General features: G+C 36.8%; 1 protein-coding gene across 1 annotated transcript; it reads left to right on the top strand.

The window, feature by feature from the left end:
• Positions 1-679: 679 nt before the first annotated feature.
• Positions 680-1,999, top strand: LOC125693179 (heat shock transcription factor, X-linked-like). Its single transcript, XM_048944730.1, has 2 exons — positions 680-1,192; positions 1,622-1,999. Exons 1-2 carry the CDS (start codon positions 680-682, stop codon positions 1,997-1,999), a joined length of 891 nt encoding a protein of 296 aa, XP_048800687.1.
• Positions 2,000-72,089: the final 70,090 nt, after the last annotated feature.

Here is a 72,089-nt window from a genome sequence, read left to right as displayed (position 1 = left end):
CAATAATAAAAAAAGTATGTTTATTCAGGAGAAGTACGAATGAATCTCTACAGAATAAGGGATCGGAGGAATTCCTTCGTCTTTATCATATGTAAGCCATATTTCTCACATTTGCTTCCTATAGTCAGACACAGAAAACACCTGTTAGGCCATATATTGATATCACTATGGCTGTACATGCATGTATGTCTGCCTACGTATATATATAAAACATACATATATAAAGCCAGTGAGGGCAATATTAAAGGAATACTCCTCGGGGAGGAAAATACAGGTATCTTTTTATGTGTTGGTTTGGGGAGCATAAATATCTGGGATCCTATTTCCTTCATTAACGTGAATCGGGCTGCCCCATTTTGCCAGCAAACGTTCTCTGCTCTGTGATGCGACTGTGACGCTGTGGAACGTCTCCATGGAGACGTTTGTGAAGGCCCCCCTGCCCGCAGCACGGGTGCCATTGCGCTTCCTGCTGCTGGTGGGAGGACAAGCCTTGTTGGCTGTGCGCTTCCTGCTGCTGGTGGGAGGACAAGCCTTGTTGGCTGTGCGCTTCCTGCTGCTGGTGGGAGGACAAGCCTTGCTGGCTGTGCGCTTCCTGCTGCTGGTGGGAGGACAAGCCTTGTTGGCTGCGCGAGCGGTTGTGGACAGGAATTTCTGCCCAGGTGACAAATTCCAACTTCTAATGGAGACACCTTCCTCAGAAACATCTGGTGTCTCTGTTCCAAGCACCGAGTCGGCAGTCTCGGCATCTGCTGCCCGCCGACTCGGTGCTAAAAGAGCAGCTGCGCATGCTGCCCTTGGGCCTCTCCAAGAGGAGAAGGCTTCCCCATTTTCTCCCGGGGAAGTCAGTGCCAAAAGACGATGCCGCGGTCTGTCTGAGCAATGCTGCGGCTATGACAGTGACATGACATCGTGCTCCTTCCTCAACACCCTCTGGAAAGTTGTTGAAAGTGTTGGCTTCCAGTCCATTCGGTGGGGCGATGAGGGAGACTTCATTGTGATTGAGGAGGCGTTCTTCAGAGCGGAAGTACTGGCCAGAGGAGGAACTCTCCAAGTCTTTGATGTTGGCAACATGAAAGATTTTGTCCGTCGCCTTCATCAGCATGGCTTCTACATCACGGACGCGGATTTGCCAACGTCTGCCCCATGTGCTCAGTTCCTAGCACAGGGAGCATCAATTTCCACTCCGAGCCAGGTACGTAGTCCCTCTAGCTGTGAGATGGCTCTCGGCACAGCGGCATTGGTGGCCAGTCAGTGCAAAGTGAGGTGGCTGACAGCTGGTGACACTTGGGTACTTGTGCTTCTGAGAACCCTCCATTACTCTGCGGCTGGCAAATGAGAGAAATGCAAGCAGGGGTGGTTGTTACAAGGGCTGCTCTGCACGTAGTGCCTCCTCGTTTATGTTGGCCCATGAAAGGTGGCAGCAGAGGGGCAGTGTGACAGAATGGCATGGGACGTGGCTGTGCGTATGAAACGAAGGTGTGCAACTGAATTCTTTGGTGTGGAAACGGCCCCCGAGAGTCCGCTCCGACGGTCTCTTGAGATTCCAATTCCTATGTCTTGTATCTTTGTTTTCCCAGTCTTGAAATGGTGGTGACTAACTCTTCCTCTTTGCATTTTGCAGTTACTCTGCTACTATCATCCCTATTTCCAGAGAGATCGTCTCCAGTGCCAAAGAAGATTCAAGCGGAGTCTTGGAGCTAGGAGGAGACCAGCTTCCTCCTTGCAGGCCTTCCAGTGGGGTTGGCAGGAGGGCCAGCAGAGCAGAAGCCTGCAGCCAGAGATGCAGTCAGGCGCTGCTGCACGGGCGGGCAGTGAGCTCCCTGTCGGCAGCTGCAATGCTGCTCCTGCTGCTGCTGCTGCTGCTGCACATCACAGCAGACGTCCAGCACCAAGCGGTCCTTTTCCACCGGGGCTGAGACCCGATAGCGGAGCTGGGGGTGATGGAGTTGGACGCCGCTACAACTTGCGCCCCAGGAAGCGCTGCCGATGGCAGCAGTAGTGTAGGAGATAGTGTAGAGTTGTAGTTTAGAAAATAAACGTTTAAAATGCTTCTCTCTTGTCCTGTCCTGTTCCTTCGGTCTGACTGAAGGCTACTCTTCCTACGCCCAAGAGGGGGGGGGTGCCTTCAGGGAGCCTTCCATGAGTTTCCCCCATCCCCGCCCCGTGGGTTTTGGCAAAGGTGCCAAAAGCAAAGCAGGCACTGTGCAAAGCAAGCCTGATGCATGGAGTGATGGGAGCACGGGGCGTGCAGGTGTGCAGCTGGAGCAGCGCAAAGTGCCTGGTCCCTCTGCCTGCCTGTCCTCTGGGGGTGGGTGGGGGGGTGGTTGGGGGGGTGGGTGCCCCGGTGTCCCAGGGACAGGAGGTGTGCCGTCCTCACTGTGCACTTCCTTCTGGCCCGCGTGTACTTTGAGGAAGTATGGCAGCTTCGAGCAGTTCATTTTCTAGGATGGCTTCTAGGATGTGGCTCCTGGGCCAATCAGCAGGCTCCTTGGGTTACGCTTGAGGTAGCCCTTATCTTTCCATTCTTTGTGCTCAACTACTTCTGCCCTTTTAGGAATAAAGCCAATTAGCCCTTTATTCACTGGTGTAACTGGTATGTGCCCCTGTATCAAAGTAAGAGTGGATGCAGGCTCCTTTGATGACCCCCTCTAGCTGGAGAGAACCCACCTCATCAGAGGGAATGCTTTAGACAGCACACATGGCCTTGTGTTACATCGCTGCTACTTGTGGCTTGGTTCACCTGCAGAGCCGGTGATGAAGTGCACGTTGTGTGCGTTGGACTCACTTCCAATTGTGTCAGAGAAAGTGGAGCTGCAAAGGGCTGGTATTTGTCTGTGCTAACAGGAGGCTCACGTGCAGAACGTGCTGGAGTGCAATCATTTGTGCTATGGCAAATGCCTGCCTTCCTGGGACAAGGAGTTGGAGCGCAGCGCAGCTTAGTCTGTTTGTCACAGAATGCGTGTGAGGAGGTTGTGTTGAAGTCTGCCACTGTATCCTTTGCTTACAGAGGAAGGACTGAAACACTTGCGGAGGAGCTTTAAAGAGATACTCTGTCTTCAGTAGAGGAAAAAAGAGGTGTGAAGTGCGTGATCAGGCGCTGGTGGACTTGGAGCTTGAAAAGAATGCAAACGTTTTCATCAAGACATCAGGAGAAGGAGGCAAATGTTACCAAGTATTTCCCAAACTCTCAAAAGTGTTTTCTCTTTGCAGAGTGGGGGGAGGGGGGACGGTCGAGTAACGTGGGAGCTCTGCAAACGGAACAAAAGATTGCCGCTCAGGAAACGCCCTCTCCTGTTGCCTGTGCTGCTGGTTTGATGGGGAAAAACAGGCTCGTGCATTCCCTTATTGCACTGATACATATTCCACTGCCAAGGGGTGCAGGGAAATACAGCACTTACAAGCACTTACTACATTGCTTGCTGTGCTTCCACGTGAGGGAACCTTTGACTCTCTACCTCTTTGAAGGGTTTATCACTCAATCAGTGCCTAGATATGAGAAGTCCTCAGAGGAGCTCTTCTTTCCTCTGATGATCTTTCTGTTGGCCACCTGCTCTTCATGATGTGCTATTGTAAAAATTGGGCAATTTAGAGGGAAGGGAAGGATCTTGGATTACAGGACGGTTGGAGAAATCAAAGAGAATTGTGTTCACCATGTGCTAATCACCATCTTGGCTTGCTCTGAACCATGGAGTAACCAGTACAAGACAAGACTGTGGTGTCTAAGCATGATTCCTCTTCCATTTTCCCTATCTTTCCCATTCTTCTTGCTCAATTACTTTTACAGTTTTAGCTATATTGCAAATTAGCCTTTTATTCTGCTATGTATTGAAAATTTAAGCTTTTCTGTCCTTTTGAATGACTTAAGCAGCTGAAATTTTTCTGTCTGAAAACACTCAGTTTGTCACAGGATAACTCCTTTGATACTGTATTTTACAGCCATTCCTTTTTATATGCTATATATCAATTGAATTATTTCCTTTTTTTTTTTTTTTTTTTTTGAAAATAATAATAATAATCGTAGTAATGATACTGTAGGAAATCTAAATTTGGAATAAGCAATAGAAGATTTTACCAGCAGAATTCTATTTTTGCTACATGTCACCAAGTCGAGACTAAAATGTGAACATAAAGTACGTTTAATATAATGCTATTTCTTTTTTATCTTATAGCATTGTTTTCCTTATTTGTAATTTTTCCGCATGAAATACTTTAGGTAACACAAATATAATCAAATTTTGCTGTTCTCTGAAGTACATTTCTCCACTTGTGTTAAAATTATTTTAAATAAATTATGGAGCTTGATAGCAGAGATGAAATGATTGCTACATTTTTTTGTTTGACCTCCCAGGAAACTGACTCTTGGTTTACAATATGGAATTGATGGCAATATCAAAAAATTCGGATTTTCTTTTATCTCATGGATTCGGTGTTTTTCTTTCCAATATAACTGAAAGTGATGGATGGTAAATATTAGGCAAACAAAAGAAAACAACTGAACATGTGTCGCTATTGAAACAGTAGGAAAAAAGACTACCCTTAAGAAACCTACCTGAAAAGAATTCATCACTGCAGGCAAAGACTGGAATTTCAAAGGAAGATCTTTATTTTCTAAGGGACTATTCTGCTTATTCAGATATCGAGTTTTCAGAATCATTAGTTTGAACTACTTAATATACTTCAATTCTACTTCACATAAAATTTATTCACGAATCTTAGATTTTCCAATTGTTAACAAAAAGAAGAAAATTCAGACTTTCTGTTTCCTAATGTGATTTTTATGAGCATTATGGTTAACATGCATGAAACGGATTTGATTTTATACTCAGTGCTTCTAGCACACTAGTTACATGATTCTATACTGAGCAGACTGAAGTCTAATTTACAAAATTCAGTGGATACTTCATAGACAAAAACAGAAGTGCTAAATTCAGTCATGTTTGTAAAGACCACAGTAACATACAATATATGCTGCAATACTGTGAAATGTTTGCTGTGTACTTTGAAGGATTTATATTCCTTCTTGAGCAATAGGGAAGTACCATTTCCTGGACTTGCTGACAAAGGTCATGAACAGTGAAGCTAAGGGTTTTCACTGCAGAATGAATTAGAGATTTTTCACTCTCTTTCTACTTAATTTTCAGTATCCTTGATGAATTGAGGGAAAATAAACCTGTCATAGGCCAATTATGTTTACAACTGTATACAGAAATGAATAAATATTGTATATTAATACTATAATATAAAATCTCCATGATTATAAAAAGATGTATGATAAATAGTATTTATAATTTCTATATAAGATTACATCTAGAAATGTATATGTGATGTCATAGAAGGAACACTAACATTTGTGAAAGAATTTTTCTAGAAAACGATTTTTTGAAATATCACCTTTTATCACCTAAATGGTGGAGATTTTAACCTACTATTCCAATTCTGTCATTTGTGTAGGCCACTGAAGACACACTGAAGAGAGTTGTGTGAATGCAAAATTACACAGGATTCTTTCTATAATGTAATTAAAAATAGTTTCAAAGCCTTTTTTATTATTTTATTTTATTTTTAAGGCAAAATTGGAGAATAATAGACTTCAGGAAAATAATGGTGTTCTGTGAAATAATGTGCTTGCATAAGAGAGTGTTGGTGCTCTGGAGGGAGATGACCAGATGAGAACAGGAAAATAATTTACACCGTGTCATGGTTTCCACTGGTATTTCTGAGCCTGTATAATTTAAAGCTTGTATTTCCACATCTTCTCAAAATGTCATGTGAACTGTGTACAGCAGACAGCTCTCCATTTCTAGCTGATTTAAATCAATTTCTTCTCCAGCTGAAATGATTCCCTCAGACTTGTTATCCCCTTGAGCTTTTCATTTCTTCCTACGAAGTTAGTCTACCAAACTCTTCTTAGTTGCTTCCAGCACTTCAGCTACGGTATCCATCGGGCACAAAGCTCCATTTCACTCAAAAAAAATCTCATCATGATATCTACAGAAAAATGTTATTAATTAGAACTGTAGACTAGAAAGAAAGAAGGTAGAATCTGGATCTGCTGAGTTTTCTTATTTAGAACAGGTAACCCAGAGAAGCTGTGGATGTTCCATCTCTGGAGGTGTTTAAGGCCAGGTTGGATGGAGCCCTGGGCAGCCTGACATAGTGGGGGATATTCAGCCCATGGCAGTGGGTTGGAACTAGATGATCTTTGAGGTTCCTTTCAACCTAAGCCATTCTGTGATTCTATGATTAGAAGGTATTCCAGAGTGAGCAGAGTGACTTTAGACTCCCACATCTTGTGATTTATAAAAACACAATTCTCTGGATTACTGAAATTAATCAGGAATAATGTGCTATAGTTTCCTGGTCAGGACCACTACACCTAGCACTCAGAACTCTAATCTACTTACATTCTACTTGGCAATCCAGGTTTCATTAGCATTCACATGTATGCAATATGAATCCCTGTAAGGCTGATATTAGGCACTCTGTTTTTCCAGATTGAACTTTTTTTTCTCTGGCTTTTCCTCTGTGCATCCCCAATATATACTCCTCTAACGCCCTAGAAACATCCCATAGTTATTACTCAACCCCTGGCTGCTCTTTCTCCTGCATACTGTTAACCCATTAGTGAACAGCACCTTGCAGTTTGTATATTGCTCTGGTGAGAGAGAGTTTTTGTCTTGACTTTTGTCTGGGTTTGTGTGTCAGTAGTCAAAATGAGTGAATCCTTCTCCTTTGATCCCTTTAGGAGCAGCCTATTCCACACACTCTAAAAGTCACTAATCAGGTCACTAAGCTTACTCCAGCTGTCGAAGGTCTTCCATTCCTTAACAAGTTCTTGTGTGGAATGCCATCAGCCTTTAATCAGACAACAGGAATGACCACAGAAGCATCACATTTAGATTGTGTGATTCCACATGAGCAAATAGATGCTTTGTAGCAGCTATCAGCAGGTTATATTTGAGACATTTGATGTCAACTGTGTTCTTTTCATAACTGTCAAATTTTCTAGTTTGGGGACAACATGTAAATATAAGAGGCACAGTGGGTCCCTTTCATTTGAAGGAACTTAATTCTTCATTAACATCAGAGAAAATTACTTAGAGAAAGTTACTTAGGTAACTTCAGAAGCTTTGGTAGGAGAAGAAAGGCTTACAAAGATAAAGGTAAGATTTTCACAGTTTAACAACAAAATGGTGAGCCAGTGACATTCTACGTCCATTACTGAATTTTATTGCTTCTCTCCTCTGCATTCTCTCTTCTCTGCAGTGTGTATTTAGCCGTGAGCAGATGTTTTAGATGTTTTCCACAACTTCTTTTAACCATCTTCCACATCTGTTAAAAAGCTTGGGGTTTTACACATCTTGTATAGCTTGGGCTTCAAAGAGATGACCTTCTGAAATCTACTGAGATGTCTATTCATATTATTATTTTATTATTTTGTTACAATTTTAAAGTCAAATTTAGGTTCACAATTACTTACATTAATATCATTTAAAACTAAAGCAAATTGATTCTTCTAACATTCCAAACAAGCACACTCGTGCTTTATCAATGTTTGTGTGCATGAACTACATTTAAGCAGATTACAAATACTAATATGTGAGCAATTTGCATTCTAAGTGTCAGAGTAAGTTTTACTAGCCTACATGTATGATATTAATCTCATTATTAATAAACCTATTGTCTAAAGGTTTCACTGCTGTATAGGATGTTCTAGAAATGCTGTTTAGACAAGTCAACTATACTGGAATTTTTTCCTCTTCATTGTTCTCTGGAAAGATGTTTAGGGAGCATTTGACCTTATTTTCTGAGGCAGTGTTTTTTTACTCCCTGAGCAGAACACAAACCTCTGTACATTTGTACAAACTGATGCCAGTTATAATTCCCATAACTTTGGGTAAAGCAAGATCAAAATGCATGGTGGAGCGATAAATTTTGCTGTTATTTATGATTACATATGATCGATGCTCCAAAAATAATGCCTCCTATGTTATCGTGTTGGTCCATGACATCAGAGGTGGATGCTGGTGGTATGAGGATAGAGGTTGAACCTTCTCACCAATATTCTGTTACACTTTGTTGTTGTTCAACAGAGGGCAGCAGAGGAGCAGTCTGACAGGACTGTGTCTGACAGAAGTGAGTATGAAGCAAAAATTTGTTACTGAATTTCTCCATGCAGAAAAAATAGCACCCATGGACATTCACTGACATGTGCTGAATGTTTATGGAGATCAAACTGGATGTGAGCACAGTGAGGCAGTGGGTGGTGCAGTTCAGCAATGGCAACACCAACATGCAAGACAAAACACGTTCTAAATGGAAAAGCAGAATTTTGCAAGTGCTGACATTCAGGCTCTTGTTCACCACTGGAAATAATGCAAAGCTAATTGTGTTTGAAAAAGAGTGTTTTGTAGCCAAGAATTTGCTCTATCAAAAAGTGTTATTGTGCTCTTTGTAGCTGCTGTATTTCCACAAATACAAATAAAAAGGAGGCATTACTTTTGGAACAACCAATAGTGAAGTGAGTAGACCTCAGAGAAATTAAGCATTTTCATGTTAGAACTTAAGCTCTTTTTATTAACTTGTGAAGTTTCAAAGACTCAGCGCAGTCATCCCAAAATTTATATCCAAGTAACTGATATTCCTCTTTTTGTTTACTTTCATAGGGATTTTTTCTTCTTCTTCCTAGCCCATATTCTGGTTGAGAAAGATCCTACCAGTCTCTAGTGAAATGAAAACAAACCTACCAAACAAACAAGCAGTACGTTTGCAAAAGCTTCACTTTTGCCATGATCAGATCACGTACTGCATTTTGCCCATTTCTCATTGGAAATGGCTTCTTACAGGCAAATGTTTTATTCATTTACACTTTTCAAGCTGTTTTTCATCATTTTGTCCATTATGATATAATATCACACAGCAAACTTATAACATAGCTACAGAATGACAAAACTAGTGGAACATTTTCCTAATTAGTTTGCCAGCAAGCAAGCATATTCAGCACAGTATTTTACCTAACAATTTATTAAGTATAAAATCCAGCTAATGTAGCTCTGTAGTTCTACCATGCTGATACAGCATTCAGGGACTGAACAGTAAACAATAATCAGAGGCTAAATTCCTGATGTTACATCACTTCTGCTCTATAAGAAGGATATAAACTGAATGTCAGAATGTTGAAGTCTCTTGTATCATTCCTCCTACCAGTTAATATACCTTATTTCTGGAATTTCTTGTATGCCAGTTACTATGTAAGGCCAATTATTATAAATTAGCAAATGTAAGATAGCTCATTACCATGAATGAACATCTATTCTTTTTATTAAAATAAATAAATAAACAGAAGCAAGTCCCAGAAACTAGATGTCATCATTATAATGTATTTTTTCTTGCATGAGCATTGTCTCTTTAGAGTCATTTCAGTGTATTATTATTATTTTTCATTTTAATCACCTTCTCTGTTTCCGCTTCTGTTCAATTGCAAGTTGTTTTCCAAAGAGCTTTTCTCTGTGGACTGTATTATTGGCTTTGGCAGTACTGGAAAAAAGGATTAAACTTTAATTCCCTCCCAATTACAGTAAAATGAAGAATATGAACCAATAGTGGCATATAAACTTCTCTAGAGATGTATAAGGAATTGAAAGACTTTAGTATTATTCATGTTACTTGATAAAAACAGAACAAAAATAACCAAACACAGTATGGTTTAATCCCACTTTTATCCCACTTTCAATATACAACCAGGGTAGAAAAAAAGGTTCACATTTTACCATTTTAAATTAAAACACTTGAAATGTATTTAACATCCATATTAACAATGTCACAGAAATCTCTAGCTATATATCTACACAGTTATAAATTTACCCATCTGCATTCTATTGTTTCCTCATTATATCTTAAGTTTGTTACAGCTTATACCTGTGTTTGCACATGTAATTTATATCCACCTTGCTGAATGCATACATATCTTATTTATAAATCATATGTAAAATATATATATTCTGTCCTTGTTAAAATTAAGAGATGCAGGCTTTGTTCTTTGATTAGATGGTGATTCCATTCCCCATCGGACTACACAGAGTTTCTGTATTCTAGAATTGTTGAGAGCAAAAAATCAATACCTGTTGCAAGTGGAATTATTAATCAAAGAAATGTATGAAGGCAACACTCTTGCTTAATTCCTAGTTTATGCTAAATTCTTTGAGGTTTATTCCAGTGGTAACAAAGATTTTAAAAAAAATATCTTCTAGTGTGTGCAAACTGATATATTTTCATATTATTCCATTTTGCAGAAACTGCAGCAACTTACTCTCCTTCTGCTCAGGTTGTTCAACTTTCTGGCATCATGGGCAGGAGAAAATCTCACAGTTCTTATTTACAAAGCTAATTCGAGAAACGGCAATTCTAGAAAGAAGCTAGTTTGAATCTCGTGGAGTTTGTTTTCATAAATGTTTTTCTGACACCGAGGCCAAATATTTTTCATGAATGTATGTATTTCCAGACAGAACATTTGATTTCTCAATTTTTAAGATAGCAGCAGTTATAAACTACATCTATTTGTTTATTTATTTTTTATGATAAGTGCTGCATCCTCTCAACACTCCTTCTTCAAAGGCAGTTATGTCCAACATTTGGCCCACACATACCCAATGGAATCAAAACCCACGTGTTATGTGTTCCACATGCCTGTGCCTCTTGGGAAATAAAACACTGTGATTGCCAACAATAATATTTCAACCCATCTATGATTATGTGTGCCTGTGAAGACATGCATTTTTGTTACTATTATGCACACATGCAAGTTGTCTTACGTAACTATTAAACTTGAGCTTTTATTACTTCACGAAATTACTTAATAAGTTACCACATTTACAGCATAAGAAATATCCAGAATACTTGTGTGGTACTGATAAATGTACTGATAAATGATAATTTTCAAAGTCTCAAAATGCTCATAAAAAGTGTAAAATAATTTGCAATGTGTCTATAATTAGTTTTACAGCATGTGTTTGATTAGTATTTCACAAAAACAAGGTCAGATATGCCAGTAGTTTTAGGTTTTTGTTGCCCTCTATTTAGTTTTTATAAAAATCTTAAAAAAGAAAGGAAGCTTTGTCCCTTATATAAATTTACTACATATTTTATGTGTTCTCCAAGACAATTCCTCTTCACTCGGTTTGGCCCAGGTAAGCCAAAATATTAGACATCCATATTATAAGGTTTAATGTGTATGTTGTGGTTTTGTTTTGTTTAATTTGTTTAATTATTGACCAGTAAAAGCAGAAGATATCAGGTAAATGTAAAGAGCTTGTTTTGTTTATTTATTTTTAAGATGCCACTGCTTTTGCTACTGAATTTGTTTTTTTCTTCCTTCAGTACATAGCCACAAAACACAGTACCGTAATTCTCCATATTAATGCAGTACAGAGCTTTTCTAAAGAATCTCACTTGATGGATCATAGTGGCATCCCTATTACTAAATTGCCTGTTAGAGTTTCCATGGAAGTAATTACAGCTGGGGCACCTTATGAGTCTTTCCATCTTTGGAGCTGCATTGTCCAAATGAAATTCATTACTCAGGAAAATGTTCATTCTGGCTTCAATTCACCTGTGCACTGGGTCTTAATTCTTTTACCCACTATTAGAAACGAACTAGATATTTCTCAGAGTGAGCAGCTTCTCCTTCTGGCCTTGTGTGAGCAGAAAGGAATGAGAGAACATACTGCAAAGGAAGATGGAGCAACCAGAACAGAGTATTGTAGGTGTAGGTCAGTGCAGTTCTTTATTTATATATAACAAACTTATCACTGTATACTATATTTTTCTTTCAACACTCTAGCTCACTGGGGAAACCAATAAAAGAATCTCATTACAGAAAATACCTCCTCAGGCCTTAAGTCTGAATAGCATTGAGACAGTAACTAAAGAATAAAACTGCTACATGATGTTTCTGACGTTTTTTATTGTTGGTGGCTGAAAAGGCCCTAAGTACCCTGGTTCTGGATTGACCACTACAATTCAAAGGAACTCCTTTGCAATGAGTAATAGTCTCAGACACTGCACTTTCTGACAGATGTTCATTTAAACAGTAAACATTTTTCCTATCTCTGGTTCAGGCAGAGCAAATGTGCTTTAAATGCGAAGATTAAACTTCTTTTCCGAGTAATTACATTTGATTTTTTTTTCTCCAGGAAGATTAACAAAATGCAATATGTACTTCTTTGTTTTATTTTTTTCCGAGTGAAGTTTGTTGCTGTCGTTTAAAGAGACTTGAACATCTAGACATTACTATTCTTGTTGTCAAAGTTTGTCTTCAACAGAAGGGAAAGATGGTTTGCTGATTTTTTTTTTTCTTTCTTGTGTTCTTTTTTTTATTTTTTCTCAAGAATGATTAATGATTGAAAGGATAAAAAGGATAGATAGTAATTTCTTTTTTTTCTTTTTTTTTTTTCTTTTTTTTTTTTTTTGTGTCTAGCACATTCTGTGAGAAAATATGAAGGTTCTCCTTCATTTCACCATATCCTTAGGTTGATAAAAACAAACTGCTTTGCTGAATCAACACCAAAATGAGTTGTATTTAATAATAGTTTAGTAAGCCACATGCATGTAATTTCTGAGATCTGCTTGTGAGTCTTTTCCTGTGTGGTGATGTGAACAAGAGTAGGTGGTTTTTTTTCCTAAAGTAAAACAATGTGAAGTGATGTTGATCCTCTGAGTCAAAGCTCAGGCAATCTATCATGTAAGCTACTTTACATCTCTAGAGGACAAAGTGCATTTATTACTTAAACATGAAGGCATAATGATAGCGCTTTGTTAGATCTAGACAGCAGTGATGCATTATTAACTTCTGTGTATCTTAACTTCTTTATGGAAAGCTCAATGTTAGCAGTTAATTTGTAATTCATAAGAAATACGTGTAAGTCATTGACTGAAAATGTCCCACTAACTGGTAATGCACAAAATGACCATCTAAGAGGATACAACTTTCTTTGTCACAAGCCAAAGTTTATTACCACTTGTTGTGGTAACAATTTGATATTCCTTTGGAAGGTTCATTTGGAAGTTTAACAAAGGTGGATTATAGAATAGAAATTGGAATAATGGTAGAATGGAGTACTATTTTAACTTCAAGTTAATCACATCAACTTATTAAAATGTGTATGCTAATACCCATCAGATAGTAAACAAACAAACAAACAAACAAAGCCTCCACTTTTTTTTTCTTATATTATTGACTGTGCAACACCCAGCCTAGCAGGGTGAAACACCACTAAGCACAGTTTAGCTGTCCGTAAGCTTATCTAATTGTTACTGCAAGGTTAAGGACGTTCTGTTTACCTGAGATTAAGTACCTGATACTATTTCAATTGTATAGCCTTATGTTTTGACTGTTGTTTCTTTTAAAATTAATTATTGCTTATTTATTTTTAATCTGTTAATGTGACATCAGTTTCACTTTCTATAATCAGCTTTTTTTGCAGACCCTTCTAAAGCAGAAATATTTGGAAAAAGTGTTAGTTGTCTGGCACACTGGTTAAACATCATGCAGTAACAAACTGCATGCATCTCTCAGTGGGGAGAAAGGAATCAGAAGTCAGGAACTAAAGTTGCAGTAGAATACGACTGTTTTCTCTGCAATAAATTCAAAACATTATCTTCGTACCTTCATTGGAAAATTAATCTTCCTGGACTCTTAACCCTTTGTATTTGGAATGAATGATAAACATCAATTCAAAGACTGGCTATTCAAAAATACTAGGGATTTTTAAATTTAATTTATGCTCCAGAATATAACTTCTTTTAAATGTTACACAGAAATTAATTTATGCAAAAATATGAAGTCTTTCTTTTTTCTTGACAGTGGAATGAAATCCAAGCAAAAATATCAGACTTCAGTAACCCTTCCTCAGAATGTTCAGCCACGAGTGTTGCTATACATTATTCTTGTATAGAAAACTGAAAAGATTTTTCCCTACCAATCTTTACTTTTTTGTTCCCCCCACCAAAAAGCATGGATAAAACAGAATAATAAAGAACATACTTTTTAGAGTACACAGATGTTCTTCTTATTTCCCTCTGACATTTCTTGTCTAGTTCATCTTTTATCAGTATGCTGACAAAGACTTAAGAATAAATGCTATCTCACATTGAAAAGATTATACAGAATACATTTAATACATAGAATGCTATAAAAATACATGGAATCTATAGAACGCATAGAAGCAATAGGTTACCTTATGGGACATTTCCTACCAATATCTTCAACCACTGAGCCAGCAATTTATTTTACTCTTTATCAACTTTTCTTTCAATGACTTTTTATACTAAAGGCAATTCCTTTTCTAACTAAAACAGAAGCTTCTGGCTTTACCATCAAAGGATCAGAAGCAAGTACTGTGTTTTGCTGGAGGTATCTGAGCTGCTTTTTCTCATGCCCTTCCAGAATGAATCTTGTTGAAGTAAAAACTGGGATAGTGCACATTTTTTCCTGTGCATATCTTGAAACTCAGGTATAGAGCAAGCTTTTATACAGGAAGGGATATGGAGCATTCCAGTGGGTCATTTAAACAGAACCAGTAAAAATCAGGAATGTCTTCAGTATTTCTCTGGAGGCATTCAAGGCCAGGCTGGATGTGGTTCTGGCAGCCTAGTCTAATGGTTGGCAACCCTGCAAACAGCAGGGGGGTTGAAACTACATGATCTTTGAGATCCTTTTCAACCCAGGCTGTTCTGTGGTTCTATGATTTCTTCAGAGTGTATTAAAACCCTGTAGTACGAAGAAGAGAGAAATGGAGAAGTAGAATAAAGTCTACAGGAGCAAAACATGACTACAGTAACAAAGACAACACAGAACACACAAAAAAAAACCAGGAGGAAATGAGCTAAAATGCTACTATAAAAAAAATCAGTGTAAGTGCAATTCACAAACTCTCTACTGCTGCAGGTTTGTTTCTAAATATTTTCCTATATTTGGCTGCAAATTCTGTCTGTGACTAATTTGGTACATTGGGAATTTCTAAAAACTTTCCTGTGTTTCTAACTAGGACTGTACCTTTTCTTTGAGCAGAGCACTGCTGAAGTTCTTTCTTCTGTTCTTCCTGGCCACTTATTTTCAACTTATTTTATTAATATTTGTTGAAATTAGAACTTTTTCTGCACTTTTTTTGTCTTTTTTTTTTTTTCTTTAGAGAGTTTATATTATTGTGATACTTAAAGACAGCAGTGGGAGGTAGCTAGAAGCAACTATTAAAAAAATTTCCTTGAGCTGTAAACAGTGCACACATCTTCTTTACTCGGTCCAGATCCTTCTTGTAAAGAAGAGTGTGAAGCAGATTACTTCTCACTCCTGTTCCCACTTCTCAATGTGAGGTAGAAGTAATTGAATTACTTGGAAAAAATCATTGGAATTAGATGTATAAATATATATTTTCAGTAGTTTACTTGGGAACTCCATCTGGTTTAAGTTTAAACTTTAGATTCATTAGGTTAATCCTTTGTACGTTGGGGTGAGTCCATAGCAATGCAGCTGAGCTGTGTCCCCAGGTCCTGCACTGGGAGGGAAGGGAGGCCCATTTTTTTTGTGTTTGCTGTGCCTTCCAAGAAACTCATGCACGCTGCATACTTTTGCTGACCTGCAGATATCCATTATCAATACCAAAAAAAGGTATCAAATACAACTTTAAAATACATGCATTGTAAGAACTACTACTTTCCAAATTTTATACCATTATTTCAAATTTCAAACAGCATCCCAGGTATTTGAAAAACATTAAGAATACAAAACTGTAATAATACAAAACATTAAGAATACAAAATTGTAGGAAACTTCCCAAGACATCTGAATGCACATAACCTTGACATCTAGTACTATGCTTCATTTTAGCCAAGAACAAAATATTAGTCTTCTGGGAGACCATGTAGAACTGACTGACCCTTACCTCTTGAGTTATGATAGTTCTGAGTAACGGGCTGCCAAAATTACATGACATTGAGGTTACTGATTTGATATTTCTCCTTTATCTTTCTTTCCTTCTTTTTTTTCTTTTTCTTTTTAATTATTGTTTCAATACTTGGTGTTACTTGGTGGTGACTATGCAGTTGACTGACAGTTCTGAGAGCCAGTGTCTGTTCCCATTTGCCCTGTGTTTTATTTAACTGAAATGTTTTCCTCTGCATATTTGGTATATCTATACATAAAAATACTTAAAGAATTCTTTCTTTGAATAGGTTGGTACATATTTGACAATTGTTCAGTTTAAGAATTAGAATATATAAAGCATTACTTATAAATCACTGTAATATTCTTCCTCAAGATGTAACTTCACAAATACATCATTCTAATGTAGCCTGTAAATACTATCGACAGTATAACAGTATAAAAACCAAGAAACAATCCCTCTCACCCCCTAAAAAATATATATACCACACACACACACACACACAAAACCAACAATCTCTAGACTCTAACCATACTTGGTTTCAAATATTTCCAAGCCAGGTGATGATTTCTGAGAAAGTATTATGACCTGTTACAGAGTTCCTCTCCTCTTTCCTTTCCTTTTTCCACAGCTCTGCTGTGTTCAACATATACAAGAAAATTTATATCTAAGAAATCAGTTTACCAGCATTTTTATTCTCCTGAAGAAAAATATATCTTTATGATATTTGCCATGCTTTAAAAAACTGCATCTGAAGGAATAACAGATTGCATCACTTGGTAGGAAAAACCTTGGAAAATGTATTGAATATAACGATGCAACCTCTGTTATAAGTTTTGTACTCTGTATATAACCTCTATATATAAGCTTTGCTCTATACCTGTAGATTTATTAGCACATGTTATTTTGTAAATAAATGAACATCACCAAAAGTGTGAAGAAACTATCCATTAAGAAGCAATTCATTATTTCCACAAAGAAATACATAGATTGCTACATGATATTTTTGGACAATGTAATCCTTAAAACTACTCTTATTAAACAGTTTGTTTGGTTTTTTTTTTACTCTACTCTCCCTCATCCACCAAGAGCACATTTTCTCAGTCTAATCATGTCCCCAGTAAAATTACAAATTCACTCAACTCTAAACTGCAGGCTTGCATGTTTACCTTGAACACAGGAAGGATGTATAGGTCAGTCTTCCCCATTGTATGATATGCCCTTTGAGCAGCCTTATTTCCACTTGAGCAGCCCTGTTCAATTACATTGCTCAAAACAGACTCAATTTGTCATGCAAGATTTCACTTTTCCTGAAAGTACAGAGGACTTTCTCTCAATTTTGATAAATTTCTTTGCCCTTTTGCAAATAACCCCTGAGGCTTCTATGTGCACAGCTCCTTTCTGACTGCTGTTATCTCATGGGGTAGAGAGCATGTTCGAGTATTGGAGACAGCGCTTTAACATTTTCACACAAGTCAAGCTGACTTCCAAGTATGCACTTAAAAATGTGCACACTAACTATTGCTTTGGACTGAATCTCTTCTCATGAAACCAGAATAATTCTTTACAGACAAATTATATATTTTCTTTATTAAAACAGAAACAAAAACAAAAAAACACTGTAGTAATAATTGCTTTTCTAATTGGTTGACTCCCTCCAGGAGTTCAGATTTCTGATCCCCAGAAAGGCAAGGATGAGACAGTCATCACCACTTACATCTGATTTCTGCCACGAGATCAATACTGTTATAGACTGCATAGCAGCCTCCTTTCCTTCCCATATGCCTTCCATTCAGAAGTCTGCTCCTTGTTGCTTGAAACAAATTCTGCAAACTTTCCTTCTTGGCAATTTGTCAGAAAGGACATTAAAATATAATTGGAGAGAAAGCACAGAGATTTTTAAAATGTATTAAGTCATTTTTCTTCAGTGCTTGACTGGTCAGGTTGCAAGCCAACTTTCTTTCTGTTATTACCAAGACACAACTGCTGCTTTAACAGAAGAAATATTACTGTCTCCTACATACTAAGCTCATGGAATTTCATGTTGTTTGCCTTTGATGTAACAGCAAAGTCAACAAATCATTTCCACATGAAAAAAAAAAAAAGACATTCACAGTTCTGTTTGGCTAGATAAAAGGTGTTGAAAATAGTAAAGGAAAAATGTTAATAAATGGTTGTTATTAAAGCACATATGTAAGACATGATATTACAAAATAGTGTGGTCTTATAGCAAAACATGTCATTTAATAACTCTAGCTAAGTGTCACCTGGAGATGGATTGTTGCAGGAAAAAGACTGTAAGTCATTATATAATATACTCTTTAACAAAAAATACCAAAACAAAGCAAAACCAATCAGCCAACCTTGGAAAAGAGATCATTAAAAAAAAAAAAACAAAAACAAAACCAACAAGCCATCAAGAGAGCTGCAGTGATTTATAGCCATTGAGAATTCAGCCTAGAAATGGGACTATATAACAGCTCCGACAGTCATGACAACATAAACATTCAGTTTGGGCCTCCTTTCACAAGGATTTATGAACACTTTCAGCTGAGTTCTTTTCATTTCTCATTATCATTAATAATCTAAATGGTCTGCAGCATTTTGTCATCAGGATACAGTAATCAAAAGAGTTTTCCAGAGTGTCTTAAATACTTTGCAAAGTAAAGGAGGATGTCACAAATCACAACAAATGTGTAGATTTAATTACCCCCTCTCTGTGAAATGGAAGATATTAGTTTTTTCTGGCTTTCCAGAAAAACAAATTTGGTGTGGATACGTGAAAGATTTCTGTCCTAGTTACTGAGCTGCAAATCAGGGTATTATATAACATGTCATTTTATTCTTTCCTCTTGAGATAAAACTTTGCATAAGTGTTGTTGCATTAAACACTGTATCCTTAGCTGAACTCATTTGTTTTGTCTGAAGAACTACAACAGATCACAAGAAGAAAAGAGCCTTCAAGGATTATGCTGCATATTAAAAGAAAATTTGAAGTACATAAAATCATCACATAATTCTACAGTAACTCATGAATTTTCTTCCTTTCTTAGGAATTCTGCATTTCATCTAAATAACATTTTGATAACCACTATTCTGTTTTTACAATAACTTGGTAGTAATGGCAACTATTCTGTTGCCATGTCTAGAATTTTTGGTGATAAAATTAACGTTAGTTAGTAACTGAAGTTATGAGATTATATAAAAAATGCCCACCTAGTGGATTCTTTGAAACTGAATCATGGAATGACCAAGGTTGAAAGGGACCTCTGGAGGCCATGCTCCAATCCCCATGCTCAAGCAGGACTGAACAGAGCAGGTTGCTCAGGTGCATGTCCAGGTGACTTTTGAATATCTCTGGGAAATGAGACACACATCTCTGGGCTACCCATCCCGCTGCTCAGTCACCTTCAGATTAATGAAGCATTTCCTGACATTCAGACAGAACCTCCCGTGTTCCAGTTTGTTGCTCCTTGCCTCTTGTATCGTCACTGGGCTTCACTGAAAAGAGCTTGGCTGTCGCATATTTGAACTGTCCCATCAGGTATCTATAGACATTGATAAGACCCCAGGAGAATTCTTTTCTCCAAGGCTGTACAGTTCCAACTATGTCAGCCTTTCTTCGTAGCAGAGATTCTCTAGTTCCTCAGTTCTCTTTGTCCTTCATTGTACCCTTTATAATTTCTTCACTCTCTCTTGTTCTGGGGATCCAGAACTGGACGCAGTCCTTCAGGAGTGATCTCACCACAAAAAGATTACAAGATTCACATTAACCACAATTTAGGCTTGCGTTTCTAGATTTGTCAATTCTACAGAATCCAGACTCATTCTGAAAATTTGCTCACTTGATAACAGAGGAGTGGAATACATTCTTTCCCTACATTAACTCAAAAATATTCTCATAATCACAAAAGTTGGAAACACTATTGCCGTTACATTTTCAAAGTCTTTTTTAAATTATTATTTGTATTTTTCTGCAATAATACTTATTTAATTTCTGAATCTTTGAAATTTTTCTCTTTTTTGCCTTTTCATTTTTTCTCTGTTACAGAGCATAAGTATTTAATCTGGCCCGTAACTACACCCTGGTACAAAGTGAATTTATTATTAGAGAAGTTCAATCAAAAATGAAAATAATATTTTCAGTATCAAGTATCAGAAGGGCATAAAGTGAAACTCTTCTTACTGATGACTGATATGATGAAAGGTAGAAGAGAGTAGTGTGAAAACAATTAAATATAACAATAATTCAAATAATTTAAATAATATAATTTACACTTATAAACTTATTTTAACTTTGAAGGTATTGGAACCTGCGTGGTTGTGGAATATCTATCCTAAAAGATTTTCAAAACTAGACTGGTCAGGTTAGACTTACTTTGAAGAAAAGGTTGGGAGAAATGGCCTTCAAAGTTTTTTTTCCAAACAGTTAGTAGATGATTTAAAGATTCATCACAAGATAAATTGCCAGAGAATGTTTTACAGTGCACATGAAATATTATAAATTTATTCTACTACCTGTTGTTTCAAATACAAATGAACTTAAAGCAACCAAACATATTATTAGATAGGAAACAAAGATAAATGCGTTCTGACAAATAAAGTTCTGCATTTTCTCATATGCATGCACAGAATTACTTTCCAAAGGTCTTTAACAATTGAAAGAAATTATAGAAGTCTGAAGAGACTGCTATAAGGAACTTCAGCTACTTGCTGAGTATTTCTGTAAACCCTGCTTAGTTCATAGCTGATTTTTACTGTTTTTTGTTTGTTTGTTTGTTTGTTTTTATCTTAGTCCTCAGAACAAGACTAAATTGGCACTCAAAATTATGAAATTTTCTTCTTAAAAAAAGATAATACCTTTTATTATGATATTTTAAACTGCATAACAACTATGAAGAGCTAAAAAGTTTTGTTGTCCTTTCTATTTAAAAGTATGCACTTTTGTGACAATTAGGATATTATATCTTATTTTAGTACTCTATGAAGAACTAACTAGCAAAAGTAAAATTTTTTATATGAAGAACAAGTTCCTTACACATGAGTTCTTTACATGAGGAACTAGTTAGTCAACTAAACAGAATTTGTATTTTCAGTTGTGCATTAGGTTTTTGTATAGAGAGATTTGAAATAATTTAGCATCCTGGACTGAAGAGAGTTCCAGAGTTTGAAAGGCTCTAGCTGCAGATGCATTTATATTTTCAAAGCTGGAAAGGGTACCTTAAAAGGTTGGAAATTGGAATGACGACACTGATTGTGCTTTGATTTGGCTTAGGGGAATTGAAAACGCAATCTTTCCTAAAATGCTTAGACAGGGATTGTTGAGCCTTTACTGGCAGCAGGGGAAGACCTTCCATTATCTCCTCTAAATTGGAGTGTTTATTTTGCCTACACAAGGCTATTGAATTCCAAAGGGAATAATTAAAAATAACCTGAAATTCAGTAACGGCAGATGTTTACTTCCAACTCTTTTCCAGTCATTATTACTCTAGTTTAAAGTGTATTATCTACGTGAACATTTAATTATTAAATAAATTCCGTAAGTGCACACACAGAATCTGTTTCTTAATTTCAGCAAAACGATATTTTAAATGAATAGAAAACATTGAGTAAGATATTGTTTTGATTCACCTGTTGTAGGATGGTGGCTTACGGTGATTCAGTACTTCAGAAATATTTGATGGCTTTTCTGGATTGAGCAGATGGTTTAAGCTTCATGTGAACAGCTATTTTCCACTTATCCTGTCAGGCAACTAAAGCCCAAGTTAAAACACAAGTGCTCAATTATTCATTACATTTTAGTCACGGAAACAGCACTTATTTCCTGTTTTTTTTCCCATCATCTGCAGGTGCTGTCATGACAATGACTTTTTTTGTTGGTACTGAGGATAGAGCAGGTCTTAGCTTTCCAAAGCTAAGACCAAAACCTTCCAAAGTTGTTTTAAAGAAATACCGTATTACTGCAAACAATAAATCTATCTGTAAGAAAATTTTAAAATTTTAAGTTTCTGTCTGTTGCATGAGTGCTCCCTAATTCTAAAAGTAAAACCATGTCAGAAAAGCTGAATTTTGTGCAAAATTTCTCTGTACTTCTCAAAAAAAGCTATTGTTCATCTCAACACCTTTCTTCTCTTTCTTTCTTTTCTTCCTTTCTTTCTTTCTTTCTTTCTTTCTTTCTTTCTTAGAAAGAAAGAAATTGGGAAATCAATAAAAAACATTAGTATTGGCTTATATCTGCTTAAAAAGGAACCAGTATGCACTTTTGGACTATATTTTTTTCCAATAAATATTAAAATGTCTCCTGAATTGGTATAAGAATTTGATAACCTGAACTGCAGCAGAACAAGCCCCTTCTGACCTTACATAGCCTAAAGACTAGAGGCAGCTTATTTTTCTAAGTATTTCTAAGTGTTACAAGGTCACTCCACGTTCGATTTTTCTTGAGAAGCGAAGGAAAGATGAAATTAGATTGAAAAGGCCTGGATGTATTATTAAATGGAAGTAGGGCTGGAGATGTCACTATTTGGCTACTCACCTTTTGGCTATCTAATATAATGGCTAGGAAGCCTATCTGAAGTGTGAGAGATAGGAGCAAAAATTACTTTCTGTATGTATCTTCACAGGCAGGGTAGAAGAAGATCAATTTAGGCAGTTCATGACAGCTTCAAGACTGCCCAAAAAAACAAGGAGATACGATTACATTACACTCTCATGATTAAAAAAAAAAAAAAAAAAAAAGTCACTACAGAGCTGTATTTAGATATGAAACAGATGTTCCATTATATAACAACTGCTCTGCTCTGTTGTTTCTGTTAGTGCTTCAGTAGCACCTTTTTAATTGCATGTCTAGTTAACACAAAGAGTGGGGCTTCATCCAAAGTTTTCAAACAATTACCACCTTCTCTCATCTATTTTCATATAATTTCAGCTCTTTGATTTTAATTTCTACACAATGGAAACAAATTAATTTCCAACAATCATAGAAGCAGAGATTTAAGCAACAAATATGTTTGTCACAATAGAAGACAAGTGTCCATACTGAAGTCCTGCTGTACTCTAAATGGTTTCTGTTGTGTCAGATTACCACAGCCAGTTGCCTCTGCCTCCTCACAGATCTTTACCCCTCGTCCTTCTTGTGCTGACTTCTTTATCCTAACTCAGCCATTAATTCTTTTAAGCTAACCTAATCTAGTTTCCAGTGCCCCAGTTTTTGTATAGGACTTTTCTTCACCGTGCCTATGAATGTATTCTTACATTCACAGCCTGCCTGCCTGGCTTTCCTAATTTGAGCTCTTTCCAGGGATCCTTCACAAAAGTCCAAGTGCAACATTTATTCCCCACTAATCCCAATTCTCTGCTAGTTTAAATTACTAGCTTTCAGTTTCATTCATTTCTAGTCCACTTATAACACTGCCTTTCTAGCTGTAGTCTGTTGCATGATACCTTGAACATGACAGCAAATCATATTCCAATTTGAACATGAGGCAAATCTGCAGAACCTAGATTTTTAAAACAGGAGGAATGCCTATATAGTGACTTACACAAGAAAAAAGTATCTTTTAAAATTGAATATTTACATCTGTACATACACATCTTTACTGTCTTTCAAACTGAATGTGTGTCACTTACACAGTTGTAGTTGCACATACTTAACATTGCATATCTTTATATGGTTTTGTAGTCTTTATATTCTCCAATATATAATACTCTCTAATGAAGAGAGAGTAATATCACATTTTTGAGAATACTCAGCAAACTGCATACTTTAGTTAATACATGGTATTCTCATCTTCCCCATTATGTGTGATGTTGCTCTTGTTTTTCTTCCTGGTAAAATGCTAAGTCTGTAGGAAATATTGGATAGTGCTTGTTGGCTTTTGTATGTAAAATTACTGTAAAATTGAAGTAATTTTGAACATACAAATCTTCAGATTTCATTTTTTTACATACTACAGTAAAGTGATAAATTCAAAATGTTTGTGAACACTGAGCTTACAGCAGTGCTCACACTGATATAGCTGTATTTCCTGTGTTTTCATGTTATTTCTAAAGAGGCAAATAAACATTAGCAGAAAATTTAAAAAGGAAAAATACTAATGAATTCAGAATTGCCAAATGACAACAAGCCATATTTTTGGTGCAGATGGGTGTTGCTTTCCCCTCTTGTTGCTCTTTTGGTGGCTTCTTTTTTAAAATTTAATTAGTCAGACTGATTTTTTACCATATTTAACGTGTTCATTAGACTTTCATGATGAATTATTAAAAAAAAGTAACCATAACAGCACTTAGAACGTAGTAAAGACAAGTTTTAACCTTTTTTTTAGTTCATCTTTAAGTGAATATTTTTAAGATAATACAAATAAAAAATTAAAAGTTTTTTCTCACAGATGGTGGCTTTCTATTTTTGTATAAATGCACAATAATATTTAACATTGATTCTAAATATTTTTAATTTGCTTTTTTTTTAATCTCTTTGTTTCAAGTAACAGAAAACATACAGGAAGAACAGCAAGTAAAATCACAGTTATGAAATATCCTTTATACAAGGGTTAAATGACTAAATTCCTTCCTTCAGATGTAATAATAAGAACAGCTGTACACAGTAATTTTTGACACAAACAGTGATAATTGGAATGAATGTTTTACCATTGAAAATGGGAAAAGAAGATGTGGAGCTCCCTTTGCAGCAGGATTCTGATAGATTCATTGATAAGTTTAAAAGCTACAAAGCAATTTACAAAAGAAATATAATGAAAGCTTTCAAATATTTAAAGACAGCACTGACTTGGGAAGACCCTGACAAGAAATTACTATTTGCTAGTAGACCATTCTGGGAAAGTTGCACTGCATGTCTGCAATAAGGTTTCTTCTAGACTGGAACCTTTTGTATCTGTACAGGAAAGTATGTCCTCATGTTTCAGACACAGCTTGCATTTTTTTAAATGGAATTGAAATATCCTGCTAGGTATGCAAATATTTAAAACAATTGAATTTAAATTCAAATAGACACATAAACTTGCAATGCAGATACAAAATAGAATATTTGAAACTATCTTGATTTCTTATCAAAAACTGAGTACTTACAAACTTTATGGGTTTCGGCATAAAAGTGTAAGCTTGTGACAACACCTTATAAAATTCTGTTATTTCGGATTGCTTTCTACTAGTTATCTTTCACATGTACTTAATACACAAAAGTGACAACAGAAGGCTGTGCTGCCAACCAGCAAGACCTGGACAAACTGGAGAGTTGCTTGGAGAGGAACCTGATTAAATTCAGCAAAGGCAAATGTAGAGTTCCATATCTGGGGAGAAATAACTGCATGCATCAGTACAGGCTAGGGGCTGCCCTGCTGGAAAATAACTGCAGAGAAGGATCATTTCATAGAATCATAGAATTATTTAGCTTGGAAGAGACCTGTAAGATTATCATGTTCAATCATTAGCCAGCACTGCAAAGTCTACCACTAAATCCTATCCCTAGGCACCAAATACTCATATCTTTTAAATACCTACAGGGATGGTGACTCCACTACCTCCCTGGGCTGACCATTGCAATTTTTCACAATACCTTCACTGAATAATTTTTTTCCCAGTATGCAAACTCACTTCTCCTCATGGAATTTTAGTGCATTTCCTCACCCCATTTCACCAAGCATATAAATATATATATATAGCCTGTTTTTCAGTCATTTATTGTGTAACCACTAAAAAAAAAAAAAAAAAAAAAAAAAAAAAAAAAAAAAAAAAAGCCATACATTACTGTATGATTGTAAAAAAAAGAAAGCCTACAACTACAGCTCATGCCACCTAATCTCAGGAAACAAAATGAACACATAAACTCTGAAATTCACAATTACATTCCAGCAGGTTTAGTACTGCTGGAGCACTAGTAGCAAGAAATCCCATTGGCTAGGGTAGAGAGGGCATTTTTTTTGGGCAAAGGAACACAGATGAAACTAAATGTAAGTCAAAGAAGATCCCTTGAGATCTGAAGATACTTCTGATTCTTGCTTCAAAATCTCACTGCCTTATCCTGTCCCAGACCTCAACCACATAAGGAACTTGCTTCACAGCATGCACAAAAGGTAGGAGCTTTGCATAAGGAAGAAGTTCCATTAGATGACATCATAGTTCAGGAAAAGTTTTCAAAGGCAGAGTGACTGGGACAGTTAGAGCAATAATAGAGCCACTGTGATTGCCTCTAATAAAACTAATAAAATCTATATAAATAAAAAAACTAATAAAACTAATAAAATCTCCTTAAAAGACATACAACAGGTCCTCTGTGGAGATGCAAATATAATCTGTACGTTAATTAAGCTACTCTGCTAAAATTGCTCTTTTTTTTCTTCTTCTTTTTTTTTTTTTTTTTCAAAATATGCTTTAGTAGACTTTTGAAATTAAACTAGCAGCTGTCGCTTCAATCAGCCCATACACAATTTATATGGGAAACAGAATTAAAGAGTATTGAAGACAAGTAAGGTTTGAAAACAGTTCTCTGAAAAGATTTTAAAATATTCTACTTATAAGCTGCTACTGAACCTTTCCTGAGCTCTCTCTTCTACCCTTTATTGTTCTGTTCATTCTCACAGTTCCAGTCTAACAAAGGAAATGAGAGAAACAAAGCTCCCTATCTGTTGTGACTGTGAAAATATTACAGGTAATGGTTAACTATGATTTTAAAATAAACTGTTGCCATTCTGGTTACTAAATGTCAGATAAGTTATTTATTTCAATAGGCACAAAACAACACAAAATTAATTGCAATGTATATTCCAGGATCCTGCCAAAAATATCTAACCCAACAGGCCTCCCTTCCAGCAAGTCAGCAACAAAAAGAAAGTGAAGCCATTGACGCTGGGAGCTTGAAACACACAGTATTGATAGTTCTTCTCTGTGACCTTGGACAGCTGCATTAAGCACTGTGTACAGAGGAAAGGATGAGGCTTATGTAATTAGTGGTAAGATGCAGTTGCGTGTTATACTGAACAGACAGCAACCTGCTTGGCTTTTTTTTTTTTTTTACCAAGTCTTTTGTTGACAAGTTAATACCTTGAGAGAACTGAGTAATAATGACATCAGCGTGCAAGACAGACAAGGATTTGTGTTGGGTGAAGTGTGTCAGAGACTGCAGTGAAGAAAGAGAGACAGTGAGAAAGAGATTGTACTGATGAGACATGGACAGATCCAAGGAATCGTTGAGATACAACACTTTAATGGTGACAACTGAGACCACTTTGAAAAAGAAAACACTGTATACTGCAGGTCTTGGTAGCTCTCCTGCAAAGAAAATGTACAGTGCCTGAGCTTGGCTCTGTTTTTGAATTTAGGCTCAGTCATTTTCACACTAAAACAGTATGTGAAGAAAGTTTTAAAATGGAGTACCTTTTTTGCAATTTAATAGTTTATCCTGAAAATCAGACTTTCTTATTACGGAGGAAAACATTACATTTTTGTTAAGAGGTTATAACACTACGTTTTAAGACAGAACAGTACTTAAGCATAATCTTTGTTCTGACAAAAAGTATTGTATCATTTATTTACAGTTTATTTGAAAAACATTAATCACACTGAGATTTGTTTGTAAAAAAAAAAGTTCAAACAATATCAGGGTGAAACGTCATAAACATTTTTTCACTGGTAACTATGAATTTACCACTTCTACTCCACCTTTTCATGTGGGGTAAATGTGCACACACATGGCCAATGCACTAGGATTAATGCATTTTCCCTACATCCCTCTATCCCCAGCATTCATAAATACATTTCTTTTTGAGTTATATATTTAACTACATGAAGAATGAAAGAGGATTTTTTTCATCACTAGTGCTGAATAATACATATGATCTCTTTAAAAATCATAACTATAAATACGTGAATGTCTTCTGTAGTACTGGAGATACTACTAATGGGATGTTGCATGTGTTTAACCTTACTTATTTTTTTAAACTTTTTTTTTGAGACTGTAGAGTTCAGCGTGTGCAAATTTAAGGTACGTTCTGGTCACTCTATTGTACTTGAATACGGAACCAAGTCCTAATCCTTAATCACACAGAAGTATAACTGCATCTTTTTTCTCTATCTGTATGCAACCTGTTTATTGTCTAGGGAACAGCAGGAGAAAAGAAATATCTGCCTTTAATGCATGTTTCAGAATTCTGTTTAGTCAGAGGAAAAAAAAGGAAACACAGAATCACAGTTATTGGAAGGGACCTCAAGAAATCATCGAGTTCAACCCTCCTGCTATAGCAGGTTCCCTACAATAGATTGCACATGTAGGCATTCAGATGGGTCTTGAATATCTCTGTAGAAGACACTCCACAACCTTTCTGGGCATACTGTTCCAGGCTGGGGACCTTTATTAGGAAGAAGTTCTTCCACGTGTTAGTACATAGCTTTCTATATTCAAGGTTTAGGCCATTACTCCTCCTTCTATTGGTATGCATCCACAAGAAGAGCCTCGTCTCATCCATTTGCCTCCCACATCCCTTCCAATATTTATCAACATTAATCAGATCCCTCTTCAGTCCTCTTTCCCTCAGGCTGAACTGACCCAGGTTACTCAGCCTTTCCTCACACAGGAGACGCCCCAGACCCTTCATCATCTTTCTGGTCCTCTGCTGGACTTCTTCTAGGAGATCCCTGTCTTTTCTGAACTGGGGAGCCCAGAACTGGAGACAGTAGTCTAAACATGGCCTGACCAGGGCAGAGTAGATGGAGAGAATAACTTCCCTTGACCTGCTGGTCGTGCCATTTTTAATGCACCCCAAGGATACCACTGGCCTTCCTGGCCACAAGAACACACTGCTGGCTCATGGCCAACCTGCTGCCTGCCAGGACCTCCATGTTCTTCTCTGCAGAGCTGCTCTCCAGCCAGTCATCCCCTAACCTGTACTGGCGTATGCAGTTATTCCTCCCCAGGTGCAAGACTTTACACACTTGCTCTTGTTAAACCTTCCTAGGTTCCTCCCTGCACTCCTCTAGACTGCCCAGGTCTTGCTGAATGGCAGCACAGCCTTCTGGCATGTCAGCCATTCCTCCCAGCTTTCTATCATCAACAAGCTTGCTGAGAGTGGACTCTATTCCTTCATCCAGATCATTGATGAAGATGTTGAACAGGACTGGATCCAGCATCAACCCCTGAGGAACACCTCTAGAAAGAAAAAAAGGAAAAAAAAAAAGCAAAAAACAGTTTGATCGGGAAAAAGTGAAGTTGGTCTTTGAACTACATGTTATTCATTATTTACATTCAGCTTCCAAGAAGAAATGATATACGTACTGAGCTTATGTGGCAAAATTTTCGTAGCAGAAGGACACCAGCTGATAATCAAAGCTGAGCCACTGATTGTGCATATTTAAAAAAGGAAAAATCTGTTGTGCAACAATGGGCAAGAGAGAGTAGGAACATCCTGGGAGAGAAACAGTCTTGTAGCCACTGAGATCAGCACAGAAAAAGGACAGGATTTGACCCATGCACAGAGCCAAAGCTCCCCGAAAGCCAGGAGATGCCCTTGGGGATCAGGCTTTTCCCCTGCATACAAATGGATGCATTACTTTGACTTTTTTCTATTTAACTCATTTTCAGGATAATACATTGCAGTGAGTTTATATAGCAGGGTTTGGTTATCAGAGATCCTGTGAGGATGACCTCTGTGAGCAGATTCCAGGAGCTGCCCTGTGTCCAATCCCTGCACAGTTCATGAGGAGGAGGCAAAAGAAGGCGGAACTGGGATGGGGAGCTTTCAACATGGAAGAGCAGAATGGACAGACAGAACATCTACATGAGCGTGTTTGTGTGAAGATCTAGCAGTATCAACAGCTTTCCATGGAAGTTATAAATTTTTTTTTATTGTTTTGAGATGTCACCTGCTTGGGTAAGTTGGACATACACTCAAGGTGAATGGCCAGTCATATCCTGATTAAAGTAACCATTTATTAATGGCCTCTTTACAATACCATTAGAGCAATGAGATGGTTTATTATGGACGCAAATGAGAAGCAGCTTCAAATTTAAAAAGTAACAGATTCATTCTTCATTTTACAGGGCTTGCCCTATCAACTTACCTATGAAGTCAAACTGCAATGTACTCTCTCTCTCAAAGAGAAAAGAGAAAATCATTACTGATTAATTATGTCAACTTTTGTAGGAACTAAACAATTAGATCTTACATGCGGGGCAAAAAAAGTCAATGGTACCAGCCAACTTTCTGCAACAATTAACATCTGGAAGACAGGAGTCTTGGCAAGTAAGTTTCATCTGAAGCTGCCAAATCTGAACTATGTAATGGAACAGAAAAGTAGAGTGCTTTTTACTGTTATAGCATATAAACTAACAAAAGCTACATACAGATAAGATGAAGGAATACAGTCAAAATCATCTGGAAACTTATAGCATACATTTTAAAATAAGAATTATACACTGCAGAACAAATACAACAATGTATGCTGGACTTCTCTCTGCTGCCAGTTAGTGTATAGGAAGAGTGAAAAGAAGGCCTGGATAATAATATCACTGCACTGCATTTGCATTCTTTTTTATATTAACCACTGTCATTTACACTTGTGTTCACAAGTTGCACCATGAGAAGTTTAGGTTGGATATTAGGAAGAATTTCTTCATAGAGAGAATTGAAATGGGTTGCCAAGGGAATTTGAGCAGTACCCATACAAGCAGTACTTGAGAGATGTGTGGACATAACACTAACATGGCTTTGTGATGGAACATGGTAGATCAGGTTGGCATTTGGGCTTGGTGATCCTGGAGATCTTTTCCAATATGGAGAATTCTATGATTCTATCTTACCCGTCTTACTATCTTACCTATACTCTGATATTTGCTCATGCATATTTTTCTTGATATGGCAAAGGAGTTATTGGCAATTATTTATCTTAGAAACGTTCTTTCTTAGAAATTGCATCTTTCAAAATACCCAGGAAAACTTTTGTCCTATTTATGTTTCATGAAGCTTTAAGAAAATTAATGCTGGTAATTGAAAAATGAGTGATAATTCGTGATCATAACAAGATCTACACAGAACTTAAACATTACTGCGTGTGAAATTCTTTTAAAATGAAAGTTTGGAATTCCATGTCCCTTCTCACAGATCTAGGTTCATCATTTTGAGGACAAGAGGTGAAAATAAGTTATGCAAGACTGTTTGGTGACTCACATTATAGGACCACTGAAAATGTGAACTTTCGAAATTGTTTAGAGCTTACACATATATATTCTTTTCTGTCAATTTGAAATAGACTAGCTAAACCACAGCCATGAAAGAGATACCTTACAGCATGCCTTTCTATGTAATTCAGTTACCAACAGAAGTAGTAAGTAGTAAAGTCAAGATAAAAATACGTGAGCCTGAGAAAATGTACTTAAAATTATATATAGCATTTACTCAAGAGTTGTTGTCTTTCTTCTTATTCCTTCTTTTACTTTCTATTTACAACCAATTATAACAAAAAGTACTAATTTTCTAAATATTAATTGCAGCTGATTATTGTGTGAATGTATCTGGCTAATAAACAGCCAAACATTTAATCGCCTAAGTTAACAGTGATGAGGTGAGGAACTAGGACTGCCTAACTCATTTGCATCAGATTATCCAAAGATGACTGAGGCTGAATGATTGAGCCTTTGTCACTGTTTTAGTTGAGTGTACGGGAATTATTGAATCACAGCCTGAACCTCTGATTGGTCACGTGAGGCAAGCACAGAGTCAGCTGCAGGAACTCAGGTAAAGGCAATTCAACTGTGTGACCAGATGGGATGGAGAGCTGCACCTCTCCTAGACCCCATTTAAGTGTTGACTGCTGCTGAGGAAGGATCTCTTTTGGAGATTGCTCCTTTTGGAGTTTTTTTCTGTGAGCCCAGGATATGGGTAAGCTTTTCCATTTATTTCTGATTATCCATTTCCAATGTGATAATCTTTCTAGCTATATGCTCTGTAAATACTAGCCAAACCACTCTATATTTGTTGATTCTACACTGGGAAGTTTTTTTTTCTTCGGAGTGCCTGGTATAATGCTGTGTTTTCAGTCTAGAAGAAAATGCTGATGATGTACCAATGTTTACAGCTGCTGCTAAGCAGTGCTGCACAGAGCTAAGGCCATTTGCAGCAAAGGGTCCAAGGAGATGGGAGAGAACAGAGCAAGGACAGCTGACTTACACTGGCCAAAGGGATATTCCATGCCATATGACATCGTGTGGAAAGATTTATGATGGGGATAATACATCTGCTGGGGGCAAGCTGGGCATCAGTCAGGGGGTGCTGAGCAATTGCTTGTGCATCACTTGTTACATACATTCATAAAAGTATATATATGCATATAATATATAGTAAAGTATCCTCTTCTCTGTCTTGGTAAATAGTTTTATCTTAACCCACAACTTCAACTTTTTTTCCTATTCTCTCCCCCATCCCACTGGGAAGGGGAAAAGTGAGTGAATGACTGTGTGGTGCTCGGACACCTGCCAGGTTAAACCACAACAATCACTGGTATTAAACATTTAAATGTTATTAAACAGAAAAAAATCTTTTTCAGGAATGGTATATTATTGGAAATTATTGCATAAAGAGACATAAGGCCTTCTATAAAATGCCTGAGGCAGAACTTGAAAAGAAAATTTGGGTGCTATGCATAAATTGTAAAGAGATGTCTAGAGGACTCACTAAGGGTGGGAAAGAAAGCAAATCAGGTGATTTCAAAAGGAACAGTTACAGGAAATTGAGAGGAAGTGTGACAAAAGGAATCAGTTGGTAAAATATTCCTCAATATGCTTATCTGGCCTGGAACTAGTCATTGACATGTCTTGTTTTGTTATCAAACTCCTATGACTAACATTTTTTCTGTGCAAGCCTATTCTGTTTTATGTCTCTGTGCGTGTGTGAGTTATTAGATAGTTAACTTCCAGCCAAACCAACTGTTGAGTAGTAGGACAGTAGAGGAACAGGTGAGGGAGAGATCAAGGAATGTTATGACCACATGTCAGAGACACCTGCAAAAGAAGCAGTCCCTGAAAATCAAACCATGAGAACGGGATTGGGCATTTTTACTTTGCTTCTACACGAATGTCTGGAAAGGTGTTGTCCTCCTGTTTGTGTTAACCTGCTTGTGAGCTCATACTCTCTCTCAAAGAGGGCAAGTTCACACAGCATCATTCTGCTCTCTGGATCTGATTAACTATAACAATACTTATATACTACAAATATAATACTATATATTATATACTATAATAGTATAATACTATAACAAAGAAGCTTAATCATTTTTACCTTGCAGCTATTCAACTGAAAACACCAATCCGCAAAGGAAGAAAATTGAAATAACATATTTTTCTTCTCAGAAGGAAAATATGGATACATGTAGTATATAGCAAAGGCAGCTATGGTATTCACTGATGTGATCTTCATTACGTCCAAAAGTTCTGCACACTGATTTTTACTTCTTCTTTCTTGTCCAGATAAAATTGATGTGTTTGCTGGAAAAAATAAGTAAATAAATAAACAAGGCTTAGTATGCTCAGACATATCGTTTGATAAATCTTTTCCAAAAACACTTTCAGAGAATGCTGATACCAAAACACAAATTCAGAAACAAAGCAGGGAGGGAGTGAACAAATGAAAGAGTAACCTTGACTAGAAGTGAACTTTTGATTCACAACACTCCAAAAAGTGGAAAGAAATCTAGAAATGTTTAGAGATGTCACCAAATGAAACTAGAAGCACTCATTGGTTCAAGAAAGATGTTTCAACTGAAAATGGAAGAACAAAGAACTCACAAATCCCTTAACTAGCAGATCTCTTCAGTCATGTTTCCTTACTTTCCAGGTGTCCAAACATCCTTTCACGAAGCAGTGAAAATATGGAATTTTCTTTTTTGTCATATGAGGTTGAACAGACAGAGAATACCACACCATATGTGCAATACTGGTAGTGACACAGGTGTTGGAAGATAACAGTAATACGAGTAAGTTGAAATAAAATAGTTTTAGTACATTTGTTTAGCAGGCATACAAAGCAGGAATTATGAAAAAAGCCACAGATATACCATCTGGTATCCCTAATTCAATGCCTATAAGCCTTGTGCATAGGAAGACTGCCGTCCCCAAGAGACTTCTATTCTTGAGCCCCACAGACAAGGCTACACTCAGTATTCCTGACATCTTGATTTAGCACAGTAAGGAGGTCAAATCATATTGCAAAGTTTTAGAATTTTAGAAGTGCCAACTCAATGTGTACGTATTAGGTTTCCTTTACTTTAAAATAGTGGATTTTCTTGGGGAAAAGAAAAAAAAAAAGGAAAAAGGAAAAAAAAAAGAAAATGTCAATGAAAGGATGGCACCTACCTATCCATCCTTACAAAGAATGCCAAAGAAAAATTACTGTCTCACACAAATTCTACTGTAATAAAGTTGTACCAAGGATGGTTATGTATTCAAATGTCCATTACAAAGAACTTCAGAAAGGTATCTACTATGCAAAACAAGAAATAACTTTAGACTGAAATTTAGAGACAAGGAACTGTTTTCAACAGCTCGCAGAATTTATTTTTCTCTTCTGAGCAAACTGACATTCCACACACTTCAAAAAGAATTATCTAAGCTGTGTGGGACACAGCAGATGTCAGATGCTGCTGAGAAAATCCTAGAGCAACTTGCAACCAACTGATGAAAAAAGAAGGCTTACCTATTTTTATCTTCTATTCATCGTCATTATCACAACCCTCATCTGACATCTCAGCTGTCTCCTCAAAAGTAGCAAGAGAGATTATTCTGATACTGGGCTTTTCACAGGTGCCATTTTTATGAAGCTGTATTTGAAGTAGCACACACTGTCTTAGCATTAACTCCAATGAGTAATCTCCTAAAGGCACATACTAATTGTATCTTCTGTAGTCATTTTTAACACATAAAGGTGAGAAAATGGCCCCACAGACTTGTACACATTCAGTCTCATGAGGTGGTCTCGGACTTGCTCCACCCTCTCAGTGGGCAGGGATTTACTGGCCCACTCTCCACCTTGAGGTTTAGGGATGCAGGGCTCAGGGACCTGAGAAGTACTGGAGTCCTGGCCGCCAGGACCAAGACAAAGAACTCATTCAGTACCTCAGCCTTCTTTCCATCCGAGACCACCTGCTCACCTGCTCCATCGACTACCCGCCCCAATCCCCTGAAGTCTTTCTTGATAGCCCTGAGGCTTTTCTCAGTGACTTTGTCACTGCCAGCCTGGACTATAAATAACGAGTAATAATCAGAAGGGCGAATCAGTCCAGGAAGTTTCCTAGAAATGTCCCTGACCCTGTGCCCCAGGGAAGTAGCACACCTCCCTACGGGTAGGGTCAGGCTGACATATAGGGCCTTTCATTCCTCTCAACAGGGAGTCTCCTACAACAACCACCCTTCTGTCCTTCCAGGTGAAGGCAGTCTTGAGGTGCATGGTTGACCACTTCATCCAAGACAACCTCATGGGTGCACCTCCCTCCACACCCCCACTCACCTCTCCCTTGAGTTCCAGGGCCTCAAACCTATCGCACAGTGGCACCTGGGGAGCCGAGGATGGTCGGGATGGGGGATGCCCACTTTGTCGAGCTGGTACGCATTTCCACTCCTCCTTTCTCAAACTGTTGCTAGGGGGAAGAGAGGTCAGGGGGCTCACTGCAGCACCATCTGCCTGCCAGTTCTTCTCTCCCACCTGCCATTTCCTCTCTCCCACCTGTTTGCAAGGCAGTAGGGGGTGACATGCTCCATGTGTTGCCTCAACTGTACACCAAGAACTCAGGGCAGATAGGGACCGGCACCACCATTGGATCTCCTTCTCACACTCCTTTATGGTCCTCAGCCTCTCTACATCCTTCTTCAGGTTGACCACAAGGCTGAGTAAGTCATGTAGTTGATCACATCTTATACACTGCAAGGGGCAGGCTCTGGCACTCGTGACAGCCAGTGACCCACATACTAGCATCTCATTTTGGGGCCTCAGTCTGAGTCTCCACATTTGTCTTAGCATCAGCGTTCCTTTCAAGCATGCACAGGACGTCAGCCTGGGTCTCCACGCTCTTTTTGGCTGCGTAAGCATGGGACTTCCATCTGGGTCTCCATAATTTTTGTGGCATTAGCCTTCTGCCGGGGTGCAGCCATGGCCACCCAGCAGGCACACTAACACTACCGGATAGCCTTACTGGGGTGTGCCTCATCAGTCCCACCCTGCTGCCGGCAGTGCTGGCTCTGCCCTCGTTGCCGGGCCGTTAACAGGAGCCCGCGCACTTACCGCTCACTCGACAGTGATAACCACAGTCCTTGCTGGGGAGTCCCGTGTAGGAGTGGCTCACTGTTTCTCCTCGATAAATCAGCCCCGGTGGTTCTCCCACACCGACTCCTCCTCTCCATCGCTGAGGCTTTTTCAAGGCGGGGGGGGTGGATGCAGAGACGTTGCCCTGGCAACGCCCCCGCCACGTCAGCCGCTCTCGCGAGAGCTGCCCGGTCGAGAGCTGCCCGGCCGCTCTGCTCTCTTGGGGGTCCCTGCACGAGGGAACGGGCCGGCACCCCGCTGTACCTCGCGGTCAGTCGCCGCCCTTCTGGCTGGAGCAGCTCCGAAGCAGCGAACCTCGGCGATCGGTATCGTTACTGTTGCCGCCGCTGAAAAACACCATCCGCCACCTCACTGTGCTCACATCTGCTGTTAGGTCTCCATAAACATTCCTCGATGCATGGTGGGAAGGTTCAACTGCCGCACCACCAACGCTCTCCTCCGACATCGTGGGCCAACGTGATAAAGTAGGAGGCGTTACTTTCGGAGCAGCCCACATACTACCAATACCAGTAACATTTTAATCTCCATTTCTCATTCTTCATGAATAGCACGAGTGTTCTCTGCCCAGGAAACTTTCACTGGATGTCGTGTTTTCTCTTTTACCCTGTGATGGAATGGTTTTATTAAAGCAGTGTCCCTGGGACAGAGTTTCTAATATCACTTAAAGAGGCATAGCTTTTAAAAGCAGTCAAGTGTGAAAGGGTAAAGGGCAAGCGGCCAAAGAAGAGGTGATATGTATCATTCTAATGAAAATTTGAGGGAGTTTTAGTTCATAAGAACAGTAAAACTCTGTGCCAAACTGAATTACGGTTTTTTATCCCATTCTGGACAGATGCCAGCGATGAAGGAGACAGTGACCTGAATTTGGTTTTATTTGTACAATAAATATTCTTCCCCTGGTTCCCAGTAGATTTTATCAAACAAAACAGCATTCAATCAAAAGCAATCTTGTAGCTCAGGAATAAGTGAGTAAATAGAAAAATATACATCTTATAATAATATAACCTGTCGTTATCCCAATTAATTATATTCAATAGCAATCTGGATTCCTATCTTTAATAAATTATTATTACAGAGTAATGCTATAAAAACTAAAGAAAGAAAGTCATGGAGTCTTGCACTGACTCAGTCCTTAACATCAACTCTGGGTTAAGGTGAGCTACAAATTTTAAGCACCATTTAAAATTATTTCCCCTTTTGTATCACTTAACAGAAAATGTATTGACATTTTGTGGAGACTCTTTATATAAATCACTTTTATGAACAAAATCACTGGAATTTATAAAAACTATCTCAATTCTCTTATGGAAGAGAAAAAATAAGCTTCCAAACTTGTAAAAATTTTACTTCTAGATATCTCTGCTCTTAGAATAAGAAAGGTCTTGTACACAGATACACGACACTGAAATCTTTTTGAAAACCTGGAAATCCATTTATTATTGTCTCATGTGATTTGTAGTGACACCCAAAATTATTACTTTTTTCTCCAAACTGATGTTGATTTCCCTATTCAAAGTTTTTCTCTAACATGTACAGTTATGTGTGTTTTTTATAAGCTTTTGGACAATTAAAGTCATTAATCATACGTTTTTAATAATAGAGAAATAAAAGACGAAAAAAAGAATTATCATCTTGCATAACTTATTAAAACTTAAGGTAAGTTTCTTTCCTCCTTTCAGACTTCTGTGCAGGTAGAGAAAGTTACTTGACAGCCAGCATTTGAGAAGCACTTTTGTTTTTAGGAAGAATTTGCATTTGACACATATCTGATGTATTTGACGGAAGTTCCTATGCAAGACACAGAATTTCAGATTCTTTTCAAAGAAAAACATATAGATAGATACATATATGACAAGACTGAAGATCTAAAAGGACCAAGCAAAAGTAGAATATTTTAATTATTCCCCTGTTAGGAATCAACTTTCTCATAACAGTTTTACTCCCAGAAAAAAAAAAAAAAAAAAGTGTTTCTAAGTCTTCCTAGTTCACTCATGAAAAAAATAATTTAAAAAGCAATGTAAAATCCCTCCCAAACTGCAGAAGGACTAGTTTTAGTATGGGAGCAAAATATATTACAGGGCACAGACTTATTTTCTATTGCATGTACATTGTCAAACACAACCATTCAGAAAATAGTGTGATATGCACTGTATAATACTGCATAGTATTCACACTATATATCTCAAAATAAAACTCTGTAATGCACCCTCAACCTTTATGCACACTTGAATAAAATTATAGGGCATAATGTACGTACTGCAAGTTCAAAAGCTAGCACAAATTTATGTCTTGAACTTTCAAGTAAAACTGGTCAGGCAACCTGCTGAAATATCTCAGCCTTCGAAACACCCGTTTGAGAATTAAGAAAACCTCAGAACATTAATGTTGCATTATGACATGCTTAACTGCAGACAAACAGGATGACAGGGTGTCAAGCATGCTATTTGCTGCAAAACTTTATGGACAGCTTTACATAATTGCAAGCATAATGTCTTCCAGCATAGTCTTGTATAAAAGATGCTCTCCTTTCCATGGGTCAGCCCAGTAATTACCAGCAAAAAGAGTTATACAGATTCTTAAAAACATACTTGGTATGTTCAAAGACACCTAGACCACTACAAATCCACAGTATTCCCTCCAGTGCTGGAGGAAGGGGAAGAGCCACAGTAACTGAGGAAATAAGAAAAGTTTCTGTAAGAGCATCAGTGATAAAAGGAAGACTAAAGAAACTGTAGGCCCTCTCCTGAAGTAAACAGGAGACCTGCTTACCCGGGATATGGAGAAAGCTGAGGTACTCAGTGACTGTTTTGCCTCAGTCTTCCCTGACAATTGTTCTGGCCACACCACCCAATGCACAGTTCAGAACCATCTAAGGAACCTGAGGATGCACAAGTCCACGAGATCTGGTGAGATGAATCTGAGGTCCTGAGGTAGCTGGTGAATGAAGCCATTACATCACTATCCATCATATTTGAGAAACTGTGGCAGTCCAATGAGGTTCCCACTGACTGCAAAAGACAAAACATAACCTCCACTTTAAAAAAAAAGTCCTGGTAAACAACATGACAGTGTCTCACTTCCGTGCCCTGCAAGATCATGGAGCAAATTATCCTGGAAACTATGCTAAGAAAAACAAAGGGGTGACTGGGGACAGCCAACATGGCTTCACCAAGGGCCAGTGGTACCTGGCAAATCTGGGGGGCTTCTACAACGGAGTTGTGGTGTTTGGTGATAAATGAAGAGAGCAGATGTCATCCACCATTCTCAGTACTGATTTTTACGTGTTGTTTTAAGATTATGATTGAAGTCAACCCTCTTGCATCTTTTTTGTGAGGGAAAAAAACCTTGTAACATTTAGAAAGATAAAAGTGTTTAAAAACTCTGTTTGCTTACTCATTCAGGTACTCAGAAAAGAGTCCTTCCTCTTTTTTCAATCAAATTCTAGTTCTTCAAACACAGCTGTCTCCTACCTTTGCCATTGGTACATGCTAAAGACTATTCAAATGTTTTTCAGATCACCTTTATTTGTCCTTTAATTTCAACATCTGGCAACTCGTTCTCCAGATTTGTGATGGAAGTCATGCCATACCTTAATTATTTAGGTGTCCAACATTGTTTACCCTTACATTTCACATTTTAAGGAAAAATGCATTTTCAAACATATGTTTTAAAGTCCCTAGAGCAATATTCTGGACATCAGAAATTAATATCAAAATTCCTTTTTCTGTGAGAGTTATAAAATGTCATTGGCAATGCTGATAGCAACTGAAATGAGCTGAAAAACAAGACTATGTGTTGACATATGTGGCAGCTGCAAAAAATGTAGGCATGAGAATGAGAATAGAGGGAGCACTCACTTGATAAAAATGAGCTCCTTACTGAAAACATTTCCAATACTTCATAATAAATAAACACAATGGCCACAACAACAAAACAAAGCGCCTAACTGGAATTTTATTTAGAGCAATAGACTTCTTATTTTTATGCTATAAGAAGCAGTCATTTTTACTGCAATTTCACATAAGGTCCAAATAACCATATGGGATTCCACTATTTGCTTACGCTGTACTGAAACAAGTCAACAAATATTATCTGAATTTTATCTTGTAGCTCCTCTACAGACACAATATGTGTAAAATGTTACACAATGACAGATAATGACAGATAATAATATATCCAGAACAGTATTATATATAACATTATGGACAACTGCTGCAACAATAGATAATACGAACTATAAAAAAGTGTCATGCAATTGACAAGCTTTTTTTCCATAACAAAATTGTAAGTTGGCTTCCTGAGTTTGTGATTCTTTCCAAACTGCAAAAACAATCAAGAAACATTCAAAATGTTGAATTTTCATATGGAATTGCGCATATAACTTATTATTTTAAGTCCAATAAGAATAGTAAAGCTTATGTTCACAGGTCTATTAAACATTGTAATAGATGATAGATTTTCATAGGAAAATTAGTGCTGATAAATGATGGAAATTGTCTTGAAAGACAAACATCACAATGAATGTGCTATGCTAATAAATTATTGCTTGTAAGAGGCTATTCTACTTTGACTTTAATGACATTAAATGAACTGTGGAATGTATATGAATTAAATTACAGCATAATAGTGTTTTTAATATTTAGAGCTGTGTGACTCACTGCATGAAAGAGAAGGCAAGAATGTGGATTTAGGCAGAAAAGGGAAAGTCCAAAAGATGAGTCACATCCTCAAATAAGTCAGATCATCTACCATATTTAACTAGTTAGATAACAGACCTTCAATTAATAGATTTTATCTGTGTTTTAGTAAGAGGTATGTAAAGCAGATAATTATGTGCACATTTCACTGATTCTATTTACAATACAGATTTTAATTTTTTGTTTTCTTGGAAGTGGACAGAAGTGCTTTTACTATTGTAAATATAGTGAAGAAAATTGCCTATTCGTAAAATTTCTTAGGTTGAAATTCTTAAAAGGATTGTTAAATCCAATTAGAGAGAATATTAAACTGCTAGAGAACTTTGTGCAATCACCGTTAGTTCAATTAGAGAACAATAACATTGTGTTCACATCAATCATAACTAGTTATTGCTTGTTGTTTTTTATATTCTGGAAATATCTTATAAATGCTTTTCTCCAATATAAACAATAACATTTTAAGGATTCATCATTATTTAAAGCCTACCTGGGTAACACATTCATATGTAACCTGATTTGATATTCATTTTCTTATTATTGGAGAAAGTAAGAATTACTAAAACTGTAGTTGGTAAAACTGGCTTAATTCAGCTTGAATCAATTTGCAGAGCATCTTAGTCCATAAACTCAACTAGATGTGGTGGCTGCTGTCACCATTTTCACATCCAGCTAGAACCAAAGCTGAGCATGAATACCAAGGGAACAGATCCATACCTACACAATGCATGCAACGCTGGCAATGAGCATCAGTGCAGCCAGGACGAGCGTCTTCACCAGCACCCAAATAAACACACATTTGCTCAGAGAATATTCAGTCAAATCATGTTCACTTATATTCTCAAGATTTTGAATCCTCAACCAGACCCAGCAGCATCCTTATTCAGACATTTGGACGCTAGAACGTTCTTCACCTACAGCACTAGATCTTTCTAGACTTTATTTTCCTCCTACTCAGCTGTCCTCGCCAGCTTGAAATTTTCTCAGGCAATTCAAGAATAAAATATTCCTATTATAAATAATAACAATTTTTTTTTTTTTGAAAAGGGGTCTAATCAACTGTATTGGAATCTGACCAGCTGGGTCAGATTGGTGATGTTCATGGTTTAAGACAGCAGTCATAATAGGGGATTATTTAGGGAGAGAATATGATTATTTAGGGAGAGAATATGAATCTTGTAGCTACTGTTGTATCCTGTGTAATTTCACAGAAACCACAGTCATTTTGTGAGGGTACATTCCTGCCTCTTCTGTTTGTGGTTATGGTTTATGGATTATAAGAATGACTTATTCTGGATACTATCTCCAAGAAAGTGGAAGAAAAGAAAATTATCAGGAGTAGTCAGCATAAATTCACCAGCAGAAAATCATGCCACCTTAAAATTTGTTGCAGGAAATTCTAGAAATTCACTAATTGTGGAATATGAAATAGTTGTATCTGTTTAAAACTCACCTCCTACTAATCTTAATGTCAACCTTCTTGTTCTAGTGTTGTAGAGTTTGTTGTATAATACTTCAATATTCAGTTTAGGCACCATTTTCATAATTTTGTAAATCCTAGTTCTATTTTCTTCCAGCCATCTCTTTTCCCTGCTGAAGAGTCACAGGTCCACAATGGACCTCAAGAGCCATTTGGGGGAGTGATTCAAACACTAACTGTTTCTATATAACCCTTAAGTCAGACAAAACTAGACAACTACATTCCAAATGTCAGAAACTTTGATTAATCATGACAGAGTTTCAAGTACTCTGTTCATACCATCTCCTTTAAGGACTTAAATTAGATGTCAATTAAAAAAGTCTAGTAAGAGTTTTGTCTGTGTCCTCAGCAACTGTGCTTTAAGTGTATGGAGGAAAGACTTAAAGCAGATGTCTTGCAGCTGGTGGAAGCCTACTAGAATAGTGCAACTCAGGCTCCCAGTATCAGAGCCTGTGAATACTTTCCATTTCCATTAGCCATCTGAAACTCACTTTGTTTATCCATTTAATTAAAATTGTAAATTTGAGCTGATAGTTCATAAGTCATCTGAATGATTAATAAAATATTTATGACTGCACATTTCCAAATAACATCAAGCTTAAGCTTTAAGTTTTAAATGGCAGTGTTCCATATTACAAAGTACAGACCAAACTGAAACTGATTTCTTGTTGCTAACATCAATTTTATGTCAGCAGAGACAATAGTGGGTTTTAGTTAGGGTTAATATTTAGGTTTTAGAAAGGTCTAGAGATTTCTACAATCTTAGATTCTTCTATATTAATATCTGTATGTGCTGACTGTATACATTTCAAGATTTACCCTACTTGAGAGTAATTGTGAGCAACTGATAAGATACTAGTAGAGTAGATTGTCTGGAATAAGAATTTAGAGGAAATACATGGCGTATGAACCCTTTCCTAAAACTTTATTTGGGAATCAAGAATATATGGGCTGTTCTGAAAGTAATGATTCTTATTTTATGATGTTTTTCTCTTCCAGTACCTAAAAGGTGATTGCAGCAAGAGCAAGGTTGGCCTCTTCTCCCTGGTGACAGGTGACAGGACGAGGGGAAATGGCCTCAAGTTGCACGAGGGTAAGTTTAGGTTGGATATCAGGAAACTCTTCTTTACAGAAAGGGTTGTTAAGAACTAAAATAGGCTCCCCAGGGAGGTGTTTGAGTAACCATCCCCGAATGTATAAATCCATTTGGATGTGGTGCTCAGGGTGGGTTGTTAGGGTAGTATGGTTAGGTTGCGATTGGACTTGATGATCTTTAAGTTTTTTTCCAACCTGAGCTATGATTCTATGATTCTGTGCTGGCCCACAATATTAAAGGCTCATGTTGGTGGGATGGCAGTAGAGGTTGAACCTTCCCAACAAAATGTGGTTGCTGTGCAATAGATGGCAGCAGAGGGGCAGTCTAACAGAATGACATCTGTCACGAAAGTGAGTATGAAGCAAGCATTCATCACTGAATTCCTCCATGTGGAAAAAATGGCACTCACTGATTTTCACCAGCACCTGCTGAATTGTTTATGGAGACCGAACAGTGGATGTGAGTGCAGTGAGAAGTGGGTGGTGCTTTTCAGCAGTGGTGACAGCAATGAGAAAGACAATCCACATTCCAAATGGCCAGTCACAGCTGTTACAACACAAAATGAAGAGCATCTCGATCAGATCTTCAGCACAAATTGGGTAATGGTGGTGACTGTGTTGAAAAATAATGTACTGAAGCTGAAAATTTGCTGTATAAACAGTGTGATTGTGCTCTTTGTAGTTTCCATGGAAACAAAAAGGATGCATTACTTTCGGAGTGAGGTACATTGTCCATTCTTCGGTGTTCATTGACACCAAAGCATGTTATGATTATTTGCTATATGGGTACTTATGATTATATGCTGATATAGGTACTAATCAGTGCAAAGGCTTGAGAAACTGACGCTCCTTGTGCAAAGAAACCATCACTAAAAGCAGCACAGGCTTGAAGTCAATCTTCATCAATCTTCACCCATAAGTAAGCCTGTATATTCTGTTTTCAAGCATTTACTTCCAAATAAATTGAACTTAGTGCACCTCGTAGCAACGTGACGTTGGTTTACTGTAGCAACAAACCCAGTCTATATCATACTCAGTGGCTTGATTTTGGTTTATTATTTATTGTCAGCATAATGGTAATCATGAAGGTTTTATAACACAAATGTTAATTGGCTGATTCAATCATATGCAATCATCTGCAGCCAATCCAATCATATTGTTGCACATTGAGTTTCCTGCTTTATAAAAAAAAAAAATCCCAAACAAATTATGTGTGGAATGAAGTTGGAAGTTGGAATGCTTAGATATTTCTCTTGGGAAATAAAGTGATACTGTTTAGGAGAAAGGATTCTATCAGAATGTGATTTATGAATTTGAATTCCTTATTCGAGTGTGAGGGGAAAAAAAAAAAAAAAAAGCAGGAAAAAAAAGTTTCAGAGCTTTCTGTAATAAAGAGTACACTAAGTATTGGAAGTACCTCATGTTCAGTGAGTACAAGTCCCATTAAGCAATTCTAAGGATTAGCCTAGCTTTGTGTTTCAGCGAGTGTTGTGCAATATTACCCTAAGACATACAGCTAATGTGTCATGGGCTTATAAATCTCATCCTTGTTTTGGAGGAACCTGGTCTCTGACTGCATCCTCTACTCTCAGAAAGCCTGCTGGGAAACTCTGGTTCTTTACTTGGTGTTAAATGTTTGTGCCACTCCGTGCTTGTGTTTGAGAAGGGTGACAGATGTACTCTGAAGGTGGTACTGACTGTGGTGGTGATTAATGGTGGTGCTTGTTATCCATTTGCTGCCTTTATTTCAAAAATTTGTTCTAAAGTCCAGGCTCTGAGCACCTTAAGGTAGGACAGACACCTGGATTTATTTCCTCTTCCATTGGCAGCTGCAGAAGGCAGCAGGGATGTGCTTTATGTGCTTGCAACATTCCACATTGCTGAAGAGCTGCCCTGTAGAGTTCTGCACTAGATTTGAGGAAAGAGGCTTCATTACTGGGAAATTCCTGCCAGCATCAGAGTTAAGGCTCAGGGATCTTATCAATGCTTATAAATATGTTATGGATGGGAATCAAATGTATGGGGCCATGCTCTACTCAACAGTGCCCAGCAGCAGAACAAGGGGCAGTGGGCACAAACTGGAACACTGGAAGTTCCATAAAAATGTGAGGAAGAACTTCTTTACTGCAAGAGCGACAGAGCACTGCAACAGGCTGCCCAGAGAGGTTGTGGAATCTTGTTCTCTCGAGATATTCAAGACTCACCTGGATTCTTTTCTGTGCAACCAACCGTAGGGAATATGCTTTAGCTGAGGAGTTGGACTAGATGATCAACAGAGGTCCTTTTGAATCCCTATGGATTTGTGATTCCGTGAAATAGTCATTTGTTATACCAACTGTTGGAATAGTCTTTTTGTTCCCAGATTGATTCCCCAATGATCTTAATAGATCTTTATTACATTCCTGAAGTCTTATTTAAAGTACTTATCTCCACTCATACCTCTTTTTTAGGAAGATATTGTGGTATCTCTATTGATGATGAAATTACATTCGTGAGACAGATATAAATGATAAAGCATTACAACCATATTTGAAACAGAAATGCTAAAAAGAAACAAGGTAGAAGGACAATAAACACAAGACTTTCACTATGGAATTAGATAGGAAATACATTTGTAGCAAAACTGAAATAGCATTCGATGAACTCAGAGGTGGAAAGTCTACACTAAGCAAAATCGTAGAGTCATAGAATCATAGAATCACAAGGTTGAAAATGACCTGCAAGATCATCTAGTCCAACCGTCTTCTCATTACTACTGCTACCACAAGCACTAAACCAGATCTCGTAGCTCCTCATCTGGATGCCTCTTGAATGCTGCCAGGGACAGCAACTCCACCACCTCCCTGTGCAGCCATTCCAGTGCCTGACCACTCTCTGAAAGAAAAAGTTTTTCCTCATGTCCAACCTAAACCTCCTCTGGTATAACTTGCGGCCATTTCCCTGGGTTCTGTTCATTTCCTGGGAGAAGAGGCCAAACCCCTCCTCCTCACAACCTCCCTTCAAATTATGTGTAATTATGGGACTGTCATACAGACTTAGTGGGCTGGACACTGAAAGAGCCAAAGAGAATATTATTCCCAAATTTGTAACTATAGTGAACACCATGTTTCTTTGTTTAAGCCCTTGTTCCTACAGATTTCTGTAATTCAGAATCAGTGGAACATAACAGTAAGAAGTTGTTTGGTCAGGATATCCAGTAAAGCTATTTTTGTGAAAAGAATTGTAAGACTGTTAGTAATTGAAAGGTATCAAAACTGAGTTGCCTGGAAAATACAGTCACCATAGTTTGGTAAGGCTTTGTGTTAATTCTTGCCGTGCTTCCTTTCAATGTATTTCACAAGGCACGTACAGTCATCTGCCTTAAATTTTCTAGATTAAAAAGAGCTTCAAGTAAGCCATGTGAAGCAAATCAGCTCACTTAGTCTCCCTGGTTTTTCAAAATTTCAAGTATGATGACTGCCTATACTGACTTGCACAGTTATGCGCTTAGTTTATCACAGAAAGAGAATTGCTTCAAATTCTGTAGTTTTATCTCTATAGCATCTAATTGTATGTATTCGGTTTACACTTCATTCCAGCTCTACTGTTACTGTTACCAGTACTGTTACTGGGTTGCTTGTTCTGTGTCCTATGGACACCTGTCAAATATATTTTCATGTATTCTAAATGAGACACAAGTTTCCACCTTAGATTTAATATTTTATTGAACTGGCTATTTTCTTTTCACTTATGGTCCTAGGAGCAAATTGATTTAACATACAAGACTGTGAATGAACCAAAGAGGCACTTTCGTGTCTATAGTATGTTCTGTTCAAATATTTACTGTAAGCCTCACAAATTGCTATTGGACAGTCATTTTTACAAGAATAACTGTCCTTTTGCCAGGCACCAACACAGAGGTATACGCTATATAGATGATTGCATATAATCACGTCTATGGAATATGTCAGCATCTAAATCTCAAAATAAATAAACTAATACACTGCATTCAGAAGAGATGCCATTTAAAGGAGATTTGTTAGAGGGGAGAATGTGGAACATGGAGCATAATTAAAATTCCCAAAAGACAGTCTATTTTACTGGAAGACTGTGGAAGAAATTGCCTTCCTAGCAGTAATCTTAACAAGAATCCTTTAAATTGTGGGGATTAGAACCACTAGCAGTGGAGATAGAAAATAGTTATTTTGTTTTAAGTTAATCTTACAAACTTTAGAGATAAGACTTGACAAGGAATTTCTTAATTGGAGTCTGGCATCTCCATCCTTATAGTAGCTGTGGGACATCTATATACTACATTTCAGGATCCCAATTACACTAATAATGCAAATTAAAATGCAAATTGATCTATTTACTAACACAGTTATGCTAAGAATCTCTACTCTCATGTTAGAAGTATTGTTTTAGATGTATTGCATATTCTATTTTATATTATCCTGAAATTAATAAGTATTTGAAAAAAAAAAAATAATGCTTATACACAGAGGTCATTGAGAAGCATGATTCAGTTCTACCTAATTGTTTACTTTAAGAGCGTGGGTGGAAAGCAAAATTCCTTTCTCCCTGCTAGTGCATGTGTAATTGAATTCTGCAAGCAAATCTGTTTTACCTGCTACCTTTTCTGTCCTCTAATATTCAGATCCTTTCTTATTTTTAACTTCAAAATTCAGGAACAAGACTCAACATTAAGGAAAATGATAGACGTGACATCAAGATTTTAAAGAAATAAGTAATGGCACTGGAAATATAAAAATAAAGAAAAAAGAGAGAAAGCTTTATTTGAAAGCAGTAACTCCAATTAGAAAGACTGTATAGTTGCACAATATATTTTTTCTTGCCCAGCATTTCTAATCAAAATCTTTGTAGGCAAGCTTCTTGGCAGTTTCAAGTGCAGAATAAATGACATTTTCACATAATTGCAGAATCTTACCACTGCATAGTGGGCAGAAAGATGGTTTTTCCTGGAATAAACAATTTCAAATAACTTAAGGTTTGTTTTCTGTTACCTCCATGGAAATTAGATGCCAATTAAGCACATCCTGACATCTTCAAAATTAACATCACTACGTCTAAAAGTCCTCTGAATTGAAAATTCATTATACAGAAGTCTAATCAAATTCCATTAGATTTTCCTCATAAATTAATGTTATAAAGAAGTTGCAGATATTTTAATTAGAAATTATTAGCATGAATAATGAAAAAACACTATCAGTTTTTTTAATTCCAGATATTATCATGTTGTTAGATTGAGCATGTGCAGAAGACAGTCAAGGCTGAATTTCTGTATTAGAGTTTGAATTTGATGAGACAATTTGAACTTGCTTGATGTGATGTTACATCCAAACAAGATCTAATTGTTTAGGTATAGAAAACATTCTGAAGATTACACACATTTTCTATTCTTTCATTTTAATATTTTCATAAATTTAAAAGTTGTTTTGAGGGAAAAGTGAAACTGTGGTAACTTCTTGCATTTTTCATTTAAGCAGGCTTGCCAATGCTCATTCCTTCTCCTCTGAAGAACCAGGTTTCCTGATTCTCCATGGACAGAGGCATAAGAAGTGCAGGGTGGACTCTGCCTGATTTCTGATCACATTTTGGGAACCAGGTAAAGACACGGTTGAATGTCACTGTCAAAGTCAGAAGCTTGAAGAATGGCAAGAAAAACTTCATTTTGAACTGTAAATACATACATATATCCCCTAGTGCATCTGTAGGCTGCTTTTACAATTTATCTTTGCTACAGTTTCAGCTACTCTAAGTTCTATGCATGCATGTATCTTGCATTATACCTGATAACTATAGATTATACCTATAAAAACTGCAGCATAAGACATTTGACCTCACTTGAAAACTTTTTTCCTGCTTATGCAGGTCCCACACACCTACTGTATAATAATATTTCAGTGATGGATGTTAATATAATCTGTTTTATGCGATTAATTTTTCTGTCCTCTTCTTTATGGGAGATAGCATTCATTGTGTACAAGGATCAATGGGAAATTTAAAAGGTGTCCAAGGCTTGAATTAATTTAATAAATTAAATTGCAATAGTTATAGGTAATCTTAACAACTTGGTTCTTTATTAACATCTTTTAAATCTTATCAATATAAATCTTGAAATAAAAAAGAAAGGAAAAGCTCTAACAGAAATTAGCTTTACGAAATAGAGCATATACTAACAGGTAACTGACTATGCATTCTCATCCTGTTATTTTTAAGAAATTACTGATTAGCTTTATTTTAAAAACAGCATCTTTCTGTTTCTTATACCCATTTTGAAACATATCTGCTTATTTGCTGAGATCAGTGAATGTTAGAGATTGTGAATAATTTCTTTATTAATGCTTTTAGTTCCTTAAATTTAATGCTCTTACTATGAGATAATTATTTTTATCCTGCACTTTATTAACCTACTATATTAATCAGCATCTGCACTGCTGTTCAAAACTCTTCCTTTCTGGCTTCCACAGTAATAAGATAACCCCTGGTCTGCTCCCCATTAATACGTCTTAAATTTCTGCTCAGCTTTGGAATCCAAATAAATGACTTACTCAAAACACAAAGGACTTACTCGTCTCTTAAACAGTGGCTCTGTATCTCAAGCATTCCAGAAGTTCACAGCAGAGCTTTGCTTCTGAAATTTTATGTCTGTAGAAATAAGAAAACGTTTCTTTCTGAAGTTAAGCCTACCTTTCTATTTTACGGCATGATAGTCTAAGCTGAGGAGTTTACTCTGAAACGTTCCTATGCTTTCCCTTTGTGTGAGGATATAGAAAGCTTCCATTCAACCCCAAATCCCTTAAGAAGGCCTGCAAGTATGCAAGACCAGTACTCTGCAGAATAAGTAATATCATACACTACTTTCTTCCCATTTAAACTACAGTGCACATTTGGGCAAATATGATGAAGTTAACCAAATTGGAGTTTATATACACAGTGGAGCAGCTATTCCACAGTGGCAGAACTGCACACTTTTTAGCTTTTAACTAGTGTTAATCATTCTCTTGTGTAATACTGACTGATTTAATATGTGTCAGAAAAAGAAAAGAAAAACAAAAACCACAAAGCTGGTCTGAACTGCTTTATGTTTTTCCCATATGTACCACGTGTCTTGTTGTGTTTGCTAATAAGAAAAAAAATGTTTAAATGTTTTTGATCTGTTTGTATTATTGATGAATATCTACAAATCAAACAATTGAATGATAGATACTACTATGAATAATGCTTAAAAGTTGGCAGGCTTCGAGCATTTTTTCCTCTTGGCAGCATTCAACGCTGAATCTTAGTTTTGGGAAAAATTTGTTGGGGGGGGAGATTTGTTTGTTTTGTTGCTGGTTTGTTTTTTTTTCTGATATTGGGCCACATCCAGAGAGCGAATTGGATCATTTTTCTATTGTACATATTTGTATTACGGGGAAGAAATTCTAAGTCAGATAAAAGTGACTTGGTATATCTGTAGAGTCGTGGATACAAAATACTTTTGACTTTGTACCAGTGACACTAATGTGAACAGAGGACATTGCTTGCAAAGTATTACGCAAGAATCTGGCACTGCATGTCTGGTACGTCTGTATCTTCTAAACACCACTAAAACACAGGAACAAATGTGCAATGAACCTGGAAGAAGGAAGCCTATGTGATTAGCTTGTGTTACTAAACATTTATTTAGGCCATCAGAAAGTTTCAGCTAAAATGTTAACAAATAAAAAATACCTTAAAAAATAACAACAGCAATATCAGTAAGACAAAAAACAATAACAACAAAACAGCCAGGATTGATACAAAGGCTCACAAAAGCGAAAACAAAAGCAGATGACATGAAAGTTCAAGCACAACATGATACCACAAGCCTAAAGGCTTATAACACAAATAAAAATGTTCAACTGATTGAGCATGCATCAAATATAAAGTGCAGCTTGTACATGTTTCAGCTTGCAGCTCTGTGTATGAAGTAAACAGCCCCTTGTAGAAAACATGCATAAGTGACTGCCAGCAGACTCAGAACAGGGGAAAATCCCCCAAAACTGACTTGCTGCTCCTGACAGAGCCCTGGGAGCCTGACTACTGCTGCAGCCCTCACCTTCCTTCCTCCAGAAGGGGACAGGTGTCACTGACCTTAGAACCTACAGAAACAGAAGATGCACAAGGGTGAGCACAGATCTGGAGATAAGGTTAGAGTCGTAAGTGTTCCATTAGATGGACGGATAATGGTTCTTAGATTGTACGAGAAGGACTTAATTTCAACTAACAAATTCTAGTCTAACTGTAGGAGTTGTGTTTCTTTGGCTCATTTGGTAATCAATCTCTATCTGGCTCAAGGGCTATCTTATTAAATTTGGATTCAGGAATGCATGGAGAATTTAGTCAAATGTAGGCTGATGTGTCCAGTATCATGCAGAAAAGCTGGTTTTGATCTGAGAAACTCACCTTTAGTTTTGTTTTCTTTTGTTTTTATCCCCAATTCCACTGCCATTCTGAAAATATTGCCCACCAGTAATATTCTGTGGCCCATAATTTTACTTCATAAACTGATTATGAAGTTCAAAGCAGAGACCTACACTCACTCTCTGATCCCAAGGTTATTTCAATAGCTGTTCATATGCTTCATAGCTGTTTCCCAGTTTGCTTTTGAGTCTCCCCAGTGAGCTTCTATCTCTGCCACCAGAGAGGCTTAGGAACACCATGTCCTCGAGAAAGCTGAGCAGCTTGGTGCAGTCTTTCTAATGCACTGCCAACTAATGAAAGTTTAATGTAAACTGCAGAAACAGTCTTCAGAGTGAAGACCAGAACAACATCACAAGCATTCTTGCCTCTGGGCTGTGTTACATTCCTTGTATTTTCTCCTGCCTCGCATTAATCTTTCACTACATGGGAGCGCAGTTACAAACATCAAGACTGATCTCTCAGAAAACTTAATGATTATGAGCTTGTGCATTCAGGGTAGGGTAGCTGGTTTTCATCCCCTGAGGTAGATGAGAAAATTTATCATCTAATATTCTTGTGCATTTTGTGAAAAGCCTCAATGGCATATTTTATAAAAAATAGGACCATTTCTAAAGCTATGCTACTGTCCTCTCTCCCTACTAAATTACTTGGCTTTGCTGTTGTGCTATCTCACACTACATTTGACAGCATGCCATCACATTTCCACAACTCTGCCTCCAGTTCATTCAGTTAAGATGCACTTTACCTTGAATGCTATCAAATAAAGTTCATTCTGGGGCAAGAGACTTATAAAAGAAAAACAGTTGGGCAAAAAGTAGAGAGGAATTATTTCTCTACCAAGTGTAAAGTTTTTCCTATGAAAGATTTCATAAACCCTAAAATACTGACAGTAGAGCTGTCAAGATGTTTTACTGTTGTTGTACGAAGAGAATAAAGAATCATATTCAGTGGGGTTTACTTTCTTATGTGTGTGTGCATGTTTTGTTTGTTTGTTTGTTAACTTCAGTTTGATTTTCCAATTATGTTAGTCAGTGACTGGTGAAAATAACACTGTTAGAATCTGGGAAGAAGAGTACGATTTTCAGAACATGTACAGTCCTTTCAAAGCTTCACAAAATCTTTATCATACTTTCCTCATCTGAAAGAAGAAGGATCTGAGAGTCTCTACACTTGTCTGAAATACACCAGGAGAGAAGTCAATAGATAAGCCTTGTTGAAACCCTAATGTGTTGCAAAATATAAAAGCTTTATCAGAACAGACAAAATTGTCAAGAGTGTAGCTATTCTAGTAAATTAGCAAGCTTTCCAGTGGCTGGGCACTGCTGAAGGCTTTTTCCTTGTTGCAGGGAAGCACACCTGAAAAGAGACAGATGTTATGGTTTCCTAAGAGACACTTCAGGCAGTGGCAAAGCCCAGCTCATGTAGCTTTCCCTGCAACCTGTGCTCATAGCAAGATGATAGCAAAAATGGCTTAGGGAGATAACTCATTATCAGTATGCATTTAGTAAAATCCAGTACAATATGTATAGAAATGTGGTATGCATTTTTCCAAGCTCTTTGTACATCTTCCCTAAAGAAAGAATCACTAAAGCAGTTTTTAAACTCAAGTTACATTTTCTTTAACAAAGTGCTCTACAACAAATAGCATTATTGACCATTTCTCAAAGCTGTCTGACAATTTTCTTTGTAATCCTGCTGACTGTAGGATTCAGCATTTCTTTGTTCCCCCACCAAATTTCCTACTTAATACATAAGCTGAAGTAAGGCTTGAGTATTCATGAAAAAAAGCAGTCTTTCTTCAGCTGTTGTTTACACTAGCTTTTTTTTTTTTTTTTCTCTCTGTTTGTTATAGTTGTCTGTCATGCTGTGCTTAAATACCTTGAAGGAATATTTAGCAATATTTTGCCTTGCCATCTGGAACATACATTAACTCAACACTATGTTTGACTTGCTTGAGAGCCCCATCTGGTGCAATGCCTCTGAAGTAGAAATAGGGCAGAGATTCCCAGTTTGTAGTAGCTGTAGAGAGAAAAGGAAAACCAGTAATGTTTAAACAAAAATCCAGAAAAATGGGTGACAATATTGGACAGACTTCAACTGGCTCCAGGTAATCATCTGCAAGTACCATCTCTACTTAGGAAGTCAGCTTGGGGGTCTATGTTCACTCTTCCTACAGACAAATCGTACGGCCCTGTAGAAGTGACAAGGATCTAACAGCTTGTTCACGCACACATCTAAAATAACGAATGAAGTTTATTCAAGGGTACATAATTCATGTCTTTAATAACTATGCTAATAACATGGCTGCATAGCATAGTGCCCCTATAAGGGCACTTAATAGCAGCAGACAAGGCAAAATATTGGTTTCCATAACTCACATACAAAATAGAGAATGCTGCTCACAAGCATGATGGCCAAATCAGGGAGCAGTATCTTGTTCTGCAATTTTTTTCAGAGAACACTGAAATATGTTAAGATGAGTTCATCATAAAAAGATGAATTATTCATCTTTGTGTGTTTGGTATCGACTCTCCTGCTGAGTGACTTCACATCAGTATGATTGTGTCATCATTATGTACTGTCTTAGACTTGTTTTTAGCAAAAAGATATTGTTTACCTCATGTGTCTCCTGTGATCTGTCCTAGAAAACACTTCCCTTTCCTTTTTTTTTTAATATAAGGCAAAAAAGAATGCCATCTGAGCCTACTCATGATGAGTATTACTTCAGATAAGTTTATGATGGAAAGGTTAAAATAACTGATGCTGAAAAACATGTATCTACAAAAATGAATATGCCAATATAGACAACAGGAATTCCAAATGTATTGGAATTTTTAAAAATTGAAAGCAGCTAAGAGTTGAAGATACCCCAATGTATTTATGATTCTAAACCTTGCTTAGCTTTAGAAAGGCTCTTGGCATAAATTCTTTCTCTCATCCTTCAAAGAATTTCCATTATAGCCCCTGTTAGCACAGGGGTCATTTCAAGTAGATTAAACAATAGGCTTAGGTCACTCTCTACCTGAAATCTAATTTAGTCTCATAATGTTTAAGAGATTTGGGAAAAAATAATAGAAATGTTACTACTGATCAAAGCCGAGAATAACTTCAAAGATTCTCACTGTAACTCTTGTAGATATGGTACAGGACTAATGGGCTTGTTATCAATCCTGAAGTTACTCCCTCATTTTCTATAGCCATGCCCTATCATTTTTACAACATGTTTTCTGTGCTTTATTTCTACGTATCTTAGATTGTACAGTTGAGTTCAAAACAAATAAGCATGACATTGAACCAGATAAGTACAGCTTTATGTAATACTACAGAAATAACAGCAGTTGACAGAGTGCCAGAAGAAGGATATCACATGGTTTGTGATTTTCTCTCCTAAATTTTCTGTTTTCTCTGTTTGCAATTTAAGTAGAAACAGAAAGCCTTCAGATCTGTATAGGATGATCATGACTGTTAGAAGAGCAGTAGGGTTTTGCAAGAAAACAGTACCCTCACTCATAATCCCAAATATCACTCAGAAGTCCAAATATCTTCTGCAGAGCCCTGCTAGCATTTTATCTTCTTTTCAGTTTCTCTTTAACAACCAAAAGCAACTCCACTCAGTCTCGGCCAAGTCTGCAAGGAGTATTACCTTGTCTTTTATGGTAGACCTCAAGCCATTCCTCATGAGTAAGACAGTCACTTTACACCATTGCCTATCCTACTCCTAAGGCAAATCTGAATGTCAGGATCCCCTGGGATTTTTCTTTCCTCTCAGCCTGGAGTAAACATTTCTTTCTGGATACTTTTACTTTGTATTCCCCAATGCAAAGACCTTGAACTGACTGATGTAATTTTTAAGTCTTTCCTGTTTCGCAGGATATTATTTTTGGCCCTTTTCACTATCATTTTCATAAAAGGAGAGCTAAATTTCATTTAAGAGAATAGAGAATAAGCACCCAGTATCTGATCAGTGTAATTGCTACTTCCACTGCTTCACTGTTTACTGTAGAGCCTCTCCAGAAAAGCTAACATTTATGGAACTTCTACAAGCCTTTTAGATGAAACTAATAAATTCAATAATAAGAATTAATTAATATATCTATTAACTCTGCAATAGAGGACAAATTCTGAAATTACAATGTTCTTTAGTAGAAGTAACATTATCACTATATAGTAAGATTCCAAACTGTATTTATGATGAGATATTGTCTTGCAGAGAAAGAAAAAAGGGAAGGGAAGGGAAGGGAAGGGAAGGGAAGGGAAGGGAGAAGGGGAGGGGAGGGAGAAGGGGAGGGAGAAGGGGAGGGAGAAGGGAAAGGGGGAAGGGAAAGGGGGAGGGGAAAGGGGGAAGGGAAAGGGGGAAGGGAAAGGGGGAGGGAGGGGGAGGGAAGGGGAGGGAAGGGTTAGGGTTAGGGTTAGGGTTAGGGTTAGGGTTAGGGTTAGGGTTAGGGTTAGGGTTAGGGTTAGGGTTAGGGTTAGGGGAAGAGAAGAGAAAAGAGAAGAGGAGAGGAGAGGAGAGGAGAGGAGAGGAGAGGAGAGGAGAGGAGAGGAGAGGAGAGGAGAGGAGAGGAGAGGAGAGGAGAGGAGAGGAGAGGAGAGGAGAGGAGAGGAGAGGAGAGGAGAGGAGAAAGAAAAGAAAAGAAAAGAAAAGAAAAGAAAAGAAAAGAAAAGAAAAGAAAAGAAAAGAAAAGAAAAGAAAAGAAAAGAAAAGAAAAGAAAAGAAAAGAAAAGAAAAGAAAAGAAAAGAAAAGAAAAGAAAAGAAAAGAAAAGAAAAGAAAAGAAAAGAGAAGAAAAGAGAAGAGAAGAGAAGAGAAGAGAAGAGAAGAGAAGAGAAGAGAAGAGAAGAGAAGAGAAGAGAAGAGAAGAGAAAAGAAAAGAAAAGAAAAGAAAAGAAAAGAAAAGAAAAGAAAAGAAAAGAAAAGAAAAGAAAAGAAAAGAAAAGAAAAGAAAAGAAAAGAAAAGAAAAGAAAAGAGATTAGTTTTGTTTGTTGCTTTTGGCAATGGTGAACACTTAAATCTTTGTTTTAGCTATGTGCTCTGCTGCTCATATGCAGAGGGTCTCATGTGTTCCCAATGCCTATAAAAAGTATCTCTTCAAAGCACATCTCAGAATAACAGGCAGCACTCCTTTACAGCTGAAGAAAAGATTAATTCCACTCCATGGTGCATAAAGGATTATTCTGATGATTTTTAGATATTTTTAGGAATTCAGATCTCAACTCATTCGTGTCCTTAGAAAACTCAGGTTCTTTCTGACAAGAATATTAGGAAACCCCCCCTTCCTCTCCTCTTTATCTAGTGAGGATGTATCAAGCTGTAGCCCAATATGTAGTATGAATTATGAACTAACTTCATCATACAAAGCACCTGAGTAAGTCAGGTTCTGAAGAAGCCACACTTTTACTTTGTTTGCACAGAGGAGATATCATCAAGCACTTTGGATGTGCAATATCTATTTTTCAAAAAGAAAGCCCATTGAATTGTGCTTGTAGCTCTTAGTTCTTCAACTGTGAATTCAATAAGGTCTCTGGTGTAATAACAGAATCCTGCTGAACTCAAACACGGAAGAGATGCAGTGAAAAATACTGACAAGAAAATGACTTAAACTGGTTCCTAAAATCTAGAAAGAAGTCCAGGACTTATTATGCCACAACTATCTAGTTCATGCTCTGATGGAAAGTTCCCCAAAGCAGACACAAAAGAGTCAAACTTGCACAGAAAATCTGGAAACTTTAAAACACAAAACTGGAAAGCAGTCACCTATTTCTCACAATTTAAATGTTTCTCCGTCAGCTGAAATAAAGGTATATCTCTAGGGCTGGGGATCTATAGTGGAACCCAGTCCCCAGGCAGCTGATGCAGATTAATACCACATCAAGACATGGGAAGAAATATCAACATTTCTCCTGGAGGAAAAGACAGAAAATAAAAGATCTATTAAAACTCATTATATGCATCTTTCTGTGCTGCATCATTCCCAGCACTTCATAGTGCCTCTTTGCAGGACCATCATTCTCAAATGCATTCGTGCTGTGAGCTGAATGAATTCTTCCAATCGAGTTTTCATTGGAAATGAGGAAATCTTCACAAGACAATGTCCTAGCACTTAGCTGACCCTGACTTTTCTGCTCAGTAATTTTGTATTTTTTACATTTTGGACACCTGTTCACAAATTTAAAGCTTGAGCTTTTTAAGGTCTTTGTTCACCCTCTGTCACACAACTTTACAACTAAAGATTCGTTCATCTGTGCCAAACAAAAATTTTCTGCATGCTAATCAAGCAGTTACAGACTGTGTGCCTGCATTTGAATATTGCTTTTTTTTTTTTTTTTGGTCATATATATAACCAAAGTTTTCAGTATTCAAGTCTCTTTTTCATTAGCTGCAAAATCTGCACAACCATTTTATCATGACATTTTTGACATTTTCATACTGTGTTGTGATGTTGTTGAAGCTATTTTTGAGGTTATCTTTGGGGACTGGTTTAGAAATCACAAACATGGAAGCACATGGAGCTTAAAAAAACATGTAGCTTATAAACAGGAGGAAGAATAACTTTTTGCACAGACTTATACTGATAGGACAAGGGGGAATGGTTTTAAACGAAGACAGTGCAGGTTTTAATTAGGTATTAGTGGGAAGTTTTTCCCTCAGAGGATGATGAAGCACTGGCACAGGTTACCCAGAGAAGCTGTGGATGTCCCCATCATGAACTCTGATACTGCAAGAACATACAAACAAATTCAAAGCCTGAATCCAGTAATTTGAATATCCAGTTAATGCAACTTGTTTTCCCTTTTCCTGTAGATGAGATCTGCTCTTCTCTGTAAAAAAGCAAATGGGGATTAAATATGAATATTTTGGAGGTTTTTTTGAATGCTTTTCTCTCTGTCATTATAAGCTCAAGCACACAAAACCATTTTGACTGCAGCATTTTCTTACTAAACTTGGGATATTATAGAAAACTATTCTAGTGACTATCCTCCAGGCAGCACACTCCTTTCAGCCAATATCCAATGGAACAATAAGCAATACAAAGTTCTTATGGAGCTTTCACCCCTTCATTTTATCTTAAAATGCAAGTTAATTCCAGGAGGAAAAGTAACTCAGATATTGCAGTAGTACTTCTTAGAATGTACACATTTTTCTAATTAAAATGTCAAGTTTGCATTATCAGAAAATTAGAGATATCTTGCCTGTGGGCCTTTTATTGAAAAATCCATTTATGAAAATTCTATATTTTTATATTCCAGTGTGATTAGAAACAGCACCAATGTGGTTGAAAGTGTGACAATGGAATCAGAAGTACAAGAAAACTTCAAAATAAACTCCTGGCCCTAATAAATAGGTCATTATATTTTTCCTTTAAAACCTCCAAACTGCAAAGAATGCCTTGTAATAGACATTTTGATAAATATTTCAGTGCACATGAGCATATTTTCTTGAGTAATACTCATATTTTGAAGTAAAGCAGAACAGTTTTTTCGTTTGTTCATCTGTTTGTTCTGATTTCAAGTAACGAACATGTCCATAAGTCAAAATTATGCTTTGTTTACTCCTGTAAAAATATTGATAATTCCAGTAAAACACTTGCATTTCTACTATCTAAGAACTAAAGTAGTAAAGATCTGCGATATTCCTCTATATTCTACACATTAAGAAGTATTTCCACATTCCAGCAATTAATCCTGCAGTCTTCAGCAGTACGTTTTGGCAGTGCTGGAAATAATTAAAAGATATCCACAGAATGGAAGTAGCATGGTGGAGAAATAAAAGAAAATGTGCAGCTCATTTAATTCTACATCACTTTTCCAAAGGATTATCTAAATTTCCTTATAAGGAGCAGATTTAATGCCCATTACCAATCATTATGTTCCTTAAAACAGGAAGGTGTTCCAGTATACAGCAATAAGAAAGGTAGCTTTCTAATACTGACATTCATCAAGAATTTGAGTGAATCTACATCACTTGAAGATTTAATCCATCAAATCATACATTAATAGTACTGCAACTGTACCACACTTGCATTATCTCATTTATCATGAGTTTTTACCTTACTGTGCAGCTCCTTAATCAAAATAAAAAAACTCTGCATTTTACCAAATTAAAACAGTAAATTTCAGCCTTACAGAGAAATGATGCAAAGTACAGGGATTTTGTAGTATGCACTATTGAATTGAATTTTTTATTGCATACAGAATTTTGGAACGTGTAATGAGAAAAAAATAAATGGTAAACAGGAGATAGATTTCACATTTACAAGTATTTTACTAGGTATTTCTTCAGTAAGTAATATTTTCTGCTTTGCAACTCATGCAGAATAATTACAACCACAGGACATTTTCATTTTAAGATTCAAAAACCCCACATCTAATACCTGCTATAAATATTTTCTGTGTTGTTGCTTTGAGTGAGGATGTCTTTTACTGAGAGATGCATTTATCTGTAGACCTGCAAAGTAACAGATAGGCTGCTAAATCCAGTGAACTTTATCCAGAATGAGGAAGAATGATAGAAACTGGAATTTTTCTTTCCAACTCCCCTTTCTTTCTCCAAAATCCATAGTCTATAGCTGTAATGTGTAAAAGAGGCTTTATCTGTTACTGAGTTTCCACAGTAAAGCTCTGGATACTTTTTTCTGTTTCCTTTCCACACTGCAGTAATTAATTTTAAAAGTGTCACTGAAACACATTCGTCTTTCAAATCCTGGGAAGAATATAGGAATGCTGTCTTGATGTGCAGGGTTGAGTCAGAAAGCTAGCAGACAGCTTGCATTGAACTTGGTGAAGGATGTTACAAAGAACAAGAAGAGATTCTCTAGATTCATTGGGCAGAACAGAGAAGCTCAGGAGAGTGCACCACTTCTGATAAATGAAAAGGGAGAAGGTTGAGGTACTTAAACAGTTCTTTGCCTTGGTCTTCATTGCCAATCAGGTGTCCCATGTCCTGATGTCCCTGAACTTCTAAGCAGGAGTCAGGGTAGCAAAAATCTCTCTAACTGCAAGAGCAGAACAAGTTCAAGAACATCTCATGAGGCTGAATGTGTGCAAGTCTATAGGACCAGGTGGCATGCATCCCAGGGTTTTGAAGGAACTAGCTGATGTGGTTGCCAAGTCACCCTCCAAGAGTTTCTCCAGTGTCTCTAGGGGACACTGAGGGAATGGGGCTTGTTTAGTCTGAAAAAGAAGAGGCTGAGGAGAGACCTCATCACTCTCTACAACTGCTTGAAAAGTGTTCATAGTGAGATGAGTGATGGTCTCTTTTCTCAGCTAACAGGTGTTAGGACATAAGAGAATAGCCAGAATTTGTACCAGAGGATACTTTGATTGTGTATCAGGAAGAATTTATTCACAGAAAGGGTGGTTAGGTAATGGAAGACAGTGCTCAGGGAAGTGGTGAATTCCCTGTCCTTGGAGATATTTAAAAAATGTGTGCACATGGTGATAAGGGATGTGGTTTAGTGATAAGACTTTTTAGGTCAGGCTGATGGTTGGATATGATGATCTGGAAGGTCTTTTTCAATCTAAATGATTCTGTCATTCTATGATTCTTTGATTTTCCATGATCACATAGCAGTGTTTTCACATTCTAGCATTGATGATTTTGTTAACATCTCTCTGATCATTCCTAACTTTGGTAAGATCAAATGTAAACTAAGGAAAGCCAATGCTACCACAGAGGTGAAATGCCAATGTAGAAAAAATATGATTATGTCTTAGAATATTAGTGGGCTTGTGCAGGGAACTGTCATGCATAATCTCTAAAAAAATGTATAAATTACTGTACATGGGACAGTATTTTTCTGTCCCAGTCAAAGGTGTGACAGGTGATTATGTACAGATGCAACTTGGCAGCAGTGCATCAAGGGCAGCATGAATATTTTGGGATTGTACCCAGGACAGTCTTTGCAGACCACAGAGCCTCACACTTTCACAGATATTAATAGTTAGTGAACATAAGAATGGTGCAAGTATATACAGCTATATTTAATAAAACTTGAAGGCATAACTGTGACCTTAATATAGATGTACATAGATATGTATGTCTAACTTTGAAGCTTTTTTACTTATAAAAGTGGAATAGACAACTCAAAGGAAAAAAAAAACTAAATTTGCCTGAAAAGTTGACCTATAGTTCAGACTTAATTATCAATCCCATCTCAGAGATTTTCTATTTTGCTTTCCAATCACAGTAATTTAATCTTGAAATCCACAAGAGCCCTAAGAAATAACTATGCCATTCATAAAATGCATTTAGTCTTCTAATGAGCTTCCACTGTAAAGATCTTGAAAGTAGGGGTTCTCTAATTTGGTATTTGTGATGCCACAAGAAACTCACTGTTCTCCTTATTAAGACACTGCCAATGCAAAAAACAAACTTGCACAAGATTCTAATGTGTCCTGCCAGCATATAATAATTTGAAAAGCAATTAAAAAAGAAGGTGTATAGAAAAGAAAAAAAAATGCATTTCACCAACTACTGAAAAGGAAAAATATGGAAATTTTCCTTTTTTATGTTCAGTAAAATGTCTTAAATATAAACAACTCTTGACAGCTATAGACAGCAGTGCAACTAATGTTCATTTTATTATTTTGTTGACAGTGTTTCAATTTGTTTTTAAATTATCACTCATCTTCCCGTTGTTGTGGTTCAATTTGCCTTTGAAATAACTGCATAGGCAATATGAGGGCAGCTCTGAAAGTAATGTCTCCTATATTATTAGGTTGTGTTATAACATCAGAGGTAGACGTGGGATGGCAGTAGAGGTTGAACTTTCCTACCAACATACCTTTACATTTTATGTTCATGTAACAGATGGCAGCAGAAGGGAAGTCTGACAGAATGGCATCTGACATGGAACTGTGTATGAAGGAAAAAAGAGAAAGTGAATTTCTCCTTATGGAAGAAAATGGCACCCACTGACATTCATGAATACTTGCCGAATGCTGATGGACACAGAAGAGTGGATGTGAGCACACTGAAATGGTGGATGGTTCTGGACAGTCACATGCAGCAATCACACAACAAAATGAAGAGCATCTCAATCATCTCATCAGCATGAATCAGCTAACAGTGGTGACTATGATTAAATATATATATTTTTTTGTAGCTAACAATTTGCTCTATGGAAGAAAGTTGTTGTGCTCTTTGTATCTGTTATAGTTTTCATGGAAATAAATAGGAAGGATTACTTTCAGAGCAACCTATGTGTGTAGTTATTATCAAGATTAGAGACAGAAGAACATGTGAGAAAATTATTCTCTTTCTTTAACTTCGTCAGTGACAAAGAACAACAGTGACATACTGGATAGAATCTAAATGTTTGTACTTCAGTTGTTCTTGCTCAGTCATGGGATTCTGAGAAGAAATCCTTTTGATAAACAGAAATTGGCTAACATCATGTAGGATTGGAGAGAAATCTTGACAGGTATCTTTTAATGTCTTTAAAACTCTGTTGTAAGAATATAGCTAATTGTGTGTATCTGTTTTACTGCCTCAGTAGATGATTCACATGCTAACATTCATTTGTTAGTCAACCTAACAGTACTCCTTCTGTTAGTAGCTATACAGACATTGCATTCTAAATAATTTATTATATATATATAAAATGTATATAAATCACTGTAAATTCACAGCGTTTAATGTAAATAATTATAAAGTAAAAGTGGATGATCAGCTAGACAACGTACCTCACAAGGAATATTTAGCAGTGATAGCTCTAATTGTTATGTAAACCAGCCAAAATACACAATTACAGCTTAACTTTTTTACAAAAATGTTAATAATGTTTCGTAGCTAGATATTACATACTCCTTCCTTTCTTCTCAGCAGATTAGAATCGAAGCCCTCTGTTTATACTGAAAGTATTTGTGGTCAGCCTGGCATATGACCTATAGCTCTTGTCCAGAGTCGACAAAGTTCTTTAGAAGTTCTCATGCTCAGAATTGGCTTCGGCTGCAGGTTCTTATGGACAGCTATTTAACCACAGTGCAAGTATGAGATGACATAAGTAGACCTAATTCATGACCAGAAGCACAGGAAATGTCAGGTTGCTAACATAAGAAAGATGAGTAATCACTCATGCCTTTGTATACACAGCACTTTAAGGAAAGACTTCCATAGTTGATGTGCTCTGGATGGGGTTGTGGGGATGGTCCAAGCAATGGTGAAATTCTGACTTTGGTTTCCATGGTGAATGAAGAAATCCCTAGACTGTGTTGATATTTCTTCAGGAACCCTTTCTCTCCTTCCTTCTCAATAAGCTGAAAATCTCGTGTCTTCCATTCCAGCTAATGCCAAGTGTTCCTCTGCTCTGTTTTCTTTGACTGTAACTGGAGAGTAATGGCAGGATGAGATGAGGATGAGATGATCATATAGATACAATTAAGCCAATTACATACATGAATATGGAAGAGCAGCCAGACACCATGACAGTGGCCTTAAATGGGAAAGCATTATCAGGTGCTCACTGAATCCGTCCAAACAATAGATAATACAGTTTAATTTAAAAAAAAAAAAAAAAAAAAAAAAGCTTAAATAGTTCGTACTGAACAAAAGTTGAGTTATTTCAGGCTTTAAAATCTATTTCTAGAAGTTCTGAGGGGAAATTATGTCAATGTCAAAATAAGGGAGATGACATTTTTAATGTGTTGCTTTATTGCTAAAATAATTTGTTGAATTTGATCTGAATTGTATATAATTTTGTACTATATGAAATGACATTTTTGACAGATTCAGTACCTATGAAAATAAAGAACTAGATTTTCAATGAAAATATAAAGCTAAAATTGCACAGTAGTCACAACTGTTTAGGTTATGCCTTTTGAATAATTTTACAAACTCTGACATGGGACTTTAAATGCAGAAAGGTTGTTTTCTTTTTGTTACTTTTTAACATTTTCTGTTGTGAAAACCATATTTTGGCTTTGTAGGGATTGTTTCACAAGCACAAGGATTGTTTATGAGCTCCTCTAAGAAATCTGCTTTGCTTTGCAAAGCAACATTCCCTTGAATATGATAGAGAATGCTGTAGAAGCAAACCTGCTACTGTGGCAAGAGCTATGGAATTTACCTCCTGCAATATATACAGCTGAGAAATATTAGGTATTCTAAGATCCATGGAAATTATGGAAAAATTACCTAAACACAGCACACCTTTCCATCCTAGTAGGTGTTAACACAGAAAAACATTGACACACATCAACAAACATCCATTGATTTAAGTGTTTTTGGTATAATATTTCTTATTACCAGTTACCTGCCAAGGTGTACCTACCAAGGTGCAAAAGATGCAGAAAGAGCAGAGGGAGAGAGAAAAATTATCTGCTTACTCTGCTCATTTAATTAATTACTTTCACCAGCACCAGTACTACACACTTCAGCACATCTGCTATTTAAATAATTAATCAATATTTTATCAATTTTTCTGCTCTAAAGCTTTTCTTTAATTAACTATTAGGTGTTACTCCACGTTTTTTTTTCTTTCTTTTCCTTAGACCATGAGGCTTTTCAATTGATTCTAGAGTTCTCCACACCCTGTTAATCAGAATCTGCTTTCTTCAGCATTGCAAATACAAGTAAAGCCTTGGCAATAGCTGAGACCAGCTCTATTACAATTGAGGAAGCTGTACATCTGTTCCAGAATAAGTCTCCTCAGCATCATGAGCTGATTGAATGTTTTAGGCTTGGTGGAATTTTAATACAAGCAAAGGGATCAGAAGGAAGTGCTGAGTCCTCCTCCTGCTGCCATTCAGGCCAAGTGTGGAAAGAGAATGAGATGGCAGGAATGATAATCGTAAAGCTTCTACATTTCAAATTAAAACTCAAATAAACAAATGACTGTGGATATTTATGTCCTTTTTAAAAAAGTATATATGTGTGTGTATATATATATATAAATATTTAATTCTAGGGAATAACTGAGCAGAATGAGGAAATGCAGGCTCAAGTGTCCAGATAAAACTTTAATTTGCTCAGGACAAATAGCGTTGGCTTAAGTTTCAGCAAAAGCCATTTCAAGCAGTTATATCTTAGTTTCTTAGAATGTCCTATCTATGTGATTGTATGAGACACGTTCATTTTCTTCTGTGCTTGATATTAAGACATACTATGAAGAAGATTCTGTGTTCTGTCATGAAGGTGAAGTGATTTTTTTGTGTACCACATCAGGATCTTCATAAACGAAAATCACTTGACACTGCAAATTCATGTAACATTACTGTTCTGAAGGCATTATATGAGGAGAGCTAGTGAAATGCTATCTTCCCCAGCAGTCTTTAGCCAAGAGGGTTTGCATGGCCTGCAGACTGTTGCAGTACATGGCTATGGTGTTATAATGAATTATCTCTGACCCAGAAAAGCTGCAAAACAATGTACATTTTTAAGAGCTGTTCCTAGGCTTACAGCTGTCTGTAATTTCCAGATAACCAAGTATATAAGGACATGTCTGATACAGGCAGATCAGAAACTAGAAAATCAGAAAGTATCCCAAAGCAGACCTCACAGAATTTGTTTTCAATAAACACGCTCTGTAAATGAACTTTTCACTGAAGTCAAGGATGGTTCTGTAGAGTTTTAATGATGCACATCCACTGTCGTCAGTACACAGGTTTTCCAAGGGCTGGGCCTGAAAAGTAAAAGCTAAAATATCTCCTGTGCTTATTCAGTTTTAGAGCAAGAATAAATCTGACCCACACCATTGAAATTTTATTTGCTTATTTTGAGACAACCCCTATAAATATCTGACTGAGAATAGTGAAAACTGAATCACCCGGACAGTGTAAGTGCAGAAAAAAAAAAGAAAAGAAAATCACTTCTAAGCAAAGTGTTCACTGGCAGGTAGAAGAGCATCTCCCTTTTGAAATGACACCTTCAACATGATAAAGATCAAACTTTAAATGGAACTCAGCTATTCTTGAGATGTTGGTAATCTGTGCAGTTCTTGTGTCTTTCCTCTTTTGTAATACAGCTGTAAATCAATAAACATCCTGGTAGCTTGATGGACTGAACTGTGACATTTGGTCTATTTGTGGCTCAGAAAACATCAGTAACTGTCCTGATGACACTTATAAGATGGATTTCTCCATTTAGCTAATATATCTAGCCTATGTGGTTTTCTGAGAAAGTGGGTAAAATGCATCTTCTTCAGTGCTGTCCACACAGTACAGCCAGATATCAGTGATGTGAAGCTATATTTGATTTTAAATTCTACTGCTCTGGCTATTTTATTGTACTAAATTTTGTGGAAGTGCTATATAATTGTATGTTTGAATATATATATTTGTATATGTTAATACGTAGATGGTCGCATATGAAGCTCGTAAAGCTTGTATGTAACATTTGCACTAAGTAAAACAACTACAAGCCAAAACTATTACTTATGTAATCATCAAACTAGAAAATATGAGCAAAAATAATGCAGTATAACCATAAGGAAAAATATAGTGTTCAGCTCCTTGCCACTGATGTTTCCTTGTACAAAAAATGTATTGTTAATCCTTTCTATTTCACAAAATAGAAGAGGTTTTTTTTTTGTTTGTTTGTTTGTTTTTGCATGATAAGAAGAGGAATACGTAACACTCAATCACATGATTAAGTTCTAAGGCTGGATTTTACTACCCTGAGAATATCATTGATGATTATGTACAACCAGATTATATTTGCAGTTTCTACGTTCTGATGGGTTAGATCACATATTTGCCTAGATTAATATGCTGTCTTTGACATTATCTATCTTCTAGCTATAGATGTCCCTGTTCATTGCAGGGGAGTTGGATTAGATGATTTCTAAGGGTCCCTTCCAACTCAAACAACTCTGTGATTCTATTATATGGCTTTAGAAAAATGTGTCACGTGTCTTACAACCCTTCCAGAACAAAAATAAGTTACATCTTAGGAAGGCATTGGAGGACATACTCTAAAAGAAATAATTACTGATTTCTCTATTACTTGAATTTTTATAGGATGAATTAAACTTTCTGTTTGGATCGTCTGTTATTTACTTGTTATTCTTATCTGCTTTATGTGCATGTATTGTCCCTTGTAATGCACACAGTGGGCCAAATCCAAAGTTAGTGATGCATACTGAAATCATGAATCCCTCAAGACATTATCCATTCAATATCTATTTTCCAAGTTTTAGTGAGAGTCACTGTGGTGTTCATGTTTACGTGAGTGTTGACCGTCTGTGCTTTGCCTTTAGAGAGTCTGAATTAGTACTGTTCTGCCTGTGCGTGTTTTGAGAGAATTTAAGGGATGTGCACAGAATCATAGAGTCATAAAATCACATAGGCTGGAAAAGACCTTCAAAATAATCACATCCAACCATCAGTCTGATGCCAAGCATGTGTCTGTGTGTATGTGAATGTGCATGCCTGATTCCTGGGTGCACATATGCAGCTTCCGTGCTTAGAGATGCATATGGACAGAGAAAAGCAGCATTTTTGCTTTCTGTCTTTACCATATGTGACTTCCCCTAGCAATTACAACAATTAGTCAAAGACTGAAAACATTTTATTCTTTTTTCTTTTTTAGTATGGCTTCTCAGCCAACAGTCAAAGTTAGATACATGATTGGGTAGCTAAATGATAATCCTTAAGTGTAAAGAAATATGAGTAACCTCCTTATGCTCCAAATAATTCCATTATTCAAAAATGTACACATGCAATACAAAATATTATGCTCCGATCCACAGATAATTATTGGTTTATACAATGGTCCTTATAGTTATTTGCATCCAAGAATTTAAATACAACAATGTGCCCAATTACTTAGTCATTTTAACAACTGATTTACATTTAATTTCATCTTTAATTGCACAATATGCTAGATTCATTATACTTTTTAATTTCTTGTGGTTTCTGCAATTTAGATTTTAATATTACAAAATGTACTCCATAATGAGCTTTTATTATTTTTTCAGCGAAGATATTATGATAAGTAATAAAAATCTACCAGATGGTTCTTTATCTTTAGACCCCAACCCAGCAAAGTCTGAGATGTAATTAACTTCGTATGTGTAGCACCACAGCTCTTTGAAAATGGTCTCAAGCTATCTTCAAAGTATTTTAGGGAATCTTAGCTTCTGTTTGCCAGCCTGAAACATCACTGATTTTCCAAAGATTCTTTAACAATTGTTGCTTCCAAAACAGAGCAATAATGTATGCGAGAGTGAAGTTAAATGAGGTAATGAACTGGATCATATGGATTGTGAAAAATCATCAAGTAGTTCAAATAATTCTTGTGATGCTTATCAATATTGCGCTTAGGGACTAAAGGTAATATGTAGAATACAATGACCCCATGAAGCATGTAAGTTAACAGTTTTACTGCAGGTGATCTGTGGCAATAACATGATGTCTGTTCATAGGAAAGGTCTTCAAAGTCATTAAAAATGAACTAGCAAAGCACACCATTGTCATCAGTTTTGAGATTGCATTTACACACAGAATTCTGATGCACCATAATGTCGTCAGTGGCCAAAGATGAAGTTTTGAAAAATTGCATTTCTGCTTTGTAATGTATTATATTTTTCCCCAGAAGTTGCTACCTTTGTCAGTGTATTTGAGTTAGAAAGAAATAGCACTTTCTGGACGAATGTATCTAATTTACAGAAATAAATTACATAAATAGATTACATATATTACATATGTTTACAATAGATGACCTCATTGACAGTCTGCTTATTTTTTCACTGACTCTGAAGTTAGCCATATAATATAATATGGAATATACTCATAATCAGTCTACAGTTAATTCAGGTACTCCTCAAACAAAGCATTCACATCCAATAGTTCCATGAACAGTCATGTTTCTTCTCTTAAGTGTAGGCAGTGACATATTACGATTTGCACCTTCAAAAAAGGATAGTAAAAACAGCAGAAAAGATGCTGAATCTATGTTACTGCTTTCCTTTCACCCCTTCCTTATTTTGAGGAACATATCTGCTGTTTTTGATTAAAAAAAAAAAAAAGCATAAGTTTGTCACCTGCTTTTTCCCAGAGAATTTTGCTTTTAAGAGTCTGTATCTCATTGTGTTTACTTCCAAAGAAACTCTATCAGTTTCACTGGACACTTGCCTGCTTCAGAATTCTGAAATGCATTCTAGAAATCCATCCTCTGATATTGATTATGAATTTTAGTTCTTGTGGATGCCTTTTTTTTGGTCTAGATCAATTTATATGAATTTCTTACTTTCAGGAAAACAATTTACCTATGTTTGTTTGTTTTACCACAGTCACAGTTAACACTAGAAAAAACTGTCCAAAGAAGAAGCCAAGAACTTTTGTTTGTAGAGCTTTTGCAATGTATTGTCCCCATCTTCTTAAATACTGTTAGTTTTAGGGATCACTGAATAATAGTTAACAATTATGCATGTGCATTTCAGAGTCAGTGCACAACATAAATTTATGGCTCATTTGGATCTCTTAAATTTACAGAACACCTTCTGCTGATTACACTTTATTTTATGAACTCATTAGCAAAGAATATTAAAAAACAAAGCAGAACAAAAAAAAGTCACGTGTCAAAGCAAACAAAGGATCAATCTCCTTTGTAAAATCCAGCTTAACACATGAACTCATTAATTCTTCACTTAATTCATGAGGCTTCTAACTCATGAATCCTTTAATTTATAGTTCACGATTCATAATTTTCAATTCGTATGCCACCTACTTGTGACCAAAATTGTTCTCTAAGCATGTCAGAGTGCTAATCCTTCCTCCTCCATCACGTGCGGGCAGCTCTGTGTCACACCCAGAGGCATTAAGTAGCCTGGCTGCTGTTGGTTTTCCTTCAAAGCTTTCTGTACAAGCTGATTGATATCAACTCTCCATCTTGAATGTTTGGTCTACACCAGGCACATCCAAGCCACGACCCGTGGGCTTCCATTTTGGTAAGGGAATTTGAGAACAGCTTTCAAGATTGCCAAAGAAATAGTCTCTTTTTTCTTTTTTTTGGTATATTTGTGACTCCATTCTCAGTCAACATAAACACATTACATGCAAATTTTCAAATGGATTGTATAGAGTTGTAATCATCTATTCGACTAAAAAATCTAATTATGTCTCCTTACTAGACTTTAATAACAGCTATCTTAACAAGGAAAATATCCCTCGCTTCACAATCATTCCTGTGAACAAAGATTTTCAAGGGTGCAGCACAGGAAGAGTAAATTTTCACCAAAAATCTCTCACAAACACCTTGAGAACTCACTAAGAAGTTCAACCACTTCCATTGAACCAGACTGGTGCATTAATTTCATAAAAACAAGGTCAAATATCTCACCAGTTTTACGTTTTTATTACTCTCTTTTTTTCTTTCTTGTTTAATTAAAAATATTGTATAAATAAAAATATTAAAAAATAAAAGAAGTTATCTTACTTACAAACATTAGCTATATTATATATTTTATATGCAGTCCAAGACAATTCCCTTTCACTCAGTGCAGCCCAAGCAAGCCATAAGGTTGGACTGCCATCATCTACACCATGTCCATGAGTCGCTGTACCCTGAAGAAGCTGCCAAAATCTGAGCAGGTGCTGAGTCAATAGTTGCAGGCTGGTTGTTTGTTGACAATGGGTTGCTCTCACAAATTATAAGTGAAACCAATTTTATTTTTTACATATTTTTGTTTTTTACATATTTCCACTGATTCGGTGAGATCAAAAGAAAAAAAACAAAAAAAAACCCCAAACCTCTCTAAAAATACTCACAGTTCCCTTCTGTTTTGATAAAAATTATCCAGAAAATATAAAAAACATTGCCAAAGCATAAGAATCTATGAGCACAAGTACCTGAACATTTGCTCTTCTGAATGGAATCTGTTTCTTCAGTGAAAAATCAGTGGTACACAGTTTGCATCCTTAAACAAGAAGTTTCTGGATAACTACTTGTTACTTGTAAGAAAATTTAAAAAAATAATAATAAAACTATCTGAAAACTTACCAGGCTTATTTTTTATCTGGCTAAACACGGGGAGTTTAACATTGAAATATCATCATTTCTAACCTTGATCATTTAGAAAAATGCCATCTTTCTTGGAACTGTGGATTAAGATGCAGATTTTCCTGGCAAGATTTTCAAAGTGAAACACTGCATGACAAAATGGACTGCCATAATTCACATGAG

This window comes from Lagopus muta, chromosome 5 (assembly GCF_023343835.1).
Source record: "Lagopus muta isolate bLagMut1 chromosome 5, bLagMut1 primary, whole genome shotgun sequence".
NCBI classification, from domain to species: Eukaryota; Metazoa; Chordata; class Aves; order Galliformes; family Phasianidae; genus Lagopus; species Lagopus muta.
The sequence above is the reverse complement of the archived record's forward strand: the minus strand, read 5'-3'. Positions and strand labels throughout refer to the sequence as shown.

Excerpts from the sequence above, each read along its gene's own strand:
- LOC125693179 (XM_048944730.1), top strand. The coding sequence starts at position 680 with ATGGAGACACCTTCCTCAGAAACATCTGGTGTCTCTGTTCCAAGCACC. Across the intron at positions 1,193-1,621 it reads CAATTTCCACTCCGAGCCAG|TTACTCTGCTACTATCATCC; the intron begins GTACGTAGTCCC and ends TGCATTTTGCAG.